The following is a 71,719-nucleotide window of genomic DNA, read 5'->3' as shown; positions in this document are numbered from 1 at the left end:
ACCATGCCAGGGTTGGTTCCAATCTGACTCCGGAACACTAGGGAGGATTCCTGTGTAGGATCCACCGTGTGGTCAACTTGTAGACAAGAGAAGAAGAGTGTCTCTGCATTCTAAAATGGAATAACTAAGCTACATAACAACAAGGACAATGTCACAATGGTGTTATGGTGTTCTGTGTTGCATAGGAACTCAATTGATGAATGTTTTCATATTTAATACAATACATAATACATAAGCAGAAAAATAAGCTGAGTGTCAAATATGCCACTGTGTGTGTGTGTGTGTGTGTGTGTGTGTGTGTGTGTGTGTGTGTGTGTGTGTGTGTGTGTGTGTGTGTGTGTGTGTGTGTGTGTGTGTGTGTGTACACATATGCCTGAATGTGTTAGATTATGCATGCGTGTCTGTGTGCTAGCGTCTTCGTCCGTGTGTGAAGGTGTGTGAAGGGGTCGGTCAATGGGGACTACAGGCCTGGTTGGGGGGATGGGATGGAGAGACAGTGGGGTGCTTAGGGAGGGTGGAGGGGAGGGGGATGGAGACCTACTGTAGAACAGCCACAGACTAGCATCAGTACCAGCATCAGTACCAGCATCAGTACCAGCATCAGTACCAGCATCAACTGGTTGTGTTGGTTTGAGAGTGACCTACTGGGATGGAGACTTACTGTAGAACAGCCACAGACTAGCATCAGAACCAGCATCAGTATCAGCATCAGTACCAGCATCAACTGGTTGTGTTGGTTTGAGAGTGGCCTACTGGGATGGAGACCTACTATAGAACAGCCACAGACTAGCATCAGTACCAGCATCAGTACCAGCATCAGTACCAGCATCAGTACCAGCATCAACTGGTTGTGTTGGTTTGAGAGTGACCTACTGGGATGGAGACTTACTGTAGAACAGCCACAGACTAGCATCAGTACCAGCATCAGTACCAGCATCAACTGGTTGTGTTGGTTTGAGAGTGACCTACTGGGATGGAGACTTACTGTAGAACAGCCACAGACTAGCATCAGTACCAGCATCAGTACCAGCATCAGTACCAGCATCAACTGGTTGTGTTGGTTTGAGAGTGACCTACTGGGATGGAGACTTACTGTAGAACAGCCACAGACTAGCATCAGTACCAGCATCAGTACCAGCATCAGTACCAGCATCAACTGGTTGTGTTGGTTTGAGAGTGGCCTACTGGGATGGAGACCTACTATAGAACAGCCACAGACCAGCATCAGTACCAGCATCAGTACCAGCATCAGTACCAGCATCAACTGGTTGTGTTGGTTTTGTATTTTTATTTAACTAGGCAAGTCAGTTAAGAACAAATTCTTATTTACAATGACGCCCTACCAAAAGGCAAAAGGCCTCCTGCGGAGACGGGGGCTGGGATTAAAAATACAAAATATAAATATAGGAGAAAACACACATCACCACACTACATAAAGAGAGACCTAGGACAACAACACAGCATGGCAGCAACACATGACAACACAGCATGGTAGCAACACAACATGGTAGCAGCACAAAACATGGTACAAACATTATTGGGCACAGTCAACAGCACAAAGGTCAAGAAGGTAGAGACAACAATACATCACACAAAGCAGCCACAACTGTCAGTAAGAGTGTCCATGATTGAGTCTTTGAATGAAGAGATTGAGATAAAACTGTCCAGTTTGAGTGTTTGTTGCAGCTCGTTCCAGTCGCTAGCTGCAGCGAACTGAAAAAAGGAGCGACCCAGGGATGTGTGTGCTTTGGGGACCTTTAACAGAATGTGACTGGCAGAACGGGTGCTGTATGTGGGGATGTACTGAGGAAGATGTGCTGTGTGACTGTGGTTTAAGATGAGCGCTCTATCTACACGAGAGAATGGCCATATTATTCAGACAATCAATGCCATATTCAAGCAAGAGGAACACTGAATAGATTCTTTCAAAGGCTTCATAGCGTTTGACTCAATCTATTCACACACACACAGCACTTTATACAGTATAAATGCACTTTATACAGTATGCATGAACTTTATACAGTATAAATGCACAATGATGGACATGCATCTGTCAACACACACACACATTTTTCGCCCATTATTCTACACGGTATTGTGAAGTGTGTACTGACCAGGACAGTGGGAAGCCCAATACACTAATTGTTTAACTAGAGAAACAACAGTAACAATCTCTTCAGACCTGTCAGACCAAATCACTGGGTTGTACTGGCACTCTGAACCATCTAGATCCTCCCCATTCTCTCCTCCTGCACAACATCTGTTGGACACGTTCACCCTTCACCGTCACACAGTACATCTCCTTCTGTCTTGTCCTTCTCCATCACACAGTACATCTCCTTCTGTCTTGTCCTTCTCCATCACACAGTACATCTCCTTCTGTCTTGTCCTTCTCCATCACACAGTACATCTCCTTCTGTCTTGTCCTTCTCCATCACACAGTACATCTCCTTCTGTCTTGTCCTTCTCCATCACACAGTACATCTCCTTCTGTCTTGTCCTTCTCCATCACACAGTACATCTCCTTCTGTCTTGTCCTTCTCCATCACACAGTACATCTCCTTCTGTCTTGTCCTTCTCCATCACACAGTACATCTCCTTCTGTCTTGTCCTTCTCCATCACACAGTACATCTCCTTCTGTCTTGTCCTTCTCCATCACACAGTACATCTCCTTCTGTCTTGTCCTTCTCCATCACACAGTACATCTCCTTCTGTCTTGTCCTTCTCCATCACACAGTACATCTCCTTCTGTCTTGTCCTTCTCCATCACACAGTACATCTCCTTCTGTCTTGTCCTTCTCCATCACACAGTACATCTCCTTCTGTCTTGTCCTTCTCCATCACACAGTACATCTCCTTCTGTCTTGTCCTTCTCCATCACACAGTACATCTCCTTCTGTCTTGTCCTTCTCCATCACACAGTACATCTCCCTCTGTCTTGTCCTTCTCCATCACACAGTACATCTCCTTCTGTCTTGTCCTTCTCCATCACACAGTACATCTCCTTCTGTCTTGTCCTTCTCCATCACACAGTACATCTCCTTCTGTCTTGTCCTTCTCCATCACACAGTACATCTCCTTCTGTCTTGTCCTTCTCCATCACACAGTACATCTCCTTCTGTCTTGTCCTTCTCCATCACACAGTACATCTCCTTCTGTCTTGTCCTTCTCCATCACACAGTACATCTCCCTCTGTCTTGTCCTTCTCCATCACCCTCCACCGTCACACAGTACATCTCCTTCTGTCTTGTCCTTCTCCATCACACAGTACATCTCCTTCTGTCTTGTCCTTCTCCATCACACAGTACATCTCCCTCTGTCTTGTCCTTCTCCATCACACAGTACATCTCCCTCTGTCTTGTCCTTCTCCATCACCCTCCACCGTCACACAGTACATCTTTAATATAGAAAAATAAACTGTGTACTATCTAACCAGTATAGTCCTTTGCCATCTGTTCTTGCCTTCTCCGCCACACGATTGGAAACTAAGTTAATTATACAATAGCCTCGAAAAGTGGACATTTTCTCATTCCTCTTTAACATACAGTACTACTGGTGCAAGAACTAATGTCATTGTATCCAACTGATATATTAAAACCTAGCCTATTTGAAATTGGGGGAAATTCTCCAAGATGGCAAGGGTCTTGGCCCATTGACAGCAGGTCAACTGTGTGAGGAGAGGAGGATGCTGGCTAGCAACAATCTGGTTCAAAATAAGGCAATGCACCCGTAGTGTTACACCCCTACTCTCATCCTGACATATAAATAGTTGTTTGATCATGTGCAGAGTGTTCTTGCAGCTGAGGCACCCAGTGGGTTGAATAAACTTGGTTTGAGCTTTTTCTAGTCGACCGTTTGTTCAGAACCTAACAATGACATGTTGAAATAGTGCAATCCTCAAATAGAAGTTGGCTCCTGCTAAAATCATTTTTAGCAGCGTAACTGTTTAGCTCGCTGATATTTTTGGCTTTTCCAAAAGCATTTCTACAGATGACATTTCCAACATGCAACCCACTTACTGAAAACTTAACATTCGGTTGGACAGCAGGGTTGCTTGGAGTCAATTCCATTTTTATTCGGTCAATCCAGAAAGTAAAGAAAAATTCCAATGCTGCACATTTCTTCTCTGTGAGAAAAATATGGTTTACTTCCTGGATTGAAATGTAATTGGACCCACCAACCCTGTTAGACATTAATAACAAGCAAACGGGTCCAGCAGACCAATACCTTAAATCTACAACATAACAAATGTCCCAGACAGTATCCTGGGGTGTGGAACAGTGACACATTAATCTTTTAGGGAGTCTGAGATCGATGCTCCAAATGACGTGCTTTCACTGTGAGGCCTGACAACTCATCCTGCTGGTGTCACTGTCAGAGACAAGTGGGCTGGGAGGCCAAGGGGGCTAGGAGGCCAAGGGGGCTAGGAAGCCAAGGGGGCTAGGAAGCCAAGGGGGCTAGGTTGCCAAGGGACTCAGTCTTTATCACCATAATACATCTAAATGCTGTACAAAGTCATTGTGCGTGAGAGAGAGAGACAAATTGAGATTATGAGAGAGAGAGAGAGTGAGAGAGAGAAAGAGAGAGTGTGTGTGTGTGTGTGTGTGTGTGTGTGTGTGTGTGTGTGTGTGTGTGTGTGTGTGTGTGTGTGTGTGTGTGTGTGTGTCTGTGTTCGTGTACAGAGGGAGTTGCAGGAATTCCTCTTGAGCCACAATAAACCCAAAGAGACAAAAGAGCAACAGTTTTCACTCCTGGCTCCACTTTACCAATGTCTTTGTTTGTGCTGCTCCTGAAAACATAGGACAAGGACTGGCCCGCTCCACTGAAAACATAGGACAAGGGCTGGGCCACTCCACTGAAAACATAGGACAAGGACTGGGCCGCTCCACTGAAAACATAGGACACGGGCTGGGCCGCTCCACTGAAAACATAGGACAAGGACTGGGCCACTCCACTGAAAACATAGGACAAGGACTGGGCCACTCCACTGAAAACATAGGACAAGGACTGGGCCTCTCCACTGAAAACATAGGACAAGGACTGGGCCACTCCACTGAAAACATAGGACAAGGCCTGGGCCACTCCACTGAAAACATAGGACAAGGACTGGGCCGCTCCACTGAAAACATAGGACAAGGACTGGGCCGCTCCACTGAAAACATAGGACAAGGACTGGGCCGCTCCACTGAAAACATAGGACAAGGACTGGGCCGCTCCACTGAAAACATAGGACAAGGACTGGGCCGCTCCACTGAAAACATAGGACAAGGACTGGGCCGCTCCACTGAAAACATAGGACAAGGACTGGCCCGCTCCACTGAAAACATAGGACAAGGACTGGGCCGCTCCACTGAAAACATAGGACAAGGGCTGGGCCGCTCCACTGAAAACATAGGACAAGGTCTGGGCCGCTCCACTGAAAACATAGGACAAGGACTGGGCCGCTCCACTGAAAACATAGGACAAGGGCTGGGCCGCTCCACTGAAAACATAGGACAAGGGCTGGGCCGCTCCACTGAAAACATAGGACAAGGACTGGGCCGCTCCACTGAAAACATAGGACAAGGACTGGGCCGCTCCACTGAAAACATAGGACAAGGACTGGGCCGCTCCACTGAAAACATAGGACAAGGACTGGGCCGCTCCACTGAAAACATAGGACAAGGACTGGGCCGCTCCACTGAAAAAATAGGACAAGGACTGGGCCGCTCCACTGAAAACATAGGACACGGGCTGGGCCGCTCCACTGAAAACATAGGACACGGGCTGGGCCGCTCCACTGAAAACATAGGACAAGGACTGGGCCGCTCCACTGAAAACATAGGACAAGGACAGGGCCGCTCCACTGAAAACATAGGACAAGGACTGGGCTCACACAGAGCAAGGAGATTGGAATTCTATAATTTTTTATGAGTCTGGCAGCATTCTGGCTACCTATCATAACTCTATGCATAGGCTTCTATACTGTATACTAGCTGTCAGCCGATTGCACTATGTGGGTGGGAAGAGATGGAAAAGATGTGCTGTCCAATCATCTTTCACGCCTCCACCACAAATTACACCAGAGGCCTGAGACCCCAAAATATCCTGGAACTCTCGACAGCAGGCGTTAAATCACCTGCTACACCATCGGGCCCTAGAGCAGGGATGACCCCGACCCCCGTTAAAAGTTGCCCATCCCTGCCCTAGAGCTTCCCAACTCCGGTGTGAGGTTACACCTGTCCCCTCTCTGTTATTTCCCCTAACTCTATCCTCCTGGTGCCTATCCTCCTGGTGCCTATCCTCCTGGTGCCTATCCTCTTGGTCTTTCCATCACTAGTGGGAAAGCTTTACATGCAAGGCAGTAGCCACCCGGATCAAAATAGCTACCAAGAGATTCTGCCAGTCAAATAAAATGTACTCGCTTTTAACATTATTTGACAAACATTTTTGTGATGCAAAGACAGCAAACCACCATAATTTAGGAAATATGCCAGAGTCACTATTACACTAGTCATGGTCTGTTTATCCAGTGTCAGGTGTGTTTCTAGGCTAAAAGCAATTGAAACGGGAGACAAACTTTTAAAAGATAACTTAAAGACATTTTAGTTTTTCCACTTACCACAGTTTTCCTCGTCGCTGTTGTCTGAGCAGTCGTCATCGTCATCGCACCTCCATATGGTCGGTATACACCTTCTGTTATTGCACTGAAACTGGCCTTCCTCACACTCTTCTGCCTCTGTTCCTGCAATGTGTGTGTGTGTGTGTGTGTGTGTGTGTGTGTGTGTGTGTGTGTGTGTGTGTGTGTGTGTGTGTGTGTGTGTGTGTGTGTGTGTGTGTGTGTGTGTGTTGGGGGGGGGGGCACACATTAATATGCGTCCACAAAAGGCACGCACTCAAACTGTCATTTGCAAATGAATGCCTACTTGATATTCAGCATATTCATTTAGTCAGTAAGTATTGACTGAGGATTTTGTTTATGAGCGTCACTTAGAGGCTGTTTTGTTACAGGCAACTGGAGACACAATTGTAACAGACCGATTCTGTAGACCTAATTGATCATTATAGGCTACAATTTAATAAACCACATCGTTACAATGAGACAAAGATTAATGTAGACAGCCTACTGCCCCACATCCTATGTTGCAATTATATGGATGCTGCCTCATATCCAAAGAGGAACACATGCCAAGTAGACGTACAAATTGACCATAAATGTTATCATTTATTTTACATCGAAAATACAGTTTAAACGCCCCCAATTTGTATTGTGTGCTATTTTCATTGAGCTTTCAGAAACAATGAGGGGTTCTCCCACATTGCTGTAGCGCTTGGAATCGTTCGCTATCATCCGGAGGAGACCGCATATGGACCTCTCTCTCTGTTTAGCGTATTACGGGTATAATTTGAACCGATTACCATAATTTTAGTGATCAAAGAAAATAGGACCAACCTTTTGAGCAGTGTTTTAGGACTAACAAATGAAAGAGCAGTAGTTTCCTTATATCCGTCCACATTTCTGGAGGAGTTGATGGAGCTCATACACAAACAAAGCCTGTCCGAAAATCCGTTCTTCTAGCGATGCGACGGTGTTAGCCTACTTTGCCGGCCGAAACCCCCCTTGCCTTGCCTCAGCCTCACTGGATATTTGAATCGGTGACGACGGCGTTAATGGGCGGGGATTGAGCCAAGAAAATAAAGCATTCTGGTCTTTTTAACGCGCCCCATTCTTTGCTGCCGATAACGTGAATATGTGTAGTCTACTGTAGCCTATAATTTTTTACAATGTTCTACAGAAGACCAAAACACTGTCGGGAATTCCCAAAACTAAGAATTAACTTTTGTTCTTCACGCGTGATGGATAGGCAGAAAAGCATGAGGATGCATAGACCAACAACGCATATAATAACTTATTAAAGTATCCGATTCTATAGATGAAAACAATATATAACAAAGGTTTAAAATAACAACTACAGTGGACCTTCAGGACAAAGCTCTTACCTGAACAGATTTAATTGTATTCGTTTTATAATGTTCCCCACTAATTAGGGTCCTATGGAAACAAGGACCAAAACGAAGGTTTCTCCTACCACAATAATACACAATAAACCATGTTTTTATTAATTTAATATCTAATTGAACATTTTCTGCAAAATAATTGTATGTATCACCAGGGGCGAAAATCTGATATCAACTTTGGAGGGGACAATTACATGAAATTTTCTCAAGAGCAATTCCTGAGGGGGACACCAAAAGTAGTGCTGTAACACATAGCCTACGTTTAATATGGTAAATGTATATTGAGGAACCAAAGAAATAAGGTGTTTGCCGTACTCCTAACTACCGGTACCCAAAACTACACAACTAATCACAACAGCAATACCATTGCCTTTAACAAATCTTAGTTCAGTCACCAGTTTAAGTTGAGAGTGGGGGTATCCATGGCATTTTCCAATTATGTTCCTATTTTACAAGTAAAAAACATTGAGAACCTTTCATAATGTTGCCAAACAAAGACTCAACAAACTTACCTGAGACTCCCTGTCTGCCAGTCTGTCCCTGCATATCTGTCCCCAACTCTGCTGTCTGTGTGCCATCTGTTGCCTGCTCTGCCTAATGACATCATTGTGAAACATTTCCATTAGAATTTCATTTATTTCTTATGAACATTTTATCAACTAGTCTTTGAGATATTAGGCTACTAGGGTTCTTACTTTGCGTTTTGGTGTACTGAAAAATACTCTGTCTGTCTTTTATTTTTCTGCCATTTTTCTACCTGGCTGGCTGGCTACACACACACACAGTGTGTAGGTTATTTACAGTAGGAGATGGGCTTCTATCATCTTATCTTTTATCATTCTATTTGGGCTTCGATCTAAAAGGTAGCTAGCAAATGTGAAACGGATTAAAATGACAAGAGTTGACAGCTGTATGAGTTCACCATTTACACAACATATGCTGCAACCTTTTGTAATTTTAATAGTTTGTTTCATATTGGCTGGCTTCCAACAATAGCTGAATTTGCAAAGCTAGCGAGCACCAATTCCGTTTCAATGGTGTTTTCTATAATCTTTGCTACCCGGGTTAAATAAAGGTGAAATAAAATAAATAAATAAAAGTTCCCTTGCGACAATTTAGCTTTTGCAACGAGACCATTAAATATATTTAAGACAATGGTAGAAGAGAGTGTAGTTCTGTTCAGTTTGGACTTCATTTTATCGCTAACCTTATCACAGGGACTTTGAAGCACTAACTTACATCATCTGCATGCTGATCTTGGAATAAATTGACGATAGCAAAGATTCCATCTTTGACGAGGCCACATAAATGGAATAATTACTAGCTAGCTTAATAGTTAATATTTGCGCGCTAGCTCTGCATATTCAGCTAGTGTGTGTGCGCGATTGACTGGATTAACCTCACGTCAGTTACGTTCATTGAGTACCTTTCAGATAGTGGATAACACCCCTCTGTTACCTTGCAACTAAGGAACTGGCAGTGGATCAAACCATTGTGAGGCAAAGGCTGGGGGGGTCGCAATCTTTTGAAACTTAAAAACGCGCTATTAAGTGTCTATAATAAGCACAATTGCTTTCATTGCGTATTATTAATATTATTTAAATTACATAGTTATGTTTCAGTGATATATTGGGGGGGACAAATCATATTTTTCCCAGGATGGGGGGGTCGTGTCCCCCCCGGGATTTCCGCCCCTGTGTATCACATAAATATTGAAGAGAGAGCCCCTTCAGCGACACCACACACACACACACACACACACACACACACACACACACACACACACACACACACACACACACACACACACACACACACACACACACACACACACACACACACACACACACACACACACACACAGAGCAAGAGAGAGATACACGATCGATCAATCAATCAAATGTATTTAGGGCTGTACAGGGCTGTACAGTGCTGTACAGAAACCCAGCCTAAAACCCCAAACAGCAAGCAATGCAGATGTAGAAGCACGGTGGCTAGGAAAAACTTCCTAGAAAGGCAGGAACCTAGGAAGAAACCTAGAGAGGACCCAGGCTCTCAGGGGTGGCCAGTCCTCTTCTGGCTGTGCCGGGTGGAGATTATAACAGTACATGGCAAAGAAGTTCAAACGTTCATAAATGACCAGCAGGGTCAAATAATAATAATCACAGTGGTTGTAGGTCAGCACCTCAGGTCAGCACCTCAGGAGTAAATGTCATTTTGTCTTTTCATAGCCAATCATTCAGAGTTATAGACAGCAGGTGCAGTAGAGAGAGAGTCCAAAACAGCAGGTCCAGGACAAGGTACCACGTCCGGTGAACAGGTCATGGTTCCATAGCCGCAGGCAGAACAGTTGAAACTGGGGCAGCAGCACGGCCAGGTGGACTGGGAACAGCAAGGAGTCATCAGGCCAGGTAGTCCTGAGGCATAGTCCTAGGGCTCAGGTTCTCCGAGAGAAGAAAGAGAGAGAGAGAAAGAGAGAGAGAATTAGAGGGAGCATACTTAAATTCACAAAGGACACTGGATAAGACAGGAGAAATACTCCAGATATAACAGACTGACCCTAGCCCCCAGACACAAACTATTTCAACATAATTACTGGAGGCTGAGACAGGGGGGGGTCGGGAGACACTGTGGCCCCTTCCGACTATACCCCCGGACAGGGCCAACCAGGTAGGATATAACCCCACCCACTTTGCCAAGGCACAGCCCCCACACCACTGGAGGGATATCTTCAACCACCAACTTAACATCCTGAGACAAGGCCGAGTATAGCCCACGAAGACCTCCCCCACGGCACGAACCCGAGGGGGGCGGTAACCCGGACGGGAAGATCACGTCAGAGACTCAACCCACTCAAGTGACTCACCCCTCCTAGGGACGGCATGGAAGACCACCAGTAAGACAGTGACTAAGCCGCGGTTATAGGGTTAGAGGCAGAGAATCCCAGTGGAGAGAGGGGAACCTGGCCGGAACACTTCTACCCAGCTGGCTGTACAATCAGACAGACAGACAGACAGACAGACAGACAGACAGACAGACAGACAGACAGACAGACAGACAGACAGACAGACAGACAGACAGACAGACAGACAGACAGACAGACAGACAGACAGACAGACAGACAGACAGACAGAGACAGTAAGGTGGAGTGGGGAACTAGGCAGAGGAAAATATAAATGGGGTTACGGAGGTCAAACGATTCTGCACCTGCAGGTGTTTAAAACACGTCTGGACTTGTTTGCCAGCAGATGCTTAATGTGTGCATCTTTTAAAAAGGGTCTGAAAGTCCCTCTGTGGCTTTTCTCTATCCGCACCAGCCGCAAAGTTACAGTAGGAGCTCCCCCCTTGACACTGCCATATATTTTTAACAACCCTAATCTTAATAGACAACACACCAACCAATTATGAAGACAAAAACACCTCTCGTCTAATATGCAAATGGTGAGGTGAGCAAGAGTCTCCGGCTAGCTTCCCTGTGGTGGCAGCACAACATTACTACTTCCCCTCATTACCCACCATACAACTGTTTAACTGGTTTTGCTTAACACAGTGAGGTTTCTGCACTGTGGTGAGGGAGGGGGGGGGGAAAGCACAACAATGGGTATTTACAGTGTCGATGATCGCCTCGCCAAAACAAACGATGCCGTCAGTCAAATCTAGGCCACGACCATTGCTGACAGCAAAAAAATCTGTCATTTTAATGGAGATAAGCTGAAGTGGAACTTAATCCCACTACCACCCCCTCCCTCCAACACACACACACACACACACACACACACACACACACACACACACACACACACACACACACACACACACACACACACACACACACACACACACACACACACACACACACACACACACATTACAATAATATCCTTAGCCAATCAGAGCGTTGAACCAAAGAGGGAAACATGTTGTCATGCCTGTTATCATGGATGCATTGATGAGTGAAAAATACATTTTGGAGGCCATTGTTGTGCTCTGGTGTGATCAAATTCATTTCAGGCATTACTGTCTAAGAGTCAATGTCTTGAGTGCTGTGCAAAGAAAAATACAATAACTGACTTTCAGCCCTCTGTGGAAACCTCCTCTCGCCCCAGTGAGCAGCAGCAGAAATTGGGGGCCTGAATGTCACTGATTATGGGTGTCTCAATCTCCACAGGGATAGGGAGCAAGAGGCATCTGTTCCCTTGCCAGATGAGAAATACTGAAGAACTGAACTAGACACCTCTTGAAAGTTACATGATCTTCAATATAAGAATAAGTGAAAGGATATAATCACTCTCAGACAAAGACGATTTTACACTTGTTGTAACAGTCTCTCTGTTCTCATTTTGCTTGCAAATTCCCAGGATTACAACAAGTGGCTGCCTCAGACGAGAGGCCCTGTCAGCGGCAGATCTACCCGGTCCAGTCACAAACTGATACATCGCCCTACTACCTGATCCAGTCACAAACTGATCCTTCCCCCTACTACCTGATCCAGTCACAAACTGATCCTTCCCTCTACTACCTGATCCAGTCACAAACTGATCCTTCCCCTACTACCTGATCCAGTCACAAACTGATCCTTCCCTCTACTACCTGATCCAGTCACAAACTGATCCTTCCCTCTACTACCTGATCCAGTCACAAACTGATCCTTTCCCCTACTACCTGATCCAGTCACAAACTGATCCTTCCCTCTATTACCTGATCCAGTCACAAACTGATCCTTCCCCCTACTACCTGATCCAGTCACAAACTGATCCTTCCCCGTACTACCTGATCCAGTCACAAACTGATCCTTCCCTCTACTACCTGATCCAGTCACAAACTGATCCTTCCCTCTACTACCTGATCCAGTCACAAACTGATCCTTCCCCCTACTCAGACTGACAGGTACAACAACAGTCCTATGCCTTACTCTTGTGAGACTGCTTAATGCTGCGTAACTGTAATATTGTATACTACAGTTTATATATACTGTATATATGTTGTATTTACTTACATAGGCCTATGTATGCTGCAATTCAGCTTTTAGATGCAAATGTGTACAATTCAAAATAAACCTTAAATAAATAAATATAATTGAAAATCCATAAATAAAGTACAAATAAAGAACAACAAAAAAATCTCTCAGATATAGGTATCATTTCAATGCCTATGTAATAAGCATATGGGGACACCACAGACAATGTGAAAATATGCAAATATGTATACTAAAATATACATGTCAAATATACATGTCAGAGAGATCTTTGACGAAAACCTGCTCCAGAGCGCTCAGGACCTCAGACTGGGGCGAAGGTTCACCTTCCAACAGCACAATGACCCTAAGCACACAGCCAAGACAACGCAGGAGTGGTTTCGGGTCAAGTCTCTGAATGTCCTTGAGTGGCGCAGCCAGAGCCCAGACTTGAACCCGATCGAACATCTCTGGAGAGACCTGAAAATAGCTGTGCAGCGACGCTCCCCATCCAACCTGACAGAGCTTGAGAGGATCTGCAGAGAAGAATGGGAGAAACTCTCCAAATACAGGTGTGCCAAGCTTGTAGTGTCATACCCAAGAAGACTCAAGGCTGTAATCGCTGCCAAAGATGCTTCAACATATTACTGAGTAAAGGGTCTGAATACTTATGTAAATGTGATATTTAAGTTTTTTATTTTAAATAAATTTGCTAACATTTCTAAAAAACTGTTTTTGCTTTGTCATTATGGGGTACTGTGTGTAGATAGATGAGGAAAAAACGATTTAATGCATTTTCAAAAAAAGGCTGTAACGTAACAAAATGCGGAAAAAGTCAAGGGGTCTGAATACTTTCCGAATGCACTGTATGACTGTAGCTACACAGTACGTGGTCACTGTGGTTTTCTGTGGTGACAAAGGCAAATCGCTAAAATGGATGAACCTGAACCAACCACTGGACCTGAACCAAATCACTGGACCTGAACCAAATCACTGGACCTTAACCAAATCACTGGACATGAACCAAATCCCTGGACATGAACCAAATCACTGGACATGAACCAAATCACTGGACCTGAACCAAATCCCTGGACATGAACCAAATCACTGGACCTTAACTAAATCACTGGACACGAACCAAATCCCTGGACATGAACCAAATCCCTGGACCTGAACCAAATCACTGGACCTTAACTAAATCACTGGACATGAACCAAATCACTGGACCTGAACCAAATCCCTGGACATGAACCAAATCACTGGACCTTAACTAAATCACTGGACATGAACCAAATCCCTGGACATGAACCAAATCCCTGGACATGAACCAAATCCCTGGACCTGAACCAAAATAATGCAGTGTATGTTAATACGTAATAAAACTTTCCTGAACCAACACTTGACTCCTGCCCCTTCTTGCTCTGACTTTGCTGATGGCTACTTTGAGGAAAAGTTACTTACTATGCCTGTGATATGTGGTTGTCCCACCTAGTTATCTTAAGATGAATGCACTAACGGTAAGTCGCTCTGGATAAGAGCATCGGCTTAAAGCCTCAAATGTAAAATGTAAATGTGTAACTTTAATACCACTAAAACCCACTACCTATGAGCACTCTCCCTCTTACCTGCTAAAAAACCCTTTCAGACTTGAAATCAGTGGTTTAAAGTACTTAAGTAAAAATACTTTAAAGTACTACTTAAATCGTTTTTTGGGGGTATCTGTACTTTATTTTACTATTTCTATTTTTTCCAACTTTTACTTTTACTTCACTACATCCCTAAAGAAAATAATGTACTTTTTACTCCATACATTTTCCCTGACACCTAAAAGTACTCGTTACATTTTGACAGGAAAATGGTCCAATTCACACACTTATCAAGAGAACATCCCTGGTCATCCCTACTGCCTCTGATCTGAAGGACTCAATAAACACAAATGCTTCGTTTGTAAATTATGTCTGAGTGTTGGAGTGTGCCAAAGGCTATCCATCAATAAAAACAAACTAGAAAACTGTGCAGTCTAGTTTGCTTAATATAAGGAATTTGAAATGGTTTATATTTTTACTTTTAATACTTAAGTACATTTAAACCCAAATACTTTTAGACTTTTACTCAAGTAGTATTTTACTGGGTGACTTTCACTTTTACTTTATTAAGGTATCTCTACTTTTACTCAAGTATGATAATTGAGTACTTTTTCCACCACTGCTTGAAATGACACATCTGTCTAGTGCCAGACAGACTCTCTGGGAGCTTCATGACTGGGGAGGCTGGAGCTATAACAACACTAGTCTCTCCCAATGCCAGTCTCTTCCCACAGCCTATACCAATGCCTCTCTTCCCACAGCCTATACCAGTGCCTCTCTTCCCGCAGCCTATACCAATGACAGTCTCTTCCCACAGCCTATACCAATGCTGTGAGAGTTGACGGTGTCTTGGCTGAGTTGAAAATGTAGTTGATCTGCATCTGTCACTTTATATCCAGTCAATGATCTCATTTCCAGAGAACACCATGGACCCTGTTTGAATACTCTAAGATGCATCCTTCCTTCCTTCCTTCCTTCCTTCCTTCCTTCCTTCCTTCCTTCCTTCCTTCCTTCCCTTCCTTCCTTCCTTCCTTCCTTCCTTTAAGTTATCACTGTTCTGACATTAGATAACTGGTGAAAGCTACTGTATGTCACGGAAAGAACATCACGGAAAGAATACTATTGGAACAGGACCCCGTGTACAGTATCCTGAACCTCATTATTCCCCTTTAGCACAACTGTTGTTTTGTGCACTGCAGTATTATATTGCCATTATGTGTTTTTACAGAACATTGCCATGTTGTATTGTCATGATTCAGTAGCAGCAGCATCCTCGCAACACAGTGCAGTGTAATCTTACCATCAAGTCCACATATAGACTGAGCCCCTGCCGCTGTTGGCTATTCACGTAATGTATAAAGTATAGTGTTTGCATGTACGCACCACAGTCTCTGCTACCTTACAAGCACTGTTCTGTACTTTTCAATCACTCACACTTGGATACTATTCAGTGGTTTTGGGATTGTCTCACGCTGTCTCTCCCCCCCAGAACCTCAGAGCCAGGAGGCTGGTGTACATCTGAACTGACTGATGTAGCGTGACACAGTGGTGCGCTGTGCAGCCGAGCATAGACAGCCTAATGGCAGCTGAATGACACCATCATAAATCACAACCTCCTCTCCCCCATCACCTTGGCAACACATGCAACCAGACACTAGCAGGGATACACTTTATAAAGATTGGACGTTTTATGTTGAAGACACCTCATTATTAGGCAATTAGTAGTCTATTTTATGGTTGACAAATGGGATGGGTGGTGTAACTTTTCATATCATTAGTTTAAGAATGTTATACTCTGTGTTCAGATTTCTTTGTTTTTTTGTTATATCGTTTCGATTTATTTGAAGAAAAGTAGCCATTTCTGCTGGTATTTCAAATACAATTAATTAACCTTACATTTATAAATTATTACTACTTCTTACAAATAGTAGTGCTATTTACAGTATAGTGTAAATATAGTGTTTTACATTTAATTCCACATTGATAAGACATTGCGTGCAAAACCAGCATGCATGAGCCCATTCTGAAACTTGCTAAATTACATTTTGTATTTTTGGCAATTAATTGGCCACGTCTCAAGTGAACAAGGTTTGTAAACTATTCCCACGCCCAAATAGATACAAGGTTTCACGTCACGTGGCACCGCCGCTTTAAACGGTGTTGTTCCCGAGAGAAACGTCTCTTGACTGAAAGCTCATGATCGTGACAAGCCTAGCTTAGCAACAAAATCAAGTGGGAAAAATTAAAGACATTTTCAGGTTAATTTTTCGCTTTGACTTGCATGCTTCTTGATCGCGGATAAACTAGCTAGCTAAGAAGTAGAATTAATCATGTCAAATGTTTACAAACCGCAAAAAAGTCCGCGAAACCCAAAGTGTGCCAGATGCAGAAATCATGGATTCATTGTTCAACTCAAGGGACATTCTGGCCAGTGTCAATTTCTTAAATGCAACTGTTGGAAATGTTCTCTGATTGCAGAGAGAACGAAAATAATGGCATATCAAAGACATATCAAGAAAACGAACAAAGAAGAATCAGCACTTAATTTGACTTGGTCAAGGCCCGGTGATACAGCGGTTAATGTCACTTTGAGCGGCCGGGAGGAAAGAGCTCATCTGCCGGACACATCTGGAGTGATGTTTCCTGGCCCCGGAACACGTACAGAGACAGTCATCAAAATGCCACCACAACGCTTTGAAGAGGCAAACGGTAGGACCTATACGGAGATGGAGGTCCCTATGGCAGTGACCCACGACAAGTCTCCCAAGGACGGCCATGGTCCATGGAATAACCATGATCCGCAGAGAGGAGGTGATCATGGAGATGGTCGTTACGGGCCACCTTGGAGTGGGATTCAGGATGTAATGAGTCGAAGTAAGTGGATCATTATTTTTTGTTGTTGAATAAATTCACTTATTATTAACATGCATGTGTTTTTGTAGCGCTACCTAACGTTACATTCTTGAATTGAACATAATATTTTTTTTATAAAAAAAAAAAAACGATATACATTTTTAATGTTGTTGATGAACATAGTCAACTGGGTAGCTAGCTAACAGGGTGCTGTTGAATTTTACAGCTCTCATTTCGCGCCTTTTTAATTCTCTTGTTTGGGATGCGTTTCAGCGTTTGTGATTATGTAGCCTACACATAATTATGTAACTTTATGTACAACTCGCATTTACATTTTTTTTGTTCTTCTTTCTTTCTTTCCCTTCTTTTACTTCTCCTCCACAAAGGCGGCCCACATTTCCCCAGCGACTATGTTATAGCGGAGGTTGGCGGTCAGAGAGACGTGTACTCTGGAGAAATGGTGGCCATGCAGTTCCCCTTGAAGTTGTACTCCCGCTACCCTCATGGCTACGCGGCTTGCCCAGCCATTCTGGTGAACATGCCGCTGCCACCACCAGGGAATGGCCCAATGGGTTTCCCTCACTTTCCACCACCTGGCCCGATCCACTACCCTCCTGAGGCAGGTCCTATAAACGTAAGACCAAAAACCCATTAGAATAAAAAAAATAAAAAAAATATATATATAATGAAGTAAATGTGCTGTCAAAATGGGCTTTACAGTTGAGGACATTACAGTATGCCTATGACATGACATATTAAATATATATTTTTTTGCAATCCATACTATGCCATGACAGTGTATAGCTATTTTTGTGTGAAAATTAACATTGACAAAATGGAAGGATTTGCTTGTATGTGAATGTGTATGGTTTGCACCCAGGGTGGCAGAGCGCCATTCTTTGCCCCTCACCCCCCTGGCAGTGACATTCATCCTGGAAGCTACCCGGGGGAGCTGGTTCTGAGCCTGCATCCACCACCACAGCATTCTCTACCTAAGGACAGAGAACATGGAACAAGTACGTGTGTTTGTGGCTGTTGCTGCCCATCATACTGTGTTAGTGGAATGCATAATGTCATAGAGATCACTGTCACTTGCTCTGCCACTGAGGCCTCAATGCTGCGGAGGATGTAACAACTGATAATGGCAGAACAGTGGAACATTTCCATAGTACATTAAGAGACCGGTCAAAATTGTATTATATTTCTCAGTTTTTTACAGATATTATTGGCATATATACACAGTCAAACACAATCTCAGTTCATACCATCTACCTCTACGTTCTCTGATGGCTCCTTAGTGCCGCAGCGGTCTAAAGCCACTGCATCTCAGTGCTAGAGGCGTCACAACAGACACTGGTTCAATTCCAGGCTGTATCACAACCGGCCGTGATTGGGACTCTCATAGGGCAGCGCGCAATTGGCCCAGCGTTGTCCGGGTTTGGACGGGGTAGGCCGTCGTTGTAAATAAGAATTTGTTCTTAACTGACTTGCCTAGTTAAATAAAGGTTTAATTTAATAAATGCGTTCTCTGACCACACTTGGTATTAACTGAGGTAGACAACTCGATTGGTATGCTCACAATGTTGCCCTGTCTTTTCCTTTCTCCTACTACAGGTGGACATCCCCAAAGCAGCCAAGGGTCAGAGAGCAGCTCACTGGAAAATGCCTCCTCTTCCCAGAACACTGTGTGAGGGCGAAGGCCATGAGGTTTGGCATCCTTACACCATATATCCACTTGAGAAAAAAAATCATCTTTACCCTTTCTGTTGTGCAATTATACGGCACCAAAGACTTAGCTAAGTCACTGTTGACATTTTTACCATGTTACACCCTGTAGTATAGTTCATTATGCACAGGGGTTTCAATTCTCATTGTACACACAATAACAACCATTGGATAAAAGAACAACAACACAAAAATAATCTGCTATCATTTCTGGGGGGGGGAAATGAAATTTTTTACTTTTTTACAGAAGCTATTTTTGTTTAATTATTTAATTAAGAATTTTTAACAGTCATATTTATAGCAGTTGTGATAGTCAAATATAATCCCATATTTGTTTAAAAAAAAAAGAATCGATTTGCCTTGTCATTTTTTTGTCTTGTCTTTATCAGGAACAATGTTTTCTTCCTCATTCAGTTAATTAGTCAGTTGAGCTGTATTATATTCACAGCCATGTTGCAGTGTTCATGAAATAAATATATAACAGAAAATCAATGCTGTTGTCATTGCCTGTTCCTAAACAGCTGGTTTCATGGTTTCAGGCCTGTGTGATTTGATGCTGTTTTTTTTTGTGTAAAGTACATATAAGAAGATCTCTTTGTAAAGCCTCTCTGGGTGCTTCATGTCATTCAGTTGACTGTCAGACCAGTCAAACTCAACACGTCCAATTTCTTTGTATTACAGTGACTCTTGGATCAGGAGAAAATCTATATGGATTCAATGTTGAATGGCAAAAACAGGAACACAGTGTCATTGCTAATATCACATTTGTACATAAGGAATAGCTTATAGTTTTAAGATTACGTTATAATTTTAGTCTGATCTTGTTGCTCTCAGTATTTCTTAAATGTTGATCCAAATTCAGACAAGCATTACATTACACCGACCTTCACACGGGGAATATTCAATATGAGGAAGTCACAAAAAAATGAATTGATTCATTATATTTTTTTCCAGACTTCAAACAGCCAGTGGGTGGATAAGCTAATTACAACCGATATTATGCCCACATGAATATTAATACAGTCTTGTGTCACAGATGAGTGTTTGGAGTTTTAAAACACAGATCAATGGATTAATTTTGAGCATAAAATTGTCTTACAGTGTTAGAGTAATGTGCAATCAAAAATGACTCTGATGTTGATATTAAAATGATAAGTAGTACTTGGATATTATTTAAATGCCAAAGCCAATGGCATGTAGAGAATGTTCAGTATTTGGCGCCATCCAGTGGTCCAGGAATGCGCGGCATTCTCCATGGTTGCTATGGTATCGCTCCGGCTGCATGTATCCTTGGTAACCACACACACACACACACACACACACTAGAAGAACACTTCCGTTCTGCAAAACATGATGCACAAAAACATTTTTTAGAAAGACGGATTCACTTCTTCTCTAAATGTTCCAACCGTGCATAACTTACTAGCTAATATTAACTTCTTTGAAAAAGTTTCAACTACGGACCAGGTTAGTGTCAATGCACGAGACTGGGTGTCTCTGTATTTCTAGCCAGTTAGCTTGAATTGCAAACAGAACTAACGCTAACGTTAGCAAGCTAATTTAGCCTGGCTGTATGTTTGCATAAGATGACTGGTTAGCTAAGTTTGTGTGCTTTGCCTTACAGAGACATTCGAACAGTTGGCTCTAATAACGTGTTACAGGATTGAACAATGGCTTCGATTGTAGCCCAGTGTCACTACATCTTCGGTTTGCGGACAGGAGTAGTAAATAATATTTGCTACTTCGATGAACAGACTGTCATCTTCCCATGCGGAAACAACTGTGTACGCTACAACATTGACCAGAGATGGCAGAGGTTCATTCCAGGTAGTTGCTCCCAAATGATAACAGTATACATTTTAGCTAGTTATACTTATTTTCTCTTGCAGTGTACATACTTTATCATATGCGTTTACTTAGCTAGCTAAGTTTATTGGAAAAGTATGTGTTCTCAATCAACTTGTCTGGTTAACCCTCCTGTTGTGTTTGTTTAATGTTAATTAATTCTGTGTTCCCGGTCCAAAATGACCGCCCCACTATAGCTGATTGTAAATCCATAATAATACATATATTATCACCTAATGTTGTGTTAGATCTTTTTATCAACTTAAGTTCTTGTGAACATTACACGTTTTGAACTTCTAATTTGCTATTTATTGCCTGTAGGCCTCCTTGACCTGAGCTCATACAACTTGTTTTTGAGTATTTTTTTTTTTTTAAATCAATCAAATTATTTTGACTATCAAATACTCAGATGAAACATTTTGTGTTATTTATCACAGACTACTTTGTGTCAAAGTTTAACAAGGACTCTCTCATCCTCACCAGTGTCATGATCAAATATATGATGAAGAGCCTCACGTTTTAATTTTTTTATTTAACCAGGTAGGCCAGTTGAGAACAAGTTGTCATTTACAACTGCGACCTGGCCAAGATAAAGCAAAGCAGTGCGACACAAACAACAACAAAGAGTTACCGGTACACATGAAATAAACAAACGTACAGTCAATAACACAATAGAAAAAAAGTCTATATACAGTGTGTGCAAATGGCGTGAGGAGGTAAGGCTATTGCCATACCTAATACATAATAGTAATAATAATAATAATAAACATACATAATAGGCCATAGTAGCGAAGTAATTACAATTTAGCAAATTAACACTGGAGTGATAGATGTGCAAGTAGAAATACAGGTGTGCAAAAGAGAAAAAAGTAAATAAAAACAAAATGGGGATGAGGTAGGTAGATTGGATGGGCTATTTACAGATGGGCTGTGTACAGCTGCAGCGATCCATACAGTATATTGTTTGGTCATTGTGCTGCCACAGAGTGAATCGTGAGCAAGACCGCGAGAAAAGTTCTCTATATTATTGAAACAATGTTGCGATTGTTTGTGAGAATGCTAACAGGTGTGGTTCCCGTGGGGGAAAGATTCTATTAGGGAAAGGTTCCCGTGGGAGTTGCCATGGAAGCTAAGAAGGGGAGTGAGGTGTGTGTGTGTGTGTGTGTGTGTGTGTGTGTGTGTGTGTGTGTGTGTGTGTGTGTGTGTGTGTGTGTGTTCAAACACACATGCATGTGGGGGTCTGGGAATCAATTTTATACACTAATTGTAGTCTCACCCATTCATTTCTAAAGACCGGTCATTTTTGACCGGGAACACCACAGGTGTACAAAAGTTAAATAAAACACACAAGATTTTATGAAAATCATCAAAATGATTTTTGTGTGTTCAGATGTCCAGTGTGGACAAAGTCATGGAAACTTATGACAATCAGATTAAATGAAGTACATTTTTCAGAGAGAAAACTTGTAAATCCAATTAAACTGGAACACAATATGAGGGTTAAATAAAGGTATGCTTCATTAAATTAAAATTACAAACACCAAACCCTCGTATACAACATTAGGTGTTTGTCCCAAATGGCATCCTATTCCCTATGTAGTGCACTACCCCTCAATTTTTCCTCATAGGCACAGAAAAAAGTCAGGGCATGCAGGCCCTGGCCATCAGCGCCAACCGCCGCTACCTGGCCGTGTCAGAGCGTGGTGAGAAGGGCACCATCACCGTGTACGACCTGCAGCACGAGCAGAGCCGGAAGAGGAAGGTGCTCAGTGGGGGAGAGGTCCCCGTGCTGGAATTTGTCTCCATGGCCTTCTCCCCCGACTCCAAGTACCTGATAGGGCAGGCAGGAGCCCCCGACTGGACCCTGTTCTACTGGATGTGGGAGAAGCAGAAGGTCATGGCCTCAGTGAAGACGACAGGGACCACCAACCCCATAAACCAGGTGGGTGAGACAGATATAGGCAGACGAGAGGAGAGGGGAGAAGAGACAGGAGAAGTGGTCCTCTACTTCATGATGGTATTTTATCCTGGTGAAATTTAAACAAAAGAAAAGTGTGACATTTTGAGGTACAGTTGTGGATGTATATATCTTATGGGCGCACGCGTACACACACTGACACACACACCTATAATCGACAAACCGAAAATCAAGCATAACCAGTGCTTGACTTGGGCAAGGAGCTCACCGGAGTACCGGCATCTCCGATTTACTACTGCTTGAGCTCCTGTTCCTCTCATATAATATTTGCTCACAAGTATTGTGACAGCTTCTCCACCTAAATATAAACAGTACCAGCATCCAAAATGAGTACCGGAACCTATTTCAGTCCAAGTCAAGAACAGAGCATAAAATACTCAACCACACACACACTGAACAACTACATAGTAGACTAGTGGTTAGAGCGTTGGGCCAGTAACTGAACGGTTGCTTGATTGAATCCCCCGAGCTGACAACGTAAAAAATCTGTCGTTCTGCCCCTGAATAAGGCAGTTAACCCACTGTTCCTAGGCCGTCATTGTAAATAAGAATTTGTTCTTAACTGACTTGCCTAGTTAAATAAAGGTTAAATAAAGGTAGAATAAAAAAGACCCGTCTTCGTCTTCATCACCCCCAGGTCAGCTTTAACCCGCAGGACAACACCCAGATCTGCGTGAGCGGCAATGGGGTCTTCAAGCTCTTCCGCTATGCTGAGGGCGCCCTGAAGCAGTCCAACTTCCTTAAGCTGGAGTCCCAGAACTTCCTGTCGCACACCTGGATGTCCGAGGAGCGTGTCATAGCGGGGACAGAGACGGGCAGGCTGCTGGTGTTTGAGTCAGGTGACCTGCGCTGGGAGATGAGCGTCACCACCAAGCCTGCCACGCAGGAGGCAGACAGGTCAGACAGGATGACCGATCAATCAGTCGATCAATCAATCAAACATTTTCGTCCTTCTATCCTCCACGGTCTGCATTCCATTGACCTCTTTACTACATCTATTACAAAAAATACATGAGCCACATCAGTTAGCATCATTTGAATGAACATTCTACATTACCATGGCAATCCAGCATCAGTTGATAGAACATTCCAAAATACCATGGAAATTATTGCATCACAATAACAGGAAGCCATTGCGAGTGTACCCACAAGTTTACTAGTCAAATTGCTTCCAAGCCCATTCTATTGATAACGTTGGACTGTTCTGGTTTATCAAAGTGTTATGCTATGACAACAAAGTTCTTTATTTTTTAAGCACTAGCATCTATTTAGAATAATGTTATTTTTCTTGTCATTTAGCAGATGACTTAGGGTTAAGTGCTTTGCTCAAGGGTACACCGACAGATTTTTTTCACCTAGTCGGCTCGGGGATTTGAACCGGCGACCTTTCTGTTACTGGCGCAACGCTCTTAACTGCTAGGCTACCTGTCTGTAGAAATGCTTCCTGCAGGGGGAATCCTACCACACTTACCCCATTGACAATTGGACTGTCTGATCCTAATCATAAACGGATGTAATTCTCAAATGGATAACAAATGACTGTCCTTTCACGGCACAGACAACTAGAGAGGAGAAAGCCAGAGGAGGCCAAGTCAGAGGGGGCAGCCCCAGCCCGTATGCCCAGAGTCACAGCCATCACGTCCTACTCTAAGGGCTTTGCCTGCTCCGCCGGCCCAGGGACCGTGTGTCTGTTTGAGAAGACAGAGGAGAAGGATAACTACAGAAAGACTAGGGAGATCAGGGTAATGTCAATGTTTGGATGACATGATAACTTGACTTCTAAATTAACAAAACAGGAGGTGGTAGTGGTGGTCTCATTCATTTGAAATGTGTGTGTGTGTGTCAGATCCCTGCAGACCCGTGCAGCAACGAGCCGAGTCATGCGGAGCAGCAGGAGATGGTCACGCTGTGTATCAGTCCGTCAGAGGAGACCCTGGTCACCAGTACAGACCGTGGTCAGCTCTACAGCATCACCCTGTCCTCTGCTGAGATGAGCAAGGTGAGCAGTGATATAGTGAAAATATAGGCCTATATGTATAGTACAGGGGGGCTGGAGACCCCTTTTGTTTCAGAACATTGATCAGGAACCCAATTCATCAGGAACCCAACTCATAATCATAACTCAAGTGAGATCAAAATAGCATACAAGGAGTTTTATTATGACTTTGGCAGTGCATCGCCGGACGAACCAAGTCTCTGGGAAGGAACATTTTAAAGAACCTCCTCTTGGCATCAGAGAGAACATTTTGCAGTTTTCAAGCTAATTTCCTGTAACTCTGCAAAAAAAATTAATGGGGAAGAGAGAACATTAATTTCCTGTAATTCTACACATTTTGTCATGGGGAAGAGAGAGAACTCTGCAGTTTTAAAGCTTAAATTACAGTGCATTTATGTTTTACATTTTTTTAAGTATTTATGTAACTGTCCAGTGTTTACAGATTTCTATGAAATATGACCTATAATTAATGACAATATGAAAAAAAATGTAATTAAGCATGTTAAAAAACTACTTTTCTGTGTTGGAATGGTGTGGGTGTACTTCAACAACAGAATGGTCTGGGGGTATACTGGTCATAAAAAATATTCATGCGAGTAGACTGCTGATTGGCCAGCTCAGCCAAGGCAGTATGAAATCCTAGCAAGCATTTTTTAAATGGTCTGTTTGAGATACAAGTTTGAGGCAAAGGAGGCTGGTGGGAAGAGCTATAGGAGGACAGGCTCATAGTAATGGCTGGAAGGAAATGAATGCAACAGTATCAAACATAGAAACTCCGTTACATTTATTCCATTCCAGCTATTATAATGAGCCCAACCTCCTAAAGCTCCTCCCCCCAGCCTTCTCTGCCTCCAACTTATATCTCAAACAGACCTATTTTTTTTATTTTGAGATCTGGCTGCAGACCCCACTTTGAGAACCCCTGGTATATGATATAGACCATATGGATGTGTGCAAGGTGAACAGCTGCTATGGCATTCTATGCTAAAGCATGCTGAGCTTGCAGTCAGCAGGATTAGGTCGAGGTTAGGTTAGGTCCAGGTTAGGTTAGGTCCAGGTTAGGTTAGGTCCAGGTTAGATTAGGTCCAGGTTAGGTTAGGTCCAGGTTTGGTTAGGTCCAGGTTAGGTTAGGTCCAGGTCTGGTTAGGTCCAGGTTAGGTTAGGTCCAAATGCTCCTTTTCTTTATTTTGTTCTTCTATCCTTCCTACTGTCATTCCTTCCTTCCTTCCGATCCAGAGGAATATAGTTGAGAGCCTGAGACTGAGTGTGGATATGTCTAGGTGAGGTATATTGACCATATTGGTCTCCCTTTAGACAATCTTTTCACCCGTAATGGGCACTTGTACACTCCTCCCCTTTCCATTTCAAATAATTGGATTGGTGCATGAAAGTAAGTTAACAAGTGCACACTTTGAGCAGAAAAGTAGAGAATTGGGACGTTGAAAGGCTTGTGTGCCTCTTGCACTAAGCTCAATTTCTCTGTGTTGTCCACCAGGGGGAGCAAGCCCACTTTGAGTTCCTGTCCCACTCGTTTCACTCCAACATCATCACAGGTCTGTCCATCTGCATCCGCAAGCCCCTCATCGCCACATGCTCCCTGGACCACTCTGTACGCATCTGGAACTTTGAGACCAAGTAAGAGATTCTCTTTGCTTTTCAATGGGAAAAATTTACATGGGAATTTTCAGTTCACTTCCTGAATTGACTGAATTGAAATGGAATCGACCACCAACTGTGTTCTCCATTAGTGTATGTCTATTGTCTCTAGATTATATATTTCAGCGTTTTTTATTCCATTCTATTCATATTGTGGGACAAAACTTGAGAATAGGGTGACCGTAGTCCCGGATTTTGCGGGACAGTCCCGTGTTTTGGCCCATTGTCCTGCGTCGCGCAACCAAACAGTCATGTCCCGCATTTTATCAACAAATTAAAACACCAATAATTTACCAAAAAAGATATACAGGACCAGTCAAAAGTTTGGTCACGTCTACTCATTCAAAGGGTTTTCTTTATTCGTACTATTTTCTACATTGTAGAATAATAGTTAAGACATCAAAACTATGAAATAACACATATGGAATCATGTAGCAACCAAAAAAGTGTTAAACATATCAAAATATATTTGAGATTTTAGATTCTTCAAAGAAGCCACCCTTTGCCTTGATGACATCTTTACACACTGTTGGCATTCTCTCAACCAGCTTCATGAGGTAGTCACCTTAAATGCATTTCAATTAACAGGTGTGTCTTGTTAAAAGTTGTTTTGTGGTTTTATTTCCTTCTTAATGCGTTGGAGTCTCAGCTGTGTTGTGACAAGGAAGGGTTGGGTTGAGGTCAGGTGATTGTGGAGGCCAGGTAATCTGATTCAGCACTCAATCACTCTTCTTCTTGGTCAAATAGCCCTTACACAGCCTGGTGGTGTGTTTTGGGTCATTGTCCTGTTGAAAAACAAATGATACTCCCACTAAGCGCAAACCAGATGGGATGGCTTATCGCTGCAGAATGCCTTGAATTCTAAATAAATCACTGACAGTGTCACCAGCAAAGCACCCCCACACATCACACCTCCTCCTCCATGCTTCACGGTGGGAACCACACATGTGGAGATCATACGTTCACCTACTCTGCGTCTCACAAAGACACAGCCGTTGGAACCAAAAATCGCACATTTTTACTCCACCCGTCTAATGTCCATTGCTTTTGTTTCTTGGCCCAAGCAAGTCTCTTGTTATTATTGGTCTCCTTTAGTAATGTTTTCTTTGCAGCAGTTAGACCATGAAGGCCTGTTTCACGCAGTCTCCTCTGAACAGTTGATGTTGAGATGTCTCTGTTACTTGAACTCGGTGAAACATTTATTTGGGCTGGTAACTCTTATGAACTTATCCTCTGCAGCAGAGGTAACTCTGGGTCTTTTTTTCCTGTGGCGGTCCTCATGAGAGCCAGTTTCATCAGAGCGCTTGATGGTTTTTGAGACTGCACATTTTCCGCATTGACTGACCTCCATGTCTTAAACTAATGATGGACTGTCATTTCTTTTTGCTTATTTGAGCTGTTCTTGGCATAATATGGACTTGGTCTTTTACCAAATAGAGCTATCTTTTGTATACCACCCCTACCTTGTGACAACACAACTGATTGGCTCAAGGGCATTAAGAAGGAAAGAAATTCCACAAATTAACTTTTAACAAGACACACCTGTTAATTTAAATGGATTTCAGGTGACTACCTCATAAAGCTGGTTGAGAGAATGCCAAGAGTGTGCAAAGCTGTCATCAAGGCAAAGTGAAGAATCTAAAATATATTTTGATTTGTTTAACACGTTTTTGGTTACTACATGATTCTGTATGTGTTATTTCATAGTTGTGATGTCTTCACTATTATTCTACAATGTAGAAAATAGTAAAAATAAAGAAAAACCCTGAAATGAGTAGGTGTGTCCAAACTTTTGACTGTTACTGTATATACATGTAGGCTACACTCTCGTTGTCCCTCATTTGAGTATTTTAAATGTGGTCACCCTACTTGGGAAATCTACACTCAATTCAAACGTTAGAGCAAATCTCCTATTGTCTCCAAAGCATAATTAACACCAAATAGATTTCTATAAAAAGTACTAACTTACTCCTCCTGGAGCATAGCCCATCAACAACAGGTTTATACTAACACTGTTTTAAATGAGTCTTCTCCTCCTGTCTGTGTCAGTGTGCTGGAGCATAGCCCATCAACAACAGGTTTATACTAACACTGTTCTAAATGAGTCTTCTCCTCCTGTCTGTGTCAGTGTGCTGGAGCATAGCCCATCAACAACAGGTTTATTCTAACACTGTTTTAAATGAGTCTTCTCCTCCTGTCTGTGTCAGTGTGCTGGAGCATAGCCCATCAACAACAGGTTTATTCTAACACTGTTTTAAATGAGTCTTCTCCTCCTGTCTGTGTCAGTGTGCTGGAGCATAGCCCATCAACAACAGGTTTATAGTAACACTGTGTTCTAAATGAGAGTCTTCTCCTCCTGTCTGTGTCAGTGTGCTGGAGCTGCATAAGGAGTTCCAGGAAGAGGCCTTCAGCGTGGCCCTGCACCCCTCTGGTCTCTTCATCCTGGTGGGCTTCTCCGACAAGCTGCGCCTCATGAACCTGCTCATCGACGATGTTAGGACCTTCAAGGAGTTCACTGTCAGGGGCTGCAGAGAGGTGGGGGAAGGGTTGGTGTTGGGGTGTGTGTGGTACTGTATGTGTGGGTTACAGGTACTCCATGTCCAAATAAACTTCACTATAGATACTGTCAGTTGAACTAATTGAATGAATATTGTATTGCGGTCAATGGAATAATAAGCCAAGTCTTGTTGCTTGTCTGTGTTTCTCTCTTCCTAGTGTGTTTTCAGCCATGGGGGACACATGTTTGCTGCTGTCAACGGAAACCTCATCCACATCTACTCCTCCACTACATTTGACAACCTCTTAAATCTGAAGGGCCACAATGGAAAGGTGTGTTTTCCCTTAACCTGTTGAGGACAGACGTTCCGCTAGCCTGTGGAACCCCTAGCCAACAGCCAATGGCATCGCACGACGCCAAATACAAAACCAACTAAAATACCACAATTCAATTTTCTCAAACAATCAACTATTTTACACCATTTTAAAGATAAGACTCTCGTTAATCTAACCACATTTTCTGATTTCAAAAAGGCTTTACAGCGAAAGCAAAGCATTAGATTATGTTAGGAGAGTACATAGACACAAATAATCACACAGCCATTTTCCAAGCAAGCATATATGTCACATAAACCCAAACCACAGCTAAATGCAGCACTAACCTTTGATGATCTTCATCATTTGACACTCCTAGGACATTATGTTATACAATACATGCATGTTTTGTTCAATCAAGTTCATATTTATATCAAAAAACAGCTTTTTACATTAGCATGTGATGTTCAGAACTAGCATACCCACCGAAAACTTCCTGTGAATTTACTAAATTACTCATGATAAACGTTGACAAAATACATAACAATTATTTTAAGAATTATAGATACAGAACTCCTTTATGCAATCGCTATGTCAGATTTCAAAATAGCTTTTCGGCGAAAGCACATTTTGCAATATTCTGAGTACATAGCTCGGCCATCACGGCTAGCTATTTTGACATCCGTCAACTTCGGGGTCACCTAAACTCAGAATTACTATACTGCTCAAAAAAATAAAGGGAACACTTAAACAACACAATGTAACTCCAAGTCAATCACACTTCTGTGAAATCAAACTGTCCACTTAGGAAGCAACACTGATTGACAATACATTTCACATGCTGTTGTGCAAATGGAATAGACAACAGGTGGAAATTATAGGCAATTAGCAAGACACTCCCAATAAAGGAGTGGTTCTGCAGGTGGGGACCACAATCCACTTCTCAGTTCCTATGCTTCCTGGCTGATGTTTTGGTCACTTTTGAATGCTGGCGGTGCTTTCACTCTAGTGGTAGCATGAGACGGAGTCTATAACCCACACAAGTGGCTCAGGTAGTGCAGCTCATCCAGGATGGCACATCAATGCGAGCTGTGGCAAGAAGGTTTGCTGTGTTTGTCAGCGTAGTGTCCAGAGCATGGAGGCGCTACCAGGAGACAGACCAGTACATCAGGAGACGTGGAGGAGGCCGTAGGAGGGCAACAACCCAGCAGCAGGACCGCTACCTCCGCCTTTGTGCAAGGAGGAGCAGGAGGAGCACTGCCAGAGCCCTGCAAAATGACCTCCAGCAGGCCACAAATGTGCATGTGTCTGCTCAAACGGTCAGAAACAGACTCCATGAGGGTAGTATGAGGGCTCGACGTCCACAGGTGGGGGTTGTGCTTACAGCCCAACACCGTGCAGGACGTTTGGCATTTGCCAGAGAACACCAAGATTGGCAAATTTGCCACTGGCGCCCTGTGCTCTTCACAGATGAAAGCAGGTTCACACTGAGCACGTGACAGACGTGACAGAGTCTGGAGACGCCGTGGAGAACATTCTGCTGCCTGCAACATCCTCCAGCATGACCGGTTTGGCGGTGGGTCAGTCATGGTGTGGGGTGGCATTTCTTTGGGGGGCCGCACAGCCCTCCATGTGCTCGCCAGAGGTAGCCTGACTGCCATTAGGTACCGAGATGAGATCCTCAGACCCCTTGTGAGACCATATGCTGGTGCGGTTGGCCCTGGGTTCCTCCTAATGCAAGACAATGCTAGACCTCATGTGGCTGGAGTGTGTCAGCAGTTCCTGCAAGAGGAAGGCATTGATGCTATGGACTGGCCCGCCCGTTCCCCAGACCTGAATCCAATTGAGCACATCTGGGACATCATGTCTCGCTCCATCCACCAACGCCACGTTGCACCACAGACTGTCCAGGAGTTGGCGGATGCTTTAGTCCAGGTCTGGGAGGAGATCCCTCAGTAGACCATCCGCCACCTCATCAGGAGCATGCCCAGGCGTTGTAGGGAGGTCATACAGGCACGTGGAGGCCACACACACTACTAAGCCTCATTTTGACTTGTTTTAAGGACATTACATCAAAGTTGGATCAGCCTGTAGTGTGGTTTTCCACTTTAATTTTGAGTGTGACTCCAAATCCAGACCTCCATGGGTTGATAAATTGGATTTCCATTGATTATTTTTGTGTGATTTTGTTGTCAGCACATTCAACTATGTAAAGAAATAAGTATTTAATAAGATTATTTCATTCATTCAGATCTAGGATGTGTTATTTTAGTGTTCCCTTTATTTTTTTGAGCAGTGTATTAGAAAAATTGGATTACCTTTGCTGTTCTTCGTCAGAATGCACTCCCAGGACTTCTACTTCAACAACAAATGTTGTTTTGGTTCCAAATAATCCATAGTTATATCCAAATACCTCCGTTTTGTTCGTGCGTTCAGGTCACTATCCGAAGGGTAACGCGCGAGCGCATTTCGTGATAAAAAAATTCTAAATATTCCATTACCGTACTTAGAAGCATGTCAAACGCTGTTTAAAATTAATTTTTATGCTATTTTTCTCATAAAATAGCGATAATATTCCAACCGGGCAACGTTGTATTCATTCAAAGAGAGAAAGAAAAACATGGCGAGTTCTCGTGACCGCGCATCTCCAGTCTCACTGTCCCCAGGCTGACCACTTACAAACTCTGCTCCTATACTTTGCCCAGAGACAGCAGACACCCCATTCCACTTTCTGGCGGCTTTAGAGAGCCAATGGAAGCCTTAGAAAGTGTCACGTTACAGCACAGATGCTGTATTTTCGATAGAGATGCAACAGAAGGACAACAAATTGTCAGACAGGGCACTTCCTGCATGGAATCTTTTCAGGTTTTGGCCTGCCATATGAGTTCTGTTATACTCACAGACACCATTCAAACAGTTTTAGAAACTTTAGAGTGTTTTCTAGTCAAATCTACGTTTTTTATCCGGCCGTGAAAATACTGCCCCCTATCCCAAAGAAGTTAACAGGAAAATCTATGGTCCTATACTCATCAAACATAATTTCCCTCAGAGACTATGTATGAAACCCAGCTGACTGTCACTACTACATCTCCCTGCTGTCTGACTTGTTATTGTGTATAAATGGTGTCTGTCAGGTGCGGGCCATCGTGTGGAGCACGGACGACAGTCGCCTGGTGTCGTGCGGGATGGACGGGGCCGTGTACGAGTGGAACACGCTGAACAGCAAGCGCGAGTCGGAGAGCGTTCTGAAGTCCTGCAGCTACACTGGCGTCACCATCTCGCCCGATGCCAAGACTATCTTCGCTGTGGGGACAGACTGTACCCTTAAGGAGATCCAAGACTGTCAGGTGGGATTGAGGTTATACCCTCAGCTAAGGGTGGTTCCCTAGATAACACTTTGTGCAACAACTTGAATTCTCCCTTGCTCTCCTTCTGAACAACATAGTTTTTAGAAAGTTTGGCAATGAGTCAAGTCTACAAAACTTAATTTAGGTAACTGTGTTTGTAACAAATTGTAGTTTTTGGGAGTAGAAAACTGCATTTAGATTGAATGTTTCATCCACAGAGATCCATTTCTATGGTTTCATCAATGAGAAAATGTGCAGAATGTTGGCCCAGTTTCATCTTTCTCCCTCTTCTCCCACTTCTCCCTCTGCGAGGAGAAGAAGCCCCTAGTGGGAATGACATGGTATACTAGCGTGATCCCAGATCTGTTTGTGCTGCCTTGGCAACTATGACCATAGGAGTTGGCGAGACAGCATAAACTGATCTGGGACCGGATTTGTGCTTTGTACCAATGTGACAAACTGTTCTCAGATCCTTAGGGAGGTGGCAGCGGACGACGTGGCCTACACCACCATCGCTATGTCCCGCTCGGGACGGATGCTCTTCGCAGGGACCTCCATCGGGACCGTCAGGGCCATCAAGTACCCTCTATCCACACAGAAAGATTGGATCGAGTACCAGGCCCACTCAGGGGCTGTCACCAAGGTGGGTGTGCCAGGGTGCATTGAAGCTGTTCTGACGGCTCCTGGTGGCCCAACACCTTAAGACACTATGTTGGTGTTTCCTTTATTTTGGCAGATACTTGTACATTGTACAGTAAAGTCTACTGAATTAACAAATATAAATAATGATGATCACGTTGGTCTTGTTCAGTAAGGAGAAAGTGTTTCATAATGGAATGAAACAAGGAGGTACCACCTGAACACTTAAATAAAATGTATTCTTATTATTACCCTGTCCCCACTCAGATGGTGATCACGTTTGACGACCAGTATCTGCTGACGGTGTCTGAGGACGGCTGTCTGCTCATCTGGAAGATCATAGACAAGGAGGGCCGCGGCCTGAAGAGAGACAAGGACATCACCTACGCTGAGGAGATCCTCATCACCAAGTCAGACCTAGAGGAGAAGGTACTGGCCATGACGGATTATGGAGAAAAAGAGGGGAGATATATGGGAGAGAGAAAATACAGTTAAAACATGAGATACTTGCATGTCTTTTGATTTACATCTGGTTTGCCCATTGCTACTAATGCTTTGAGTTCCATGCCTCTAGTAGGATTATGTAAATGTTTATCTTGATCATAGTCTAGGTTGTTTCTCTTGATCATGCATTGCCTTCCTACTCTCGTCTATTCTACTCTGTTCTATTCTACTGTTTTATTCAACTCTGTTCTATTCTACTCTACTCTATTCTACTCTGTTCTATTCTACTCTGTTCTATTCTTCTACTCTGTTCTATTGTACTCTGTTCTGTTCTATTCTACTCTGTTCTATTCTGTTCTATTCTGTTCTGTTCTATTCTACTCTGTTCTATTGTACTCTGTTCTGTTCTATTCTACTCTGTTCTATTCTGTTCTATTCTGTTCTGTTCTATTCTACTCTGTTCTATTGTACTCTGTTCTGTTCTATTCTACTCTGTTCTATTCTGTTCTATTCTGTTCTGTTCTATTCTATTCTGTTCTGTTCTGCTCTATTGTACTTTATTCTATTGTAACAGAACCAGATCATGATGGAGCTGAAGACCCGTGTGGAGGAGCTGAAGATGGAGAATGAGTACCAGCTGCGTCTGAAGGACATGAACTACAACGAGAAAATCAAGGACCTCTCAGAGAAGTTTGTCCAAGAGATCGAGTCCCTCAAGACCAAAAACCAGGTACAACCAGTGGCGATTTTATCATGTATTTTAGCATGCCCCTTTGTGGGGCAAAAAAAAATAGATGTGGAATGCATGCCAGCAAAGCCACTACACAACACAACACTAAACAATACATGAATTGCACTATACCACTGCTACACATGGCTATCAGCGGAGCCTTGTCTGGCAGCGAAACAGTTAATTCAGCCTCATTTTCTGACTTAAAAAAAAAACATTGCTGATTTGCTTAAACAAATGTGGTTTCTACTGACAATTGAGATGTACAAACTATGGCATAAGGGGACGACAAGCGGATAAGAGGCAATCCATAATTTTGATTAAGACATTCATGAGCGAGCTAGGACGGACGTAGTCAATATAACTATCTGTTCAGCACTTTTGAATGTACAGCGACAGAATTCAGAACATGGTCCGTTCTTAAGTGTTCTCCCTGTACACCAAGTCATAACCGTAGGATAAATAAAGTGGGTATATAAGCAAACAATAAAAGCTCTTACAATATTCGATGACAACATTTCTCTAAAACCAGTTATAGGCTACATGTGCACCACCAAGTCAGACCAGTAGGTGAAATTAAGAGGGGTAAATAGACCAAGTGATTAGGGTGAGGCACATGGGCTACTAACATCTTACTCCTCAACATACACTACTTTCTTAGCTATAATATACATATCTCCCTAATATTACATCATTTATGCAGCAGCATACAAGACATTTTTGGACTCACCTTGTTGTGCTGTGCTCACTTGAACAGTAAGGTGGCGCGGTGATCCTTCGTGGGCAAATTTTGTCATCAAAGTCTGGCATTCTCTGGATTTATGGTGCATTCAAGACAACCGGGAACTGTGAAGAAGAGGGAAAAAAAGGTTAAATCATGATGACGTCAGTGATCTTCAGGTTGTAGCTCTGGAAAGATGCCCGAGTTCCCGATTTACAATTCCGACTTGGATGAAAGTTCAAAGCTTATTTTCCCAGTTGTAGCCGAGTTCCCAGTTGTCTTGAATTCACTAAAGTCAGATTTTGAAGTTCCGAGTTAACAGTTGATTTGAGCGCGGCACAAATCATGCTTCATTGATGGCATGGCCAGTGTTGAATGTTTATAATTTTAAACTTGGAAAAGAGACCCTTAATCTTAGACTTGGGACCACACAGCCACTCCACTGAATAGCAGGCTAATGATTGCTTTGCAATGCTTGCAGTTAGCCACTGATTCCTTCCAAACCAGTCATTGTTGAATTGGCGATTTCCAACTTGTTGTGTAATGTTTATGTCCAATGAGCACCGATACGTTTTATCTATAATTTCTCTTCATTATTTCTCTTCATATGACAAGGATTAAAAAGGATTTGCCAGTAGATTGTCGACTTGATTCACGATGATGACTGCTAGCTAAGATTTTGAAAGTATGATGTTGACATGATCAGTCCAATCAAAGCTACGGTAGATATAACGTGATTTGACGTCATTTTATCTGTGGCCAATGACCTTGAGCCTTCTTGGATGGGCACTTCTAATGTAACTCTATGGCAGCACCCAATGGGCTAGAATTTTTTAAGTCTATCCTTAGACTTGGCGGTGACGTAGTGTCCCCATGAGTGACAGAACACTGAGCCAATCACAGTGCAACGCTCCGTATTTTCTGCTGGCTTGCCCACACCATTACAGAAAGCACTGAGAGAGGCTGAAACACCTGCATTTTGGAGCTGCATTACTCAAGAAAACAAAAAAGAGACCATGTTTGTATGCTGCTTTACTAACTCAAAGATATATATATATTTTATTTTGCCATGTTTGCAAACTTATATGACACGTATTAATGCCAATTTATGATTTTTTGGGGGCTAAAAACGTGCCCCACCTGCCCTGAATGACGGGTTGCCACTGGGTACAACTGACTCACACAGGGTCAATTTGTTGCTTGGCCCACAGTTGCGGGCTGCGGTACAGGTTTCTGGGACAAACTATCACTGGGATATGATGTGGATTGAGCTCTGTCACTGGGATATGATCTGGATAGAGCTCTGTCACTGGGATATGATGTGGATAGAGCTCTGTGTCACTGGGATATGATGTGGATAGAGCTCTGTGTCACTGGGATATGATGTGGATAGAGCTCTGTGTCACTGGGATATGATGTGGATAGAGCTCTGTGTCACTGGGATATGATGTGGATAGAGCTCTGTGTCACTGGGATATGATGTGGATAGAGCTCTGTGTCACTGGGATATGATGTGGATAGAGCTCTGTGTCACTGGGATATGATGTGGATAGAGCTCTGTGTCACTGGGATATGATGTGGATAGAGCTCTGTGTCACTGGGATATGATCTGGATAGAGCTCTGTGTCACTGGGATATGATGTGGATAGAGCTCTGTGTCACTGGGATATGATGTGGATAGAGCTCTGTGTCACTGGGATATGATGTGGATAGAGCTCTGTGTCACTGGGATATGATCTGGATAGAGCTCTGTGTCACTGGGATATGATCTGGATAGAGCTCTGTGTCACTGGGATATGATCTGGATAGAGCTCTGTGTTGCACACGCATTGCCCCAATTGTTCTACCTGTACCACGGCACAACCTAACCTTTTAGATTCTGCACCTGCTTCCTGTTGACGCTTGATACTGTATGCAATTGAGACTGTTGTGAATGTGGGGACTAAACCCAAACATGCTGCTATCCAGATAAAGTACGAGTATTGAATCAAGGCTGGTGAACTGCACTGCATTTAAATCGTCTTTCTAATACTGTTGACCTGGGCCTTGAAATGAAAGGGATGCAACCAATAACAAACCTTACCTGACCTCTATTAGGCCTGATGCAGGGTACTGTTTGTGAGCACTAGACTACAGTAGAGAGTGAATATGTTTTTAGCAGGCTACTCGAAGAACATATATGTTTTCCTATGAGTGAAGAAGCTAGACGAGTGCTTTGTGCAGACTACATTGTCACGCCCTGATCTGTTTCACCTGTCCTTTTGCTTGTCTCCACCCCCCTCCAGGTGTTGCCCATCTTCCCCATTATCCCCTGGGTATTTATACCTGTGTTTTCTGTCTGTTGCCAGTTTGTCTTGTTTGTTCAAGTGTACCAGCATTTAGTCTGAGCTCCTGTTTTTCCCTAGTCTCTCTTTTTCTCGTTCTCCTGGTTTTGACCTTTACCTGTCCTGACCCTGTACCTGCCGGCCTGACCACTGCCTGTCCCTGACCCTGTACCTGCCTGCCTGACCACTGCCTGTCTCTGAGCCTGCCTGCTGACCTGTACCTTGGCCTCTGCTCTGGGTTATCGACCCCTGCCTACCTTGACCTGTCGTTTGCCTGCCCCTGTGGTTACAATAAACATTGTTACTTCACACAGTCTGCACTTGGGTCTTACCTTGATTCCTGATACACATCTCTTATAGGAAAGCAGATATCTGTTTTCCTATGAGTGAAGAAGCTAGACGAGCGCTTTGTGCAGACTACATCTCTTATAGGAAAGCAGATGTTTGTTCTTCAAGTAGCCTGCTAAAAGCAGATTCACTCAACTACTGCTTATTTCTCACAAACAATCATTACTGTTTACTCTAATGCAGCACCTGGTATGGGACAAATGTGCAGATGTTTGTATGTCAACACAGTACATTTTCCTTTGAGAGAACCCTTCATTCAGGGTTGTGGTCCATCTGTTGTGCTTATATAGACATGCATATTCATAGTCTATATGTGTATACGTTTATATACATTATTCAGTTGCAGAGCTGGCTTCAAAATACTATTTGAAATCATTTCGAATACTCTTATCTGGGCTTGACTGAGCTTCCCTGTTTCAACAGAACCAATAGAAAAAGTTTGTAAAAAATGACAAACCCGCCCAGCTGGCACTCTAGGCAGGCTAAAGCAAACGCTAATTGATGAAGATAAATGAACCCAGGTCTGATCTGTTGTGTTGCAGGTCCTGAAAATGGAGAAAGAGAAGCAGGAATTGTCCCACCAGGAGGTCATGAGGGAGGTCGTGGAGAAACACTCCAGAGAGCAGCAGGATTTCGGTAAGAGAGAAATAAATTTTAAAAAATCTACGTAACCACACGTGAATGCAATTTCTTAAGATTCAATAAAATATTCTGAAACCTTATGACCTTAGCTGAACGTAACCTCTTAATACTTTACAACAGAACATTCAGATCAAGTTTTGTATTCAATAACCCTGCTGGGCCCTGTATTTTACTGCCACATTTGCACACTCATACATGCACACCCTCCACGAGTAGTGGGTTTGAATCCTGCATGGGCCACACCGTACGGTGTAAGCTGTTTAAGGTAAAGGCGTCTGCTAGAGGAACATTTTTAAATAATTTAAAAAAATGTAACTAGGCAAGTCAGTTAAGAACAAGTTCTTATTTACAATGACGGCCTAGGAACAGTGGATTAACTGCCTTGTTCAGGGGCAGGACGACAGATGTTTACCTTGGCAGCTCGGGGGATTCGATCTAGCAACCTTTCGATTATTGGCCCAACGCTCTAACCACTAGGCTACCTGCCGCCATGTCATCATCTTCGTCATTCCCCAGAGTCGACCAGTAACCAGAAGCTGATGCTGGAGTACGAGAAGTACCAGGAGCTACAGCTCAAGTCGCAGCACATGCAGGAGGGCTACGAGCGGCAGCTGCAGGCCATGGAGGACAGCAAGGGCCGCGCCCTGGAGGAGCTCACCCTCTTCTACGAAGCCAAGCTCCAGGAGAAGATGCTCATGCTGGGCCAGGTGAGGTGGGGATAGAGGGTAGGGACAGGGGGTCCGGGGGTGGGCGGATGGGGCTAGGATGTACTCTGGAGGGCTCACCCTCTTGTACGAGGCCAAGCTCCATCACAAATTGTCATCATAGATACTACTCTAGAAAAGAGGAAACTCAGGGCTTGGGATTCTTGATCTATCATATTCACGTTGTCATGCTGCGTCACGCGGTTGATACTGTGGCTGTAAAGAGGAACACACAACGATAGGCTATATCGATTATAACACACCGAAGTCAAACCACACCCGCAAAAAATCTCTGGCTCGTGGCTTCTTGCATATCTTAATGAGCAGGTGGAAAAGCCAAGTTCATCCCCTCTTTAAGCTTATCATATTTCTGTATCTGAGTTCTGATTTTGTGTGTGTGTGTGTGTGTGTGTGTGTGTGTGTGTGTGTGTGTGTGTGTGTGTGTGTGTGTGTGTGTGTGTGTGTGTGTGTGTGTGTGTGTCTCAGTGTCAGGACGAGTCCAGGCAGCAGGTGAGGGAGTTTGAGGAGTCCAAGAAGCAGATGGAGGAGGACGGAGACCGGGAGATCCAGGACATCCGCATCAAGTACGAGAGGAAGCTACGGGTAGAGAAAGAGATCAACCTGCGCCTGAAGGGAGAGACTGGTGTCATGAGGAAAAAGGTCAATACAAAATAAACAGTTATCTTCACTCTTTCGTTCCCCACTCGTAGAATAACCCTAATCCACTCATCATGTAAAAACCAGACCACAGAACAACAGAGAACACAAGTTATTCATATCTCCAGTCCTCCAATGTCTTTGAAACAACGGGTTAACTACATTCAGTATTCCATGATAAAATGCTTTTTATTCCACATACAGTATGTTATAACTTCCACATACAGTATGCTATAGCTTCCACATACAGTATGTTATAGCTCCCACATACAGTATGTTATAGCTTCCACATACAGTATGCTATAGCTTCCACATACAGTATGTTATAGCTTCCACGTACAGTATGCTATTGCTTCCACATACAGTATGTTATAGCTCCCACATACAGTATGTTATAGCTTCCACGTACAGTATGCTATAGCTTCCACATACAGTATGTTATAGCTTCCATGTACAATATGCTATAGCTTCCACATACAGTATGCTATAGCTTCCACATACAGTATGTTATAGCTTCCACATACAGTATGTAGTATGCTAAAGCTTCCACGTACAGTATGCTATAGCTTCCACATACAGTATGTTATAGCTCCCACATACAGTATGCTATAGCTTCCACATACAGTATGCTATAGCTTCCACGTACAGTATGCTATAGCTTCCACGTACAGTATGCTATAGCTTCCACGTACAGTATGTTATAGCTCCCACATACAGTATGCTATAGCTTCCACATACAATATGCTATAGCTTCCACGTACAGTATGCTATAGCTTCCACATACAGTATGTTATAGCTCCCACATACAGTATGCTATAGCTTCCACATACAATATGCTATAGCTTCCACGTACAGTATGTTATAGCTCCCACATACAGTATGCTATAGCTTCCACATACAATATGCTATAGCTTCCACGTACAGTATGCTATAGCTTCCACATACAGTATGTTATAGCTTCCACGTACAGTATGTTATAGCTTCTACATACAGTATGCTATAGCTTCCACATACAGTATGTTATAGCTTCCACATACAGTATGTTATAGCTTCCACATACAGTATGTTATAGCTTCCACATACAGTATGTTATAGCTTCCACATACAGTATGCTATAGCTTCCACATACAGTGTTATAGCTCCCACGTGCAGTATAGGCTGCTACAATATATTATATCTATGAAATATCTATTCTATAATCTATTGAATCTCCACTTCTCATTCACACTCTTTAAACATGTCTTCTCTCTGTCTTCTCCCCTCTCTGTCTTCTCCCGTGACAGTTCAGCAGCCTGCAGAAGGATATAGACGACCGCAACGTGGAGATTGAGAAGCTGAGGGTGGAGCAGCAGAAGCTACGAGGGGTCATCAAGTCCCTGGAGAAGGACATCCTGGGCCTGAAGAAAGAGATCCAAGAGAGGGACGAGACCATCCAGGATAAGGTGGGTGGTGGGTGGCTGCAGGGGGATGGGGCGGGTACAGGTACTGGAGGAACCTAGGCTAGGGGAGGGTTGGAGACGCACATTGTGGGCCTGAAGAAGGAGATCCAGGAGAGAGACGAGACCATCCAAGTCAAAGTGGGGATGGACAGGGTCCTGTTCATTAGGCATCAAACAAGAGAAAAGGGACTGAGACGGAGAAAAATAAATGTTGTTTTTTGTTTAGTGTTTTTTAACAGAAAACTAAACATGACCTACTGTAGGGTACGTTCTGTGTAAGGGGGCATATGTATTGGATCCACCTTCTAGCACTAGTTATTGGTAGGGAGACGAGACACTGATTATGTTAGCTTCTTCTTCTGGAACATCTTTCCTAAATACAACTCAATATGTAGTACATCATTCTTTCATAACCCAGTAAGGTACCTAAAGTGCAGAGTAGGGGGGTGCAATCGCAGATAGAACCTTATGGCTCTGAAATGTCAATCTGGGTTCGGCCATACGGTCTTATCTGGGTTCGGCCATACGGTCCTATCTGGGTTCGGCCATACGGTCCTATCTGGGTTCGGCCATACGGTCCTATCTGGGTTCGGCCATAGGGTCCTATCTGGGTTCGGCCATAGGGTCCTATCTGGGTTCGGCCATAGGGTCCTATCTGGGTTCGGCCATACGGTCCTATCTGGGTTCGGCCATACGGTCCTATCTGGGTTCGGCCATACGGTCCTATCTGGGTTCGGCCATAGGGTCCTATCTGGGTTCGGCCATAGGGTCCTATCTGGGTTCGGCCATAGGGTCCTATCTGGGTTCGGCCATAGGGTCCTATCTGGGTTCGGCCATACGGTCCTATCTGGGTTCGGCCATACGGTCCTATCTGGGTTCGGCCATACGGTCCTATCTGGGTTCAGTCATACGGTCTTATCTAGCACAGAATGTTACAATTATTTCACTTTCAATAGAAAAATACACACATTTAATGATTACATAAAGATAAATACCCTTCTTTCTAAACACATCATCCAAAATATTAATTCATGTTCATCACACATTTGTTAAAGCAATAGTGCCTTAAAATTACAAATACACTACACTGAGTGGACAAAACATGAAGGAACATGCTCTTTCCATGACATAGACTGACCAGGTGAATCCAGGTGAAAGCTATGATTCCTTATTGATGTCACTTGTTAAATCCACTTCAATCAGTGAAGATGAAGGGGAGGAGACAGGTTAAAAAAGGATTTCTAAGCCTTGAGACATGTATTGTGTATGTGTGTCATTCAGAGGGTGAATGGGCAAGACGACTCAATATTAGGAAAGTGTTCCTAATGTTTGGTCAACTCAGTGTATATCTTATGGAGAACTAGCAACATTGCTAAAGCTTAGCTCAGAATGAGTAAACTGATATATTTTTCTAGTCTCTGACAACCAACGTCAGTAAACTACTTGCTAGTTATCAATAAAATGTGGTAATTTTAGTGAAATACTCCTTCCATTGAGGTTTTCCTATTGATAAAGTACAAGACAAAAACAGAAATGCTTCTCCTAAGGGCCTAAAACATGATCTAAGGCACCTGTATTTATTTGTTTTTACCTTAAAAAGAGCTTACGTTATGTTATGGCCAGTCTTCTGAAAAAGTTGTGATAAAAAATCGAAGTAATTTAAAAAGAGGACCAGAATCTATGATATAACTAATCCAGGACCTGTTACTATATGGTTCTCTCTGCAGACTGTATAGTTCTGAGATCATGGGTATTGGGAACTGTTTTGTGATGTCTTCCTCTTTTTGACTCAATAAGTATATTTTCTTACATACAGTTATTTTGATTGACAACCCAGTGTTGTGTGATTGGATTGCAGATAGGACCTTATGACGCCAAGTTAAAAGGTGTTTGCGCAGATGGACCTTTCTGATTTAGATTTTTTTCATCGTAAACGTCCTTTTTATTTTTATCTGACATGTCTCACATGTAAAGGACAGCCTGAAGAGCAACTCTATGTGAATAACTCATTTTGGACCAAAATGTCAGAACTACCACAGTAGCTATTAGTACAACAGAGACATGTTTTGGGTTATAAAAGAGGTAACAAAACTCCTCCTTTTGCAGGAGAAGAGAATCTACGACCTGAAGAAGAAGAACCAGGAGCTGGAGAAGTTCAAGTTTGTCCTGGACTACAAGATCAAAGAACTGAAGAAACAGATCGAGCCCAGAGAGAACGACATCAAAGAGATGAAAGAGCAGATTCAAGAGGTGAGAGACAGCTACATCTGTTTTTAGATGGTCTCAGTGGTCCTCTGTATCTCCGTTGGTAGAGCATGGTGCATGCAATGCCAAGATAAGGGGTTCAATTCCTGGAACCACCAGTACGTAAAACGTATGCAGGCATGACTAAGTCGTTTTGGATTAAATGGTGTATAATATTATACGATCATACAGGTGAGCAGCAGAAATATCAGAAATACATACATTCTTATTGCTGATCAAAATGCTACTTCCGACATTCGTGTCATAATGTTGTTGTCCACCTGAATCATCAGCATTGACCGCTACATTTTCTCACTCATCACACTTGCACATCTAACATGGGGGGGAAAAAAAGCCCACAAAAGATCCACAATTTCATATATCTGATCAAAATGCCATGACATACAGTACATTTGCCATGTTGCATTTACACACGAAAGCACCTAGAATCGCCTGCATTGACCCCTCTCTCTAGCCCTGCATTGACCCCTCTCTCTAGCCCTGCATTGACCCCTCCCTCTCTAGCCCTGTATTGACCCCTCTCTCTAGCCCTGCATTGACCCCTCTCTCTAGCCCTGCATTGACCCCTCTCTCTAGCCCTGCATTGACCCCTCTCTCTAGCCCTGCATTGACCCCTCTCTTTCTAGCCCTGTATTGACCCCTCTCTTTCTAGCCCTGTATTGACCCCTCTCTAGCCCTGCATTGACCCCTCTCTCTCTAGCCCTCCATTGACCCCCCTCTCTAGCCCTGCATTGACCCCCCTCTCTAGCCCTGCATTGACCCCTCTCTCTAGCCCTGCATTGACCCCTCTCTTTCTAGCCTTGCATTGACCCCTCTCTCTAGCCTTGCATTGACCCCTCTCTCTAGCCCTGCATTGACCCCTCTCTCTAGCCCTGCATTGACCCCTCTCTCTAGCCCTGCATTGACCCCTCTCTCTAGCCCTGCATTGACCCCTCTCTCTAGCCCTGTATTGACCCCTCTCTCTAGCCCTGCATTGACCCCTCTCTCTAGCCCTGCATTGACCCCTCTCTCTAGCCCTGCATTGACCCCTCCCTCTCTAGCCCTGCATTGACCCCTCTCTCTCTAGCCCTGCATTGACCCCTCTCTCTCTAGCCCTGCATTGACCCCTCTCTCTAGCCCTGCATTGACCCCTCTCTCTAGCCCTGCATTGACCCCTCTCTCTGCCCCCTATTGACCCCTCTCTCTAGCCCTGCATTGACCCCTCTCTCTAGCCCTGCATTGACCCCTCTCTCTCTAGCCCTCCAGTCAACACATGAGGATGCATGTAAGATGTAGGTGGACATGAATATGATGCTGCAGCAAACTGCAATAGCCTATATCGTGAGCTCATTGAGGTTGAGTACCCGGTGCTCTCTTCATTGCGGCATACCTGTAGGCTTTAAGTATAGTGTTACCTTCTCCATTGGTAGATGGAGGGAGAGCCAGAGTAGATGGAGGGAGGGAGGGAGGGAGAGCCAGAGTAGATGGAGGGAGAGCCAGAGTAGATGGAGGGAGGGAGGGAGAGCCAGAGTAGATGGAGGGAGGGAGGGAGAGCCAGAGTAGATGGAGGGAGGGAGGGAGGGAGGGAGAGCCAGAGTAGATGGAGGGAGGGAGGGAGGGAGGGAGAGCCAGAGTAGATGGAGGGAGGGAGGGAGGGAGGGAGAGCCAGAGTAGATGGAGGGAGGGAGGGAGAGCCAGAGTAGATGGAGGGAGGGAGGGAGAGCCAGAGTAGATGGAGGGAGGGAGAGCCAGAGCGTTGACCACTTCAGTTCTTCACTCAGTGTCACACATAAAACATTAGGAACATTAATATGGAGTTGCACCCCCCCCCCTCCCATTTTGTCCTCAGAAAAGTCTCAATTCGTCGGGGCATGGACTCTACAAGGTGTCGAAAGTGTTCCACAGGGATGCTGGCCCATGTTGACTCCAATGCTTCCCATAGTTGTCAAGTTGGCTGGATGTCCTTTGGGTGGTGGACCATTCTTGATACACATGGGAAACTGTTGAACTAACCCTACACTCATTAAAAACTCACTATCCAAAGCCTGTCTCAAGTCTAAAAATATATTATTTAACCTGTCTCCTCCCCTTCATCTACACTGATTGAAGTAGATTTAACAAGTGACATTAATAAGAGATCACATCTTTCACCTGGATTCACCTGGTCATTCTATGTCACGGAAAGAGGTGTTCCTCAATAAGGTTTTGTATACTCAGTGTATGTATTGTAGCACTCATTGAGAGTGACTGACTGGCCAATGGATGCTCTCTTTGTTAGATGGAGGGCGAGCTGGACCAGGTCCACAAGAGGAACACTCAGCTGGAGCTGAACATCACTGAGCTGAGACTCAAACTGAAAGCCACCGATAAGGAGATGCACAAGGAGACGCAGAGGGTGAGAGAGGCTGGAGTATGCCTGTCTGCTTTACCTGAGAATGGATGAGAATCAGAGAGGTTTTGTGGGGATTATGGGAAGAGCGAGAGAAGGCTCATACCAAATATTTCACTTCACCTCATGAAAACACTGTATATAGTAGAGAATCTTAAAGACATGGACAGGGACTACCTATTCTGAATGGGACCCCTAGCCCCTATGTCATATGCACTTATACATTATGCATGTCTTTTATTTAACTAGGCAAGTCAGTTAAAGAACAAATTCTTATTAACAATGACGGCCTACCCCCGGCAAACCCTAACCCGGACGGCACTGGGCTAATTGTGCACCGCCCTATGTTACTCCCGATCACGGCCGGTTGTGATACAGCCTAGGATCGAACCAGGGTCTGTAGTTACATCTCTAGCACTGAGATGCAGTACCTTAGACTGCTGCGCCACTCGGGAACCATTGCAAACTGTCATAAACATAAAACTCCCAGCTACTATCCAATCAAAGCCACATTGACATTATCCCACCCTTGGTTAGACACGTAACACAATATCTGCCAATTAATTTCCAGCAATATTGCCCGTCTGTCTCCTTTTGATGCGTGTGTCAGGCCTTATGTAGCCAGTTAGCGATGCTAATGATAACCAGTGTCTTGTTTGTAGACAGAAAGGCTACAAAATCCTTCTCAGCTAAATGTAAACTGCAAAGTAGGCTTACCTGACAGAAAGATATCATCATTATTTGTATAATTTGGGTGGCAATTGATTTGCTAACTCTGCCATGACATGTGCTGCAACAGTAGGCCTAACAGCAGAAACATCGCTAGACCGACACATTCCTCTCTTGCTAGATGCACAATTAAAGGGGAATTACACTCAAAAATCGATGACATTTTTTTCAGACCCAACAAATTGTCTTCTGATGTGATTTAAGCATTGACATGGACTCAGACCATCCATTTTTTTTCCAATTAAAATGTTTAATATTGAGAGTAAAAAAATCCCAAACCAGGAAAAATAAAACAGAATTCAGAAATATACAAAATAGAATTGTATGGGGCCTGTCATGCCAAATTCTGTTTATTAACCATTATATTACCAGGTATATTGACAGAAAATGCATACAGTTGAAGTCGGAAGTTTACATACACTTAGGTTGGAGTCATTAAAACTTGTTCTTCAACCACTCCACAAATGTCTTGTTAACAAACTATAGTTTTGGCAAGTTGGTTAGGACATCTACTTTGTGCATGACACAAATCATTTTTCCAACAATTGTTTACAGACAGATTATTTCACTTATAATTCACTGTATCACAAATCCAGTGGGTCAGAAGTTACATACACGAAGTTGACTGTGCCTTTAAACAGCTTGGAAAATTCATGGGACCATGCGACCACGCAGCCGTCATACCGCTCAGGAAGGAGAGGCGTTCTGTCCCCTAGAGATGAACGTACTTTGGTGCGAAAAGTGCAAATCAATCCCAGAACAACAGCAAAGGACCTTGTGAAGATGCTGGAGGAAACAGGTACAAAAGTATCTGTATCCACAGTAAAACGAGTCCTATATCGACATAACCTGAAAGGCCGCTCAGCAAGGAAGAAGCCACTGCTCCAAAACCACCATTCAAAAAAAGCCAGACTACGGTTTGCAACTGCACATGGGGACAAAGATTGTACTTTTTGGAGAAATGTCCTCTGGTCTGATGAAACAAAAATAGAACTGTTTGGCCATAATGACCATTGTTATGTTTGGAGGAAAAAGGGGGAGGCTTGCAAGCCGAAGAACACCATCCCAAACCGTGAAGCACGGGGGTGGCAGCATCATGTTGTGGGGTTGCTTTGCTGCAGGAGGGACTAGTGCACTTCACAAAATAGATGGCATCATGAGGATGGAAAATTATGCGGATATATTGAAGCAACATCTCAAGACATCAGTGAGGAAGTTAAAGCTTGGTCGTAAATGGGTCTTCCAAATGGACAATGACCCCAAGCATACTTCCAAAGTTGTGGCAAAATGGCTTAAGGAGAACAAAGTCAAGGTATTGGAGTGGCCATCACAAAGACCTCACCTCAATCCTATAGAACATTTGTGGGCAGAACTGAAAAAGCATGTGCGAGCAAGGAGGCCTACAAACCTGACTCAGTTACACCAGCTCTGCCAGGAGGAATGGGCCAAAATTCACCCAACTTATTGTGGGAATCTTGTGGAAGGCTACCTGAAACGTTTTACCTAAGACAGGGACTTTTTACTAGGATTAAATGTCAGGAATTGTGAAAAACGGAGTTTAAATGTATTTGGCTAAGGTGTATGTAAACTTCCGACTTCAACTGTACAGGTCCCGGGGAAGAGTTGCAGGGTAGGGAAGGGAAGAATGTGCCTATTTGAAAGCATTAAAAGAAATAGTAGCTCGCAACGTTTCATTTTTTTTAAAGTAGCTCTCATGCTGGAAAAGGTTGGAGACCGATGAGTTAGAGCATATAGGCCTAGTTCAAAGACATAGCCCAATGTTTACATAATTTCCATTACTCATCTCATATGTATATGCTGTATTCTCTTCTACTGTATCTTAGTCTATGCTGCTCTGACATTGCTCATCCAAATATTTATATATTCTTAATTCCATTCCTTTACTTTAGATTTGTGTGTTGTTGTGAAATTGTTAGATATTATTTGTTAGATATTACTGCACTGTCGGAGATAGAAACACAAAGCATTTCGCTACACCCGCAATAACATCTGTTAAACACGTGTATGTGACTAATAACATCTGCTAAACACGTGTATGTGACTAATAACATCTGGTAAACACGTTTATGTGACCAATAACATCTGCTAAACACGTGTATGTGACTAATAACATCTGCTAAACACGTGTATGTGACCAATAACATTTGATTTGATGCTGTACATAAACAAAGTATATGAATATATCTGTCTGGTAATTCCTCTTGCTCTCCACCCAGGTGAGGGACGTGGAGGCCCTGGTACGCAGGTTCAAGACAGACCTCCATAACTGTGTTGGCTTCATCCAGGAGCCGAAGAGGTTAAAGGACAGTATCAGAGAGCTCTATGACCACTACATCCAGCAGAGTGATGTGGTGAGATGGCTATACGTGCCAGTGGACGCGCGCGCGCACACACACACACACACACACACACACACACACACTAAAAAGTATTCTGTGTGGAAGGTTATGGCAGGATGAGACAGGACGATGATGCGCGCACACACACACACATACACACTCAAGTGCTGCTCTGCATGCTGGCTCACAGACACACACTTAACACAGATTAGTTGGATGCATTTCTAAAATGTTTTTGATAAAGTACCACTTTAAGGGAATGAATTACCAGTTAGCATCCGGCATAAATATTCAGGAAACACAAAAACACACATGCTAGTAAAATGAACGTGTGTGTGTGTAATGTGTGTGTGTAATGTGTGTGTGTTGAGGTGGACATAGTGGGTGTGGACGCAGACATCCAGAGGGAGTACAGTCGTCAGAGGGAACACCTGGAGAGGAATGTGGCGTCTCTGAAGAGGAAGCTGGCCAAAGACACAGAGGTCCACCGGACAGACAACGTCAAGATCATGAAGGTGGGAGGGAGAGACGATCGCTAACACCAACCGCAGCCCCGTGGGCAAAATGTGTTGAGAAGACAATGTGCTGAAGACAATGCTTCAATGTGAAAACCGGGGTTGTGTTCAGTAGGGCACACTGTAGCAAAACATTTTGTAACTGAAAACGAAAATCTGTTCTTATTGGATAAATTCAGTTAGTACCTACCCAGTTCAAATGCTTTTCCCCCTACTGAACATGACTTTTCAACCAGAAAATGATGACGTCTACTACCCAATTTTGAGAGCTGGGAATTTACCTTCCAATGTATATAGTGTGGTTTATTCACATTCCATATTCCACTAATTAAATTCCACTGCTATTTCAAAATCCTAATTTCAGTTTAGCACTGAAGTTCAGTTTCATGTCTCTTTTCCAGGAGAACGTGTCTCTGATAAAGGAGATGAATGATCTGAGGCGGGAGCTGCGTCTGCTGAGGACTCAGGTCCACGACTATAAGAGCCAAATGGGCATCAGCAAAAAGAAAGTGAGCTCCTCAGACCTCACAGGTGACTGGACCCTCACACACAACAATATCTGATATTCACTATAACCCAGATAACAGTTTGACCTGAGAGTTGATCTGTTTCTACTTGTTTTATCGGTTCATCCTGCGTTCACACTTCTGACCTTTATTTCTGTCTTCAATAATGGAATCCTTTTTGGAAAAAACATTCTGCAAACTTTGGTGCAAACGCTTAGCTAGTAAATTTGTCCCCTGTTCATCTTCAATAGTTTTGAATGCGTTCTTGTTTCTATGTAGTGATGGAACAACTTCCCATGCATTCTAAAACAAAAAAAACGAATTAATAAATGAACATTAATGCAAGAAAAAGCATGATATGACCCTCTTGACCACACGCATTACCGTAGTGTAAACCTCTGACCTCTGTATCCCCATAGCGCTGACTTCTGACCTCTGTGTCCCCATAGCGCTGACTTCTGACCTCTGTATCCCCATAGCGCTGACTTCTGACCTCTGTATCCCCATAGCGCTGAATTCTGACCTCTGTGTCCCCATAGCGCTGACCTCTGTGTCCCCATAGCGCTGACTTCTGACCTCTATATCCCCATAGCGCTGACTTCTGACCTCTGTATCCCCATAGCGCTGACCTCTGTATCCCCATAGCGCTGACCTCTGTATCCCCATAGCGCTGACTTCTGACCTCTGTGTCCCCATAGCGCTGACTTCTGACCTCTGTGTCCCCATAGCGCTGACTTCTGACCTCTGTGTCCCCATAGCGCTGACTTCTGACCTCTGTATCCCCATAGCGCTGACCTCTGTGTCCCCATAGCGCTGACTTCTGACCTCTGTATCCCCATAGCGCTGACCTCTGTATCCCCATAGCGCTGACTTCTGACCTCTGTATCCCCATAGCGCTGACCTCTGTGTCCCCATAGCGCTGACTTCTGACCTCTGTATCCCCATAGCGCTGACCTCTGACCTCTGTATCCTCATAGCGCTGACTTCTGACCTCTGTATCCCCATAGCGCTGACTTCTGACCTCTCTATCCTCATAGCGCTGACTTTTGACCTCTGTATCCCGATAGCGCTGACTTCTGACCTCTGTATCCTCATAGCGCTGACTTCTGACCTCTGTATCCTCATAGCGCTGACCTCTGACCTCTGTATCCTCATAGCGCTGACTTCTGACCTCTGTATCCTCATAGCGCTGACCTCTGACCTCTGTATCCTCATAGCGCTGACTTCTGACCTCTGTATCCTCATAGCGCTGACTTCTGACCTCTGTATCCTCATAGCGCTGACTTCTGACCTCTGTATCCTCATAGCGCTGACTTCTGACCTCTGTATCCCCATAGCGCTGACTTCTGACCTCTGTATCCTCATAGCGCTGACTTCTGACCTCTGTATCCTCATAGCGCTGACTTCTGACCTCTGTATCCTCATAGCGCTGACCTCTGACCTCTGTATCCTCATAGCGCTGACTTCTGACCTCTGTATCCCCATAGCGCTGACTTCTGACCTCTGTATCCTCATAGCGCTGACCTCTGACCTCTGTATCCTCATAGTGCTGACTTCTGACCTCTCTATCCTCATAGCGCTGACCTCTGTGGAGGGGAGGGGTTTGGTGACGAGGCTGAATTTCGAGGAGGAAGCGGAGCGTATCATCCAGCTGCAGCGCGTGGAGATCCAGAGGCTGAAGATGCAGATGCAGGGCCAGGGCCAGTACCAGTCCCTAAGACCCCCCTCTAACAGCACCAAGCTGCCCGTACTCACCACTTGATCCTGGGGGAGGAGAGGAGAAGGAGGAGGGTGGAGAGGAGTTGTGATGGTTACCTGAGTTAAGAGTTATTGGTTAAAAGCTAAATGTTATTGGTTTTCTTTAAAATAATTTAGCAGAGTTTGATTGAGCTTGCCTGGCACAATGGAGTAGAACAGACCTAAAAAAGTGCAAATCCAGCATTTCAGGTTGGCTCAATCAAACGCTGAGCGAAAATAAATACTATTTGAACCCAGGTCAGATTAGGACCCTGAAGGAACTCAGTTTTAATCGAATTAACCTGACATTGGTGGACATGAGCAGTAGACATGGCATATACCCAATGAACTACATACATGTAGAGATACATGTACTGATTATACATGGAGGTAGTCGAGCTGAGGGCATCTAGCCTGGTCCCAGATCTGTTTGTGCTGATTTGCATGACAATGACCATAGGAGTTGGCTATACAGCACAAACTGATCTGGGACCAGGTTAGAAGCCACCTGCAGAAACACAGGGCCAGGGATTGATCAGGTGGTCTGCCCACAATATCTATCACATAGTCGCACTGAGTGAAGCATTGAAAACACCATTTCAACAGTCAAATACGAGCAGAGAGTATTTATATTATATAGTCGGGCAATAAGAAGCTATTTGTGTTATGTGTGATGTAAATAAAGATTTAAAAATGTTCCTGAAATATGTGTTTGAATGTATTACACGTCATGTGGGGCGGTAGGTAGCCTAGTAGTTAGAGCGTTGGACTTGTAACCGAAAGGTTGCTGACAAAGTAAAAATCTGTCGTTCTGCCCCAGAACAAGGCAGTTAACCCACTGTTCCTAGGCCGTCATTGTAAATAAGAATTTGTTCTTAACTGACTTGCCTAGTTAAATAAAGGTAAAAAAAATTAAAATGTGTTGTGGAGTATGGGCGCGGCAGGAGTTGACTGTAGAGTAGAATGAAACTCTCAAATACGTAACAGTATTCCACTGATAATGTAATGATTACAACACCTAGTTATTTTGGATACTTTCCTTTCCGAAGAACAAAACTGTTGAAATTTCAAGAAATATAAATTGCAACTTTTGCTTCTAACCACTGAAATATACACAAATAAATCAGGATGTTAAAGGAAAGGGTATTTGTCGGTAGTATAAATAAATACGCTTCAATGTAAATTCATGAGACAGGTATGAAATGTGCAAATTAATGTCTTATTAGTAGTAGTAGTAGTTGTATCTGTATACAGTCTGAAGTGAGTATAGAGAACATGATTACCAGTAATAACGTATATAATTGTATTCATACATTTTACAAAGTTAGAACCATAGAGGTCCTATTAACTTAATAGATAGGCTATAAACCCTCAAAGTTTCAGAATGAGTTGAAAATGGCACCCATCTTGGTCAGAGAGAAATCCAAACCAGTCTAATTGGAATGAATGGCAGTAGAGGCATAGGTGATGCGTTTCCTGCTTTTACTTCTGCAGGAAAATAAAAGTAAGGCATGTGATCACATCAGAAAGTGTGTAATGGAATTATAATCAACCTAAAATATTATCATATGTATAAATATAATATAGTTTATATGGGTTTTATACACATTTTCTATATAAATAGCCTTTATATGTAAAAAGGCCATAAATGTAATATATATAGAACCAGTCAAAAGTTTGGACACACCTACTCATTCAAGGGTTTTTCTTTATTTGTACTATTTTCTACATTGTAGAATAATATGAAATAACACATATGGAATCATGTAGTAACCAAAAAAGTGTTAAACAAATTCTTCAAATTATCCACCCTTTGCCTTGATGACAGCTTTGTACACTCTTGGCATTCTCTCAACCAGCTTCACCTGGAATGCTTTTCCAACAGTCTTGAAGGAGTTCCCATATATGCTGTGCACGTGTTGGCTGCTTTTCCTTCACTCTGCGGTCCAACTCATCCCAAACCATCTCAATTCGGTTGAGGTCGGGTGATTGTGGAGGCCAGGTCATCTAATGCAGCACTCCATCACTCTCCTTCTTGGTCAAATAACCCTTACACAGCCTGGAGGTGTGTTGGGTCATAGTCCTGTTGAAAAACAAATGATAGTCCCACTAAGCGCAAACCAGATGGGATGGCGTATCGCTGCAAAATGATGTGGTAGTGTGCCTTGAATTCTAAATAAATCACAGACAGTGTCACCAACAAAGCACCATCACACCTCCTCCTCCATGCTTCATCGATGGGGTTGTAGTGGAGAAGGTTGAGAGCTTCAAGTTCCTTTATGTCCACATCAATAAAATATCATGGTCAAAACACACCAAGACAGTCGTAAAGAGGGCATAACAAAGCCTATTCCCCCTCAGGAGACTGAAAAAGTTTAGCATGGGTCCTCAGATCCTCAAAAAGTTATACAGCTGCACCATTAGAGCATCCTGACTGGTTGCATCACTGCCTGGTATGGCAACTGCTCAGCCTCGGACTGCAAGGCACTACAGAGTGTAGTGCATACGGCCCAGTACATCACTGGGGCCATCCAAGACCTCTATACCAGGCGGTGTCAGAGGAAGGCCCTAAAAATTGTCAAAGACTCCAGCCACCCTAGTCATAGACTGTTCTTTCTGCTACCGCACGGCAAGCGGAACCGGAGCGCCAAGTCTAGGTCCAAAAGTCTTCTTAACAGCTTCTACACCCAGGCCATAAGACTCCCACACCCCTCTTTTATGCTGCTGCTACTTTCTAGTTGTTATCTATTCATTGTCACTTTAACTCTACCTACATGTACACATTACCTTGACTAACCTGTTCCCCCGCAATTTGACTCTACAGTCGTGGCCAAAAGTTTTGAGAATGACACAAATATTAATTTCCACAGAGTTTGCTGCTTCAGTGTCTTTAGATATTTTTGTCAGATGTCACTATGGAATACTGAAGTATAATTACAAGCATTTCAAAAGTGTCAAAGGCTTTTATTGACAATTACATGAAGTTTATGCAAAGAGTCAATATTGGCATTGTTGACCCTTCTTTTTCAAGACCTCTGCAATCCGCCCTGGCATGCTGTCAATTAACTTCTGGGCCACATCCTGATTTATGGCAGCCCATTCTTGCATAATCAATGCTTGGAGTTTGTCAGAATTTGTGGGTTTTTGTTTGTCCACCCGTCTCTTGAGGATTGACCACAAGTTCTCAATAGGATTAAGGTCTGGGGAGTTTCCTGGCCATGGACCCACAATATCGATGTTTTGTTCCCCGAGCCACTTAGTTATCACTTTTGCCTTATGGCAAGGTGCTCCATCATACTGGAAAAGGCATTGTTCGTCACCAAACTGTTCCTGGATGGTTGGGAGAAGTTGCTCTCGGAGGATGTGTTGGTACCATTCTTTATTCATGCTGTGTTCTTAGGCAAAATTGTGAGTGAGCCCACTCCCTTGGCTGAGAAGCAACCCCACACTGTTGGTATGACACAGGACTGATGTTAGCACTCACCTTGTCTTCTCCGGACAAGCTTTTTTTCCAGATGCCCCAAACAATCGGAAAGGGGATTCATCAGAGAAAATGACTTTACCCCAGTCCTCAGCAGTCCAATCCCTGTACCTTTTGCAGAATATCAGTCTGTCCCTGATGTTTTTCCTGGAGAGAAGTGGCTTCTTTGCTGCCCTTCTTGACACCAGGCCATCCTCCAAAAGTCTTTGCCTCACTGTGCGTGCAGATGCACTCACACCTGCCTGCTGTCATTCCTGAGCAAGCTCTGTACTGGTGGTGCCCCGGTCTCGCAGCTGAATCAACTTTAGGAGACGGTCCTGGCGCTTGCTGGACTTTCTTGGGCGCCTTGAAGCCTTCTTCACAACAATTGAACCGCTCTCCTTGAAGTTCTTGATGATCCGATAAATGGTTGATTTAGGTGCAATCTTACTGGCAGCAATATCCTTGCCTGTGAAGCCCTTTTTGTGCAAAGCAATGATGACTGCACGTGTTTCCTTGCAGGTAACCATGGTTGACAGAGGAAGAACAATGATTCCAAGCACCACCCTCCTTTTGAAGCTTCCAGTCTGTTATTCGAACTCAGTCAGCATGACAGAGTGATGCTAAGGACCACTATTGTTTTCACTATATATTTTACCTCTTGGGGATGTCATTCGAAAACATAATGTTAACTTTCACTGCTATGTGGATGACACACAGCTGTATATTTCAATGAAACATGGTGAAGCCCCAAAATTGCCCTCGCTAGAAGCCTGTGTTTCAGACATAAGGAATTGGATGGCTGCAAACTTTCTACTTTTAAACTCGGACAAAACAGAGATGCTTGTTCTAGGTCCCAAGAAAGAAAGAGATCTTCTGTTGAATCTGACAATTAATCTTGATGGTTGTACAGTCGTCTCAAATAAAACTGTGAAGGACCTCGGCATAACTCTGGACCCTGATCTCTCTTTTGACGAACATATCAAGACTGTTTCAAGGACAGCTTTTTTTCCCATCTACGTAACATTGCAAAAATCAGAAACTTTCTGTTCAAAAATGATGCAGAAAAATTAATCCATGCTTTTGTTACTTCTAGGTTGGACTACTGCAATGCTCTACTTTCCGGTTACCCGGATAAAGCACTAAATAAACTTCAGCTAGTGCTAAATACGGCTGCTAGAATCCTGAGTAGAACCAAAAAATTTGATCATATTACTCCAGTGCTAGCCTCCCTACACTGGCTTCCTGTTAGAGGAGTTCTCCCCCCTGCCTCCACGGCACACCCCACGCCAGACTCTCTGTGTGCTGCGCCTGGACTAAATCCTACTCCAGTGGCGCGTGTTGGAGGACCAGGTGGATCTGTGGTGGTTCCTTCCATGAACCTGCCTTTCGGTGTGCCTCGTCCTGGGCCTGGGCCTGGGGCTAGGCGGCGGGGGCCTCCTCTCCACCACCACCAGCCTGTCCGGGGAGTGGCACCTGGGGGTGGGCACCATGCTCTGCCTCCTAGTGCTGGCTGTCCTCCTCAAACAGCTCCTAAACTCTGCCGTCCAGGACATGAGTTGAGTTCACAGCCGGATAGAGTTAATGATGAGTGGTGGGCGGGCGGACCCCCCCATATTAGGACATCCTCAGTCTCAGCAGGGCTTGTTCTGAGCTGTCCTAATATGGACACCGTAAATCAGGAGTTGTTATTTTGTATGTATCGGATTAATATCACAATTTGTGTCTGTATAGATTGTGTATTCTGCTTTTTTTAATGAAATGCAGGGAAAAAAGTGACACAGCGTGCACAAACCTGAGAACTGTAAACAAGAAGGTTAATATTTTCTCCATGAGACTTTAGCCCCGTTTGTACCTGGTTCTAGAATGCGTCCTTTGTCCTTTGTCCACATTCTGATTGTGCCCACACATTCAGACAGTTGTAGACGCATTGTAATCTGATAGTGATCGGATCTTCCTGACCACCTCGGAAGGTAGTCAGACACGCTTAGTGCCTGGAAATCTTACACGTGTAGACGGATCTAGACATCTGAAACCATTTAGGGCACTATTCAATCAGTATCGCGGAAATTCAGCATGACAGCGGGATTGAAATTTAAAGGCAATGTTCCCATGTCTGTAATACTTCAGCGAATCATTATTATCCGCTTTCTAAAGTCATTGAGAGGTGGTACTATTGTGCCACCATTGACTAATGGCATCGATATGACTTAGTAAATACATGTAGATTATTTTGAAAGAACAGATGTCAAATAATTTGCAATCAGGGAGGGGAGGGACCAGGATATCTAGTCACAATGCGGACACATTGTACGGATAACAGACACATTACAATACCATGTGTGTAGACATATTTCTGAAAATGTGTGGGCATGATGAGAATGTGGACCAGATCAGGGCAAAGGAAGCATGTTAGCGCCAGGTGTAAAGAGATCAGAGATCATCAGAGATGTTAAAGTGGCTAAGAATATTACTGAAGATTTAACATTTTTCTACAACAGCAACGTTTCAATAAATGATTTACACAGTACATTATAATAAAGTTATCAAATCAATATCGATGGTAACATACAAGCATTGTTCATTTTTAAGGACTATCAAAACAACATCACTTGTTGAGCATAGTGTTAATTGGATCTTGCATCTTCAACATTATTAACATTTTACATGATATAAAAAGTGTCAAAAGACTTTATACAGTACCAGTCAAAAGTTTGGTCACAGCTACTCATTCCAGGGTTTTTCTTTATTTGGACTATTTTCTACATTGTAGAATAATAGTGAAGACATCAAAACTATGAAATAACACATACGGAATCATGTAGTAACCAAAAAAGTATTAAATAAATCAAAATACATTTTATATTTATATTTGAGATTCTTCAAAGTAGCCACCCTTTGCCTTGATGACAGCTTTGCATACTCTTGGTATTCTCTCAACCAGCTTCATGAGGGATGCTTTAAAAAATAAAGACAAAACTCTTGAATGAGTAGGTGTGTCCAAACTTTTGACTGGTACTGTACATACAAAGAAATCAAGGATATTTATTTTGCATTGCTGTCTTCAGAAACAGTAACAACTCATCTTCAATGTGGCTCAGGCTCATTTAGTCCCCCACTTGAAAAATGTCCCACTTTAAAGGAAACACTTTTAACTGTTAATGAAGCCTTCATAAACCCTTTTAATATGGGTTACTATGCCACATTTGGCAAAGAATCAGATTGTATGACCTATTATATCATCATGTTTTTACAGTATTTGCTTACAAATAAATTGTAAATCACTATATGTAGTATTAAAAACAAAAAACTACGTTTTGAGTGAGAAGTAGGCAATGGTATGTAGCTGAAAAATAAAGGAAATTCACATGAGCGCCACGATGCGTACTTCACCCATGCTCTACCAAGGTTTTCCAGCACACAGCTTTGACCTACTACAGTAGCTATGTTGGTCTATTGTACTTCAAATAATGTGTGTGCAGGTTGCTTAAGATTCAAACCTTCTCAAACAGCTTAATTAGGTATTTATGACATGATGAATGTTTTATAAAGCCTTTAAAGTATACAGTAATTATACAGTAAGTCGTTAAGTGGGACCGTGATCTTTTCTCAGTATCTCTGTCATCTTTCAACATATGCTCACCTGACCTGGGTTCAAATAGTAATTGTTTTCTTTAAAATACTCTGAGTGTTTTATTGAGCCTGCCTGGAGTGCCTGTTGGGTGGGGTTTTTCACTTTTGAGACTATTCATTTGGTTCAGCTGTGTCACACAAGCTCAATTAAGCACAGCTGAAATATTTGAAAGGAATCCAATATTATTTGAACCCAGGCCTGGTCTGGACAGCATTGGACTCTATGAAGTGAACCCACAACTGTCAGCCAGTCAACTGTTAACTATTTCTGTCAACCAGTCCTCAAATCACCTCAAATCAGGAGATCATCATCACTATCCTCTCCTTCCATCCCGTCGTCCACGTTACTCTCCGCCCTCGCCCTCTCGCTGGCCTGGATGTAATTATCCTCTATGAAGCCATCGTCGTCATCTGTATCCAACCCTCGATGGGTCCTATTACCTTCACCCCCTCGGCCTACCATGCCGTGCCCAGGGAAGGTCACCTCGTCTGGGCTGTACTGGCTGGCTGTGTCCCCCTCGGGGAGCAGGGAGTGGCGGTTGCTGGCCAGGTAGCGGTGGAATAGGCGGCACTTGACGGCCACCACGAGGAACAGGGAGACAGTGAAGGCGGAGGCCAGCGCTACAGCCAAGTAGGTAGAGCCTGCGGAGGAACCAGCCATGGTGGGGTGGACAGCTGTGGGATGCAGGGGACAGGAGAATGGGGTAAATTCAGAGAATAACCAGAGAATGTTCCAATATCCACCACACAAGCATACAGCGCCTTCAGAAAGTATTCACACCCCTTTGTAACAACAAAATGTTGAAAAAGTCAAAGTGGGATTAAAATGGATTTAATTGTATTTTTTTTGTCAATGATCTATACAAAATACTCTGTAATGTCAAAGTGGAAGAATAAAAAAAATATATATATATATATATATATATATATATATATATACAGTACCAGTCAAAAGTTTGGACACATCTACTCATTCCAGGGTTTTTCTTAATTTTTTTAAAACTATTTTCTACATTGTAGAATAATAGTGAAGACATCAAAACTATGAAATAACACATGGAATCATGTAGTAACCAAAAAAGTGTTAAACAAACCAAAGTATATTTGAGATTTGAGATTCTTCAAAATAGCCACCCTTTTCCTTGATGACAGCTTTGCACAATATTGGCATTCTCTCAACCAGCTTCATGAGTCACCTGGAATGCATTTCAATTAACAGGTGTGCCTTGTTAAAAGTAATTTCCTTCTTAATGCGTTTGAGTCAATCAGTTGTGTTGTGACAAGGTAGGGGTGGTTTACAGAACATAGCCCTGTTTGGTAAAAGGGCTATGTTCGAACAGCTCAAATAAGCAAAGAGAAACGACAGTTCATCATTACTTTAAGACATGAAGGTCAGTCAATACTGAAAAGAAAAACCCTGGAATGAGTAGGTGTGTCCAAACTTTTGACTGGTACTGTGTATATTAATGAAAAATAAAACACTAATATATTGAACCCTGAGTCAATACATGTTAGAATCACCTTTGGCAGAGATTACAGCTGTGAGTCTTTCTGGGTAAGGGCTTTGCTCACTTGGATTGCTCATTGTACAATATTTGCCCATTATTCTTTAAATAATTATTCAAGCTCTGTCAAGTTGGTCGTTAAGACATCCATTTTCAAGTCTTGCCATAGATTTTCAAGCCGATTTAAGTAAAAACTGTAACTAGGCCACTCAGGAACTTTCAATGTAATCTTGGTAAGCAACTCCAGTATTATTTGGCCTTTTGTTTTAGGTTATTGTCCTGCTGAAAGGTGAATTTGTCACCCAGTGTCTGGTGGAAGGCAGACTTAACCAGGTTCTCCTCTAGGGTTTTACCTGTGCTTAGCTCTATTTCATTTATTTTTATCCTAAAAAACGTCCTAGTCCTTGCCGATGACAAGCATACCCATAATATGATGCAGCCACCACCATGCTTTGCCACATTTTTGGCATTTTTTTTGTGCCTTATTACAAACAGGATGCATGTTTTAGAATATTTTATTCTGTACAGGCTTCCTTCTTTTCACTCTGTCAATTAGGTTAGTATTGTGGAGTAACTACAGTGTTGTTGATCCATCCTCAGTTTTCTCCTATCACAGCCATTAAACTCTGTAACTGTTTTAAAGTCACCATTGGTCTCATGGTGAAATCCCTGAGCGGTTTCCTTCTTCTCCGACAACTGAGTTAGGAAGGACACCTGTATCTTTGTAGTGGGCCCCCTTTTTCCCCCATCTGCCAATCAGTGCCCTTCTTTGCAAACCATTGGAAAACCTCCCTGGTCTTTGTAATTGAATCTGTGTACCTTATAGATATTTGTATGTGTGGGGTATATGTTAAACACTGTTATTGCACACAGAGTGAGTCCATGCAACTTATTATGTGACTTGTATAAAAAAAGTTTACTCCTGAGCTTATTTAGGCTTGTCATAGCAAAATAATTGAATACCTATTGAGTCAATACCTATTGACTCAAGATATTTCAGCTTTTCATTTTTTATTCATTTGAAAAGATTTCTAAAAAATATAATTCCACTTTGACATTATGGGGTATTGTGTGTAGATCAGTGACACAAAATCTACATTTAATCCATTTTAAATTCAGGCTGTAACACGACAGAATGTGGAAAAAGTCAAGGGGTGTGAGTACTTTTTGAAGGCACTGTATATTGAAGCAATGTATTGAGCATGCACCAATGTGCTAGTGTGGATATTGTAATGTAAGCATGTTTATTGTAATTTGATGATTATGAAGAGTTACTGAACATTGTATGGTTATTTTCCACTTTGTCCACACTAATACTGTATGTAGCCTATACCAAAACTATACGCTGTGCAAGTGATGTCGTCCTGTGTCATACTTCCGGGTCCTGTACCCTAATCTTTTGAATGGGCTTGATGTTTATATCATAACATTTGTTAAATGACATCACTTAAGATATGTATAAAATTATATTTGTGTTTGTGGATTAATTTATTTCTGCCAGAAGCCTTTTATAAAGTTTTGGTCCATTGAAGACCCTTCAAAAAGGCTACTTCCTGGAAGGCTACTTACTTCCTGGAAGGCTACTTCCTGGAAAATGCCACATCACTTTCAAAGTGTATTGTGTCAAGGTATGTCAAGGTATGCCCATGAACTGAAACAGTGTTATTTTTTCAACACTCAAAAGTGTAATTTGACACTGGATTGGTGGGACCCATATGTATAGTGCATTCGGAAAGTATTCAGACCCCTTGACTTTTTCCACATTTTTTTTATTCCCCTCATCAATCTACACACAATACCCCATAATGACAAAGGAAAAACAGGTTTTTAGACATTTTTGAAAATGGATAAAAAAGAAAAACGTAAATATCACATTTACATAATTAAGTATTCAGACCCTTTACTCTGTACTTTGTTGAAGCACCTTTGGCAGCAATTACAGCCTCAAGTCTTCTTGGGTATAACGCTACAAGTTTGGCGCAACTATATTTGAGGCGTTTCTCCCATTCTTCTCTGCAGATCCGCTCAAGCTCTGTCAGGTTGGATGGGGAACGTCGCTGCACAGCTATTTTCAGGTCTCTCCAGAGATGTTCGATCGGGTTCAAGTACGGGCTCTGGCTGGGCCACTCAAGGACATTCAGAGACTTTTCCCGAAGCCACTCATGCGTTGTCTTGGCTGTGTGGTGAGGGTAGTTGTCCTGTGGAACGATGAACCTTCGCCCCAGTCTGAGGTCCTGAGCACTGTGGAAAAAGGTTTTCATCAAGGATGTCTCTGTAATTTGCTCCGTTCATCTTTCCCTCAATCCTGACTAGTCTCCCAGTCCCTGCCGCTGAAAAACATCCCCACACCATGATGGTGCAACCACCACGATTCACCGTAGGGATGGTGCCAGGTTTCCTCCAGATGAGACGCTTGGCATTCAGGCCAAAGCGTTCACTCTTGGTTTCCTCAGACCAGAGAATCTTGATTTTCATGGTCTGAGAGTCCTTTAGGTGCCCTTTGGCAAACTCCAAGCGGGCTGTCATGTGCCTTTTACTAAGGAGTGTTCCTTTGTTATGAGACTCGAAATCCATCTCAGGTGCATCCTGTTTACATTGATCAACCTTGAAATGTTTCTACAACTTGATTGGAGTCCAACTATGGTAAATTCAATTGATTGGACATGATTTGGAAAGACACACACCCTGTCTATATAAGATCCCACAGTTGACAGTGCATGTCAGAGCAACAACCAAGCCAGGAGGTAGAAGGAATTGTCCAAAGAGCTCCGTGTCTAGGCACAGATCTGGGGAAGGGTACCACAACATTTGTGCAGCATTGAAGGTCCCCAAGAACACAGTGGCCTCCATCATTCTTAAATGGAAGAAGTTTGGAACCACCAGGACTCTTCCTAGAGCTGGCCGCCCGGCCAAACCGAGCAATCGGGGGAGATGGGCCTAGGTTAGGGAGGTGACCAAGAACCCGATGGTCACTCTGACAGAGCACCAGAGTTCCTCTTTGGAGATGGGAGAACCTTCCAGAAGGACAACCATCTCTGCAGCACTCCACCAATCAGGTCTTTATGTTAGAGTGGCCAGCATATTTGGCCAGTCATTATGGGGTATTGTGTGGAGATAGATGAGGAAATTGTTTTAACTAAATGTAACTAAATGTGGAAATAGTCAAGGGGTCTGAATACTTTCCGAATGCACTGAACTTTGTGAAGGTGTTAAATTTAAATGTAATTTAGGTACACTAGTGAATTTGCTTTGAGGATGACACAAATGAAATGCTTGCATTTGTCTGTTGACAGTGAATGACAAAAGAATATAAGAAAAAACTTACTGGTTGTTGAGGTAGGGTTATTATCATATTCCATCAGGAGTTTTCTTTTAAATGCTTGACTCTTCCCCAGGACTGATCCAGGAGGATGTGCACCTGCAATAAGTGCCCCCCCAAAACAAAAGGCCACGATGGCACTGCAACCCAGATGTTCCATGACTCTCCTGCAGAAACAGGAAGATTTGGGTGATATGATGAGCATGAAAGAATCTACTCATTCTACCTAATCCTTTCTGGAATATAACTGAAAAGGGTCCATCTTGTCACTGTCAGATGAAATGCAGACATTCGAAAAAATGAGCAAAAGGTAGAGAGTTAGTCCTAAAATGTTTACTATTCATTTTAATGCATAAACTGTACCTCTTTCTTTGGGGGGGAAAATCTGCTTTAATATTGCGGATATATGTATACATACACATACCCACATATATCTATCTATCTATATATATATAAACATGCATACATATACACATACAAATACACATACAAATACACATACATATACACATACATATACACATACATATACAGTTGAAGTCAGAAGTTTACATACACCTTAGCCAATGTCACGTCCTGACCAGTAGAGAGGATATTTTGTTATTGTAGTTTGGTCAGGACGTGGCAGAGGGTAGTTTATTTATGTATTACGGGGTTTTTTGGTCACTGGTCTATGTTTGTATTTCTATGTGTATGTTCTAGGGTCGTTTTTCTATGTGTAGGTTGGGTGCTGTCACGTCCTGACCAGTAGAGGGTGTAGTTGGGTCAGGACGTGGCAGAAGGGAGTGTGTGTGTTTTATTGTTTCAATGATTTTGGCCGTGTGACTTCCAATCAAGCACAGCTGTAGAGGGTTGTGGTTGATTGGGAGTCACACATAAGTTGCCTACGTTTCCTTTGTGTTTCGTGGGTAATTGTGCTTGTCATTGTGGTTGCACCTGACAGGACTGTGTTGGCTGTCATTTTTTTTTTTTTTGTGTGAATTGCATAGTGTTCGTGTATTAAATATGACGAACCCTAACTCCGCCGCATTTTGGTCCACTTCTTCCTCAGACAGCCGTTACAGAATTACCCACCAAACCAGGACCAAGCGGCGGAAGAGGAAGGAGCAGCAGGAGTACAGCGTTATGGACCAATGGACTTGGGAACAGATCCTGGACGGAGAGGGACCATGGACTCAGGCTGGGGATTATCGCCTCCCGCAGTGGGAGATTGAAGCGGCGAGAGCGGAGAGGCGCTATTACGAGGAGAGAGAGCGCAACGAGCGCGAGAGGCAGCCCCAATAATTTTTTTGGGGGGGGCACACGGGACAGTCGGTGGAGCTGAGGTCGGAACCAGAGCCAGTCGGGATGACATTGGAGGTGAGCGAGGGATATGAGGCAGAGACTGTGACGGGGTTAATGGGGAAATTAGGAGAGAGAGAGATGAGAGAGCTGCTAGTATGGTGCATAAAATACGGCATTCGCCCGAATGAGCGTGTCGTGGGAATGATGTCACCTGAGGCAGCTCTCCATCCTCGTCCTGAGGTGCGTGCTGGTTATCTGGTAAAGACTGTGCCTGCGCCCAGAAACAGGCCTCCTGCATGTCTTCCCAGCCCTGCACGTCCTGTGCCTATGCCCAGAACCAAGCCTCCTGCATGTCTTCCCATCCTGGTCAAGCCCGTGCCTCCTCCACGGACCAGTACTCCAGTGGGTCTCCCTATCCTGGTCAAGCCCGTGCCTCCTCCACGGACCAGTCCCCCAGTGGGTCTCCCTATCCTGGTCAAGCCCGTGTCTCCTCCACGGACCAGTCCTCCAGTGGGTCTCTCCACCCTGGTCTCTCCTGTGCCACCTCCTCAAACCAGGCCTCCAGCGGGTCTTCCCAGACTGGTGAGTCCAGGGCCTGCGCACAGAGCCAGGTCTCCGTTATGTCTCCCCAGCCTGGTGAATCCTGAGCCGGAACTGCCAGAGTGGCCAGACTGCCCGGAACTGCCAGAGTGGCCAGACTGCCCAGAACTGCCAGAGTGGCCAGACTGCCCGGAACTGCCAGAGTGGCCAGACTGCCCGGAACTGCCAGAGTGGCCAGACTGCCCGGAACTGCCAGAGTGGCCAGACTGCCCGGAACTGCCAGAGTGGCCAGACTGCCCGGAACTGCCCGAGGGGCCAGACTGCCCTCCGGCCCAGCCCGAGGGGCCCTCCTGCCCTCCGGCCCAGCCCGAGGGGCCCTCCTGCCCTCCGGCCCAGCCCGAGGGGCCCTCCTGCCCCCCGGTCCAGCCCGAGTGGCCCTCCTATCCTCCGGTCCAGCCCGAGTGGTCCGTCTGCCAGGGTCAGCCCGAGTGGCCCGTCTGCCCGGTGCAGCTATCGGCGCCATCAAAGTGGGCAACGCCGAAGGTGGAGCGAGGTCCACGTCCTGCACCTGAGCCACCTCCAGGATAGGTGGGTTGGGGAGGGAGGGTGTAGCACAGTGCCGTCGGTGACGGCAGCCACCCTCCCTTCCCTCCCTTATTGTTTAGGTGTTATTTTTTGTTGGGGTATTGGGGATTTTCTTGTGTTTTCCTTTTTTAGGTGCATCCCGGGGTTTGCACCTTGAGGGGGGGGGTACTGTCACGTCCTGACCAGTAGAGGGTGTAGTTGGGTCAGGACGTGGCAGAAGGGAGTGTGTGTGTTTTATTGTTTCATTGATTTTGGCCGTGTGACTTCCAATTAGGCACAGCTGTAGAGGGTTGTGGTTGATTGGGAGTCACACATAAGTTGCCTACGTTTCCTTTGTGTTTCGTGGGTAATTGTGCTTGTCATTGTGGTTGCACCTGACAGGACTGTGTTGGCTGTCAGTTTTGTTGTTTTTTTGTGAATTGCATAGTGTTCGTGTATTAAATATGACGAAACCCTAACTCCGACGCATTTTGGTCCACTTCTTCCTCAGACAGCCGTTACAGGTGCTGGACTCTCAATTGGAAGCAGGTGTTTCTAGTTGCCTCTGATTGGGAGTCCTATAAATAGGTGTGTGTTTTGTTTGTCACTTGTGGGTAGTTGTTATAGAGCACTGCTTTTGTTGAGCCTGCTGCTCTGTTCCTGTCGTTAGTTTGTTTATTGTTTTTCCGTGGTGTTCTCATTTTATTTAATAAATATGTTGAGCACGCAACCCGCTGCGCCTTGGTCCCATTCTCTCTTCCACGACAGCTGTGACAGAACTACCCACCACAACAGGACCAAGCAGCGGAGGAAATCTGGCGAGGACCGGGGAACACGGCTGGTAAGGGAGCCCAAGAGGCAGCCCCAATAATTTTTTTGGGGGGGGCACAAGGGCAGTTTGGCGGGGCGAGGATGGAGCCCCAGGCCAGCTCCCCGTACCATTTTTGGGCAGAGACATACTGGACAGGTCCCGTGCTTTGGGGTGATGGGTGCTGTGGCGAGGCCGGGTATTTTCAGGCCGGGAACGTGCAGTACCAGCGTCCCGCATGTGCCAGGGGAAAGTGGGCATCCAGCCAGTAGGGGTGATGCCAGCCCTGCGCTCGAGACCGCCAGTGCGCCTCTACGGTCCAGTGTTTCCCGCTACACGCACTAGCCTTGAGGTGCGTGTCTCCAGGCTGGCACGTCCAGTACCAGCCCCACGCATCAGGCTTCTAGTGCGTCAACCCAGTCCGACTCGGCCTGTTCCCGCTCCCCGCACTAGCCCTGAGGTGCGTGTGCCCAGACTGGCACATCCTGTACCAGCCCCACGCATCAGGCTTCTAGTGCGTCAGCCCAGCCTCGCCAGTCTGGTGCCGCCAGAGCCGCCCGCCACTCGGGAGCCGCCTGAGCCGCCCGCCGGTCGGGAGCCGCCAGAGCCGCCCGTCGGTCGGGAGCCGCCAGAGCCGCCCACCGGTCGGGAGCCGCCAGAGCGGCCCGCCAGCCGGGCGCAGCCAGGGTCGTCCGCCAGCCGGGCGCAGCAAGGGTCGCCCGTCAGCCGGGCGCAGCCATCGCCGCCCGCCAGCCGGACGCAGCCAGGGTCGTCCGCCAGCCGGGCGCAGCAAGGGTCGCCCGTCAGCCGGGCGCAGCCATCGCCGCCCATCAGCCGGGCGCAGCCATCGCCGCCGGGCGCAGCTAGCCGGGCGCAGCAAGAATCGGGTTTGTCACTTGTGGGTAGTTGTTTGAGAGCACTGCTTTTGTTGAGCCTGCTTCTCTGTTCCTGTCGTTAGTTTGTTTATTGTTTTTCCGTGGTGTTCTCATTATTATAATAAATATGTTGAGCACGCAACCCGCTGCGCCTTGGTCCCATTCTCTCTTCCACGACAGCTGTGACAGCCAAATGCATTTAAACTCAGTTTTCACAATTCCTGACATTTAATCCTAGTAAACATTCCCTGTCTTAGGTCAGTTAGGATCACCACTTTATTTTAAGAATGTGAAATGTCAGAATAATAGTAGAGAGTGATTTATTTCAGCTTTTATTTCTTTCATCACATTCCCAGTGGGTCATACGTTTACATACACTCAATTAGTATTTGGTAGCGTTGCCTTTAAATTGTTTAACTTGGGTCAAACGTTTCGGGTAGCCTTCCACAAGCTTCCCACAATAAGTTGGGTGAATTTTGGCCCATTCCTCCTGACAGAGCTGGTGTAACTGAGTCAGGTCTGTAGGCCTCCTTGCTCGCACACCCTTTTTCAGTTCTGCCCACAAATTTTCCATAGGATTGAGGTCAGGGCTTTGTGATGGTCACTCCAATGCCTTGAATTTGTTGTCCTTAAGCCATTTTGCCACAACTTTGGAAGTATGCTTGGGGTCAGTGTCCAATTGGAAGAACCATTTGCGACCAAGCTTTAACTTCCTGACTGATGTCTTGAGATGTTCCTTCAATATATCCACTTAATTGTCCTTCCTCATGATGCCATCTATTTTGTGAAGTGCACCAGTCCCTCCTACAGCAAAGCACCCCCACAACATGATGCTGCCACCCCCGTGCTTCACGGTTGGGATGGTGTTTTTCGGCTTGTAAGCCCCCATTTTCCTCCAAACATAACGATGGTCATTATGGCCAAACAGTTCTATTTTTGTTTCATCAGACCAGAAGACATTTCTCCAAAAAGTACGATCTTTGTCCCCATGTGCAGTTGTAAACCGTAGTCTGGCTTTTTTATGGCGGTTTTAGAGCAGTGGCTTCTTCCTTGCTGAACGGGCTTTCAGGTTATGTCGATATAGGACTCGTTTTACTTCTATTTGCCATATATTTGTTACTGTGCTATTTCACAAAAGTTCTGAACCTATAAAAAAAAATATATATAATCATAATAAAAAATAAAAAATTATTAAAAAAAAAGAAACTGTACCTCTTGATAGAACAAATGTAAAGTAATATTATATTCAACGTGCCACTTCAGCCACCTCTCGTGATTCTGCCATATTGTGCACTATGTCAAAAACACCCTGTCGTCACATGACCACCACATGCCTATAACTGACATTACTCAACAACATACTGTAGTCCCCTCTTCATATGGATTTTGGCAAATGACTTGTACATACCTGACATACAATGACGTTGATAGACTTAATATCTTTGAGATGTTATCTCGGCGGGTGTTTTTGTCCTCTTGTTTAGCCGACTGCAAGGAGACTTGTTGTGCTAAAGGTTGAAGGAAATGTCATTGTCTGTCCCACTCATAGCCTTAAAGAGACAGTTAATAAGTCACTTTATAACTGGGTTTGGTTTGTCATTCATTTATTCCTTCCTATCACTGTCCCTTAATTTAGTCAGCTATGTAAGACTCAAGAATGTGCTGGTAATTAGTTTAGCAATGGATGAAATGTATTCAGTGGGAAGAGTAGTATTTTCCTTGGAAATTACTTTCAGGTTGAAGCACTATCTGTTAAACCTTCAATTCAAGGCTTGAATTAGCACACAAAGAGTTATTCAGTTTATTTTCAGCGTGCTTTGCCCATTGTTGGTCATTTGAGAATAATGACTTCATCAATTGTAAATCTGTGGCTTGAAATTGAGGAACATTCCATTTGTTTACTTTACAAATTCAGCAGTTCAGCGTTATAACCAGAAGGTGGCAGTACACTTACATGTGCCATTGCTTGTGTCCAAGTAGACCTACACCCGTGATTCACAAACTTTTTTGCCCAAGACCACATTTTGATATCTAAAAATTCTTGCAATCCCAACCATGTGAAAAATAAATTGTGTAATTAACAGCCAATGTTTACTTTTTTATTTGCTACAATCAATTGAAAAACATTCTAACAGTATTTCTGACTGTCTTTATCAGGTTTCAGGTAAGACCCAAGTGCAGACTGTGTGAAGTAACAATGTTTAGTGCAACAACAGGGGCAGGCAAACGACAGGTCAAGGCAGGCAGGGGCCAATAATCCAGAGTAGTGGGGCCAAGGTACAGGTCAGCAGGCAGGCCCAGGGTCAGGGTCAGGTCAGGCAGAGGTCAAAACCAAGAGGACAAGAAAATAAGAGAAAAGCGGAAAAGCAGGCGCTGAGACAAACCGCTGGTTGACTTGAACAAACAAGACGAACTGGCAAAGACAGACAGGAAACACAGGTATAAATACCCAGGGGATAAGTGGGGAAGATGGGCGACACCTGGAGGGGGGTGGAGACAAGCACAAGGACAGGTGAAACAGATCAGGGCGTGACAGTCTTCGCAACTCACCATGACATACAGTACTTTTAATGTGGGGAGATGGGTGTGCTTACTGCATGATGCATCCAAGCTTCTCAAAGTCAGGGGGCGTGGTCGAAAGTGTGCACCTCATCTCTGCTGTCACATCCAACCTGGATCATTATTTGGTTTTAATGTAGACGAGAGCACTGAATCCAGCATCATACAAATATGAGATGGGAAAAGGTACCATGAGTTTTATGATGCTTTCAAGTCAACTGGGAACTCGTAAAAATACGAGGTCAAATCATGACGTCGTGGATCCTCAGATCGAAAAATTGGAGCTCTACAAAGGTCCGAGATCCGGAGTTGGAATTCTTAGTTGGATGACCGTTCAAAACGATTTTTCCCATTCGAAGCTCGTATTTTTCTAAGTTCCCAGTTGTCTTGAACGCACTGAGGTCGGAAGTCTGAGATGTCCGAGTTCGCAGTTGTTTTGAACGTGGCATTAATGCTCAGAGGGAGATGGCAGGGTATTTATTCCCTTTGAGTCAGGAAACAAAACTCCAACGTAGTGACACGTTAATGTCTTCGGTCACATGACAGCTTGATCAGCTGTCAAACAGAGTGGGAAGTAGGTCCCAAAGTGCTCTTCCAAGTGTTGGAGGTGAGCAGTCATCACTAGCGTGGGACACTTATTGATGCTGTTTTCTGCTAGAAACACGCACAGCCAAGGGAAAGGGGCATAGTTTCGCTTTTGAAAGACTCTCCAATAATTATTATTTCCTCTGAGTCCACTGGATTTGGTCACTCATCTGTATGCTTGCATTCAGTTTGTTCAGTTTCCCAAATATGTCTGTTACATAAGCAAGGATGCACATTTTCTTTTCATTACACAGAAAGTCAACCAAGTCCAGTTTTTTTTTACATCCATTGTGAATGACAACAGTTCCTCTCTCAATGCGAAAAATCTTTCCAACACTCCCCCTCTATAACTACCAACTACCAGTGGTGGTCGGTGACGTTTAATATGAGGAAGGATATTGGATGACTGTCATTCATATTTAATTCACCCAGCTCAATGTAACATCGATAGGTTTAGGCTACCACGTGATACTCAAATTCTCCACATTCCTATCATGAGGTTGCTACAGCCTAGCCAGTGAATGAAAGTTTACAACATAGGTGCACAGGTCGAGAGAAAAATGTGAGTAATCAAGGTGACAGACAGTGACACATTCAATATCACCTTGCACACTCTGGCCTGCATCTAAATGATCTAGGGTGTAATCATTAGTCCAGCAGTTGCAAACAAGAGTTTCTATTGGACAAATTAATTTATGTTTATCTCCGT

At 43.8% G+C, this 71,719-nt stretch overlaps 4 protein-coding genes across 6 annotated transcripts in view; 2 read left to right on the top strand and 2 right to left on the bottom strand.

Annotated features, from left to right (window-relative positions):
• LOC106598404 (low-density lipoprotein receptor-related protein 8) overlaps nt 1-7,635 on the bottom strand; it is a 190,169-nt gene extending 182,534 nt beyond the window's left edge. The window contains exons 1-2 of one of the 2 annotated variants that reach the window (XM_045714492.2): nt 7,434-7,635; nt 6,603-6,725 (exon numbers count right to left, since the gene is read on the bottom strand). In XM_045714492.2, the coding sequence (XP_045570448.1) occupies nt 6,603-6,725; nt 7,434-7,497 (187 nt within the window). In that variant the 5' untranslated portion in view covers nt 7,498-7,635. The remainder of the gene's footprint in view (nt 1-6,602; nt 6,726-7,433) is intronic. The other variant, XM_014189447.3, reaches the window with a different exon arrangement.
• Nucleotides 7,636-16,680: 9,045 nt separating this feature from the next.
• LOC106598607 (uncharacterized) lies at nt 16,681-19,443 on the top strand. Its single transcript, XM_014189636.3, has 4 exons — nt 16,681-17,413; nt 17,779-18,026; nt 18,273-18,408; nt 19,007-19,443. Exons 1-4 carry the CDS (start codon nt 16,870-16,872, stop codon nt 19,081-19,083), a joined length of 1,005 nt encoding a protein of 334 aa, XP_014045111.1. The 5' UTR covers nt 16,681-16,869; the 3' UTR covers nt 19,084-19,443.
• Nucleotides 19,444-20,422: 979 nt separating this feature from the next.
• cfap57 (cilia and flagella associated protein 57) lies at nt 20,423-52,583 on the top strand. 2 transcript variants are annotated; one of them, XM_014189430.3, is made up of 23 exons: nt 20,423-20,584; nt 20,742-20,944; nt 22,591-22,904; nt 23,578-23,837; nt 24,499-24,682; nt 24,787-24,939; nt 26,432-26,571; nt 28,962-29,127; nt 29,308-29,421; nt 32,538-32,750; nt 33,220-33,393; nt 33,657-33,818; nt 34,408-34,563; nt 38,499-38,592; nt 39,115-39,305; nt 39,789-39,962; nt 41,243-41,401; nt 43,505-43,648; nt 45,921-46,037; nt 48,998-49,132; nt 49,492-49,635; nt 50,037-50,166; nt 51,719-52,583. In XM_014189430.3, exons 2-23 carry the CDS (start codon nt 20,788-20,790, stop codon nt 51,901-51,903), a joined length of 3,666 nt encoding a protein of 1,221 aa, XP_014044905.2. In that variant the 5' UTR covers nt 20,423-20,584; nt 20,742-20,787; the 3' UTR covers nt 51,904-52,583. The 2 variants fall into 2 exon arrangements, with proteins under 2 accessions (XP_014044905.2, XP_014044909.2); XM_014189434.3 differs by having other exon boundaries at nt 20,423-20,944.
• A 4,486-nt stretch (nt 52,584-57,069) lies between these two features.
• LOC106598605 (uncharacterized) lies at nt 57,070-69,416 on the bottom strand. The gene is made up of 3 exons (XM_014189634.3): nt 69,275-69,416; nt 63,802-63,962; nt 57,070-59,646 (listed from the first exon to the last, which is right to left on the bottom strand). Exons 2-3 carry the CDS (start codon nt 63,953-63,955, stop codon nt 59,264-59,266), a joined length of 537 nt encoding a protein of 178 aa, XP_014045109.1. The 5' UTR covers nt 63,956-63,962; nt 69,275-69,416; the 3' UTR covers nt 57,070-59,263.
• Nucleotides 69,417-71,719: the final 2,303 nt, after the last annotated feature.

Source organism: Salmo salar, chromosome 03 (genome assembly GCF_965601325.2).
Source record: "Salmo salar chromosome 03, fSalSal1, whole genome shotgun sequence".
In the NCBI taxonomy this organism is placed as follows: domain Eukaryota; kingdom Metazoa; phylum Chordata; class Actinopteri; order Salmoniformes; family Salmonidae; genus Salmo; species Salmo salar.
The sequence above is the reverse complement of the archived record's forward strand: the minus strand, read 5'-3'. Positions and strand labels throughout refer to the sequence as shown.

What these genes read in the sequence shown, in the direction of transcription:
- cfap57 (XM_014189430.3), top strand. Translation starts at nt 20,788, where the DNA reads ATGGCTTCGATTGTAGCCCAGTGTCACTACATCTTCGGTTTGCGGACA. An exon ending in GAAAGACTAGGGAGATCAGG is followed by an intron (nt 24,683 to 24,786) that starts GTAATGTCAATG and finishes TGTGTGTGTCAG; the next exon opens with ATCCCTGCAGACCCGTGCAG. An exon ending in TGAAAGAGCAGATTCAAGAG is followed by an intron (nt 43,649 to 45,920) that starts GTGAGAGACAGC and finishes TCTCTTTGTTAG; the next exon opens with ATGGAGGGCGAGCTGGACCA.
- LOC106598607 (XM_014189636.3), top strand. Translation starts at nt 16,870, where the DNA reads ATGTCAAATGTTTACAAACCGCAAAAAAGTCCGCGAAACCCAAAGTGT. An exon ending in TCAGGATGTAATGAGTCGAA is followed by an intron (nt 17,414 to 17,778) that starts GTAAGTGGATCA and finishes TCCTCCACAAAG; the next exon opens with GCGGCCCACATTTCCCCAGC. An exon ending in GGACAGAGAACATGGAACAA is followed by an intron (nt 18,409 to 19,006) that starts GTACGTGTGTTT and finishes CTCCTACTACAG; the next exon opens with GTGGACATCCCCAAAGCAGC.
- LOC106598605 (XM_014189634.3), bottom strand. Translation starts at nt 63,955, where the DNA reads ATGGAACATCTGGGTTGCAGTGCCATCGTGGCCTTTTGTTTTGGGGGG. An exon ending in TAACCCTACCTCAACAACCA is followed by an intron (nt 59,647 to 63,801) that starts GTAAGTTTTTTC and finishes TGCATCCCACAG; the next exon opens with CTGTCCACCCCACCATGGCT.